The sequence below is a fragment of the Physella acuta genome, unplaced genomic scaffold (genome assembly GCF_028476545.2).
Source record: "Physella acuta isolate Inbredline_101_S28 unplaced genomic scaffold, ASM2847654v3 ptg000442l, whole genome shotgun sequence".
In the NCBI taxonomy this organism is placed as follows: domain Eukaryota; kingdom Metazoa; phylum Mollusca; class Gastropoda; family Physidae; genus Physella; species Physella acuta.
In genome coordinates this window covers 524,705-596,793 of record NW_026731961.1, presented here as the reverse complement: position 1 = coordinate 596,793, position 72,089 = coordinate 524,705, and the positions used below count along the sequence as shown (strand labels likewise).

Sequence of the window (72,089 nt, the reverse complement as noted above, 5' to 3'; positions counted from 1 at the left end):
AGAACAAAGCAAAGCGACCGACACGCAGTGTTCGAACCGATATCTCCGTGAGGCTGCCAACGGCCCACGTAGGGCCAGTTAGTCGGAGTACACTGCGTCGAGGCCGGCCTGGCTAATGGGATCGCAACTCCTTAGCTGCCGCTCCGTGTTGTTCGAGTTCGATTACTGATGTTATTATTCTAGCAGAGCTAGATAAAATACTTAAATACTTTTTCTGCGAAACAGGTGTATAATTTTATTTGAATAAATATTATTTCATATTTAACTTTTGGTTCTTCTTGCCGACCCCTGCCTTAGATAAAACTTTGAATCAACACCACACCTGCCGCAATAATTTTGGTTTTATTATTTTAATGTGTCCCTTTTTTATCATCTTTCACACTGCAACCTTTTGAAAACTCAATGCGACGACTACAACACCCTTTCAACTAGTCAACTTAAGTTGTTTCCCTACATAGAAAATGCTTCACTGTCCCATTGACCCTCTATGAAAAATTTCCTTTCCTCTCCCCACCCAGACTTCTGACACTTTCATTTGACCTTCACCCCTTTTACTGTCATCCTTTGCAATTTTTTTTATAATCAAATACATGACATCATGTAAATATTCATTATGTACATTTGCAAAACCTTTCGTTTTCATTTGGTGTTCAAAATTATGTTAAAAAATTTGATGTTGATGTACTTGTTTTAATTGCAAATAAAAGTATTAAAAAAAAAAATAAATAAAAAAAAAAAAAATAAATAAATTATAAAGCCTTTTTTAGAGGGAGCCAAAAATTCATAACATCAATGTATTGTCCAAATAGAATAATAAAGAATTTATTTTATATAACAAATGATCTTAAAATACAGCTGAAGTTTTTATTTTTCAGACTTTTAAAAATATTCAACGTGTTTATCAAAAAAGCATATAAAAATATTACATTTTTTCAGAATGCATTTTTTATATAAATTTTAATTCAATTATTAGATTTGTTTGGCGAATTGTACTAATTACTTATTTATTTATTTTTAATTATTAATTTTAATAAGTTGTATCCCTTGTTTTGTATACATGACCCTTATAAAGTGTTCGGTTTTCACCACGTGCAAATGAATGATATAGATACTTTATTCGTCTTCCCTTGAGGAGGGGCGGACGCAGAGGCGTAGCGATGGGGGGTACATATGTCCCCGGGCGCCGACCTTAGGAGGCACCAAAATGGGTTGTAAAAACAAATTAAAATGTCATTTTAGCTGCATTTTTGCATTATAAATAGTTTGAGGGGGGAAGGGGGGGGGGGAGGGGGGGGGGCGCAAATCGAAAGTTTGCTCCCGATGTGGGGGGGGGGGGGGGGGGGGGTCGCCAAATTGAAAGTTTGTCCCCGGGCGCCGGGGGGAAGGGTCGCTACGCCTCTGGGCGGATGTTCGAGATATAGTTTAACCCAGTGTCCCCACTCACGGAAATTTAAAGTCACCCCCCCCCCCCCTTACCTGGAAGTTTTAATTGCCACATAGAGAAATATGTCTGAAAGAAGCCTGATTAAAGACTTGTTTCTTTCAATACATAGTGAATGAGACAGTTCTACACCACACAAATATTCGACATATCTGACTTGATAAAGGAACATGATAGAACGACAGCGACACATTAGCTTTAGTAAAATGAGGACAACTTAATGACCCTAGACACTTTAGATCCCAACTAATTCCATACTGTCAGGGGCGTCACTAGGCTCACCCAGGAGCCACCTGTTACACTACCACAGGGGCGTCACTGGACGCACTGTTATTGTATAACATAGTAAATTAGCTGTATTTTTTTTGGGGTGTGGGGCAAAACAGCGGGTGTTCACATAAAGAGCAGTAAACTTAAAGACATTCTCTGGTACATTCAAAATTCGTTTTTTACGGACATGTCTGCTATATGCCGCTGAATTGTAATATTAGACAGAGATATTTGTTGCATCTATACTTCACTAGAATCCCCAAGAATTAATTTCACCATCTTGAACATGCAGAGTCTGATGAGATTTTCTCCTATTGTGTGAGGATTTTTTTTTTTTTGCTTGGCTATTTCTAATGCGACATAATATGATGCTTGCACTAATGTTGTGTGAAAACTTCCTGTTCGATCAAGTCCCTGACGTTTGCAACTAAGTTCATGCCGACGAAAGAACTCCATATATTTTTTGGTGTGTTCCGAATGACTCGTCTCAAAATGCCGTTTTAGCTTTGAAAGCTTCATAGACTCATTACTAAGAACAAGTTTACACATTACTTTTTTTCTTTTCTTTATGTTATCATCTTTATTGAACAAAGAAAGGAACACGATAAAATACAAACATACAAAAAACAATGTTTAGCTCAAGTTCATTAAAACATTGTTTTGTACTTAACAAAAACATAAGACCCTAGTCAATGAAATTTTGATTTACAAAAGATGAGTATAAAAAATAAATAAAAATTCTTTTTTTTTTACCTCGAATAACATGACTGACAATAATGGACAGTAAAGTAGTTATCCTTCAAAAACATCCATGTGGCAGGAATAACGAGCATTACATAAACATTTCAAAGTTTTCAAACATTGTCCTTTCAGCATACTATTATTAAATGGTATTCAGATATATACTAATGATAATACATGGTAAAATTTCCAAATGTAATAATGAATATCCTTAATATTAACATTGAATGTTTAGAAGGAAATTTTTTTTTATATAGAAAACTTCAGCATTCACTGAGCATTTTTATTGTATTTCTCTAATCCCTTTGATCTCGTACGCTGCATTAATATCTACCCTGGCGATCTCTAGATCTGGACCGTCTGCGATCACGCCTATCATTCCGATCACCTCGATCGCCACCCCCTTTACCACCTCTAAAGGATAAAGTAAACTGTTCATTTTACTTTAAAATTGGAGCCTGTCGTCATGGTGACCGATGCTCTCGTTTACATAACAGACCTACCTTCAGTCAGACAATCCTACTTCAAAATCTCTACTTAAATCCACAAAATGCTGCCCTAACTGCTGATGGATCTCATATTATGTTGGATGATGTTCGAGCACAACAAGAGTATGATGAGTTTTTTGAGGAAATTTTTGTTGAATTGGAAGACAAGTATGGAGAGATAGAGGAAATGAATGTCTGTGACAATTTAGGGGATCATCTTGTTGGTAATGTCTATGTTCGTTTCCACAAAGAAGAGGATGCAGAAAAGGCAGTAGGTGAGCTGAACAACCGCTGGTTCAACCAGAGACCAATTCACTGTGAGCTTTCTCCAGCCACAGATTTTAGAGAGGCTTGCTGTAGGCAGTATCTTCTTCTTCTTCTTCGTTCTTAATTATTAGTGTTGAAGGGGACCGAGATTTATCGACCAGTGGTTTTGAACTCGAGACTTTGTTCGAATTTATCAACCATGAGCTTTTTGCCGACTCGACCACGCCTCAAACACAATTAAGCGTTACGTGTCAACTGGTTATGCGCCATTGAGGCCATTGACTCCGATTTCAGCCTGCTTTTCTTTTTGGATTTGCTTCCATAGCCTTTGTCCAACCAAGAACTAACTACAAGGCAGCAGTTGTTTAATTTTGGAGTTGTCTCTCCTAGAAGAGTGGCTGTCCCCAGCTAACGAGCCTCATCTGCCCGAGGGTTTGGCAGTATGAAATGGGTGAATGCACAAGAGGTGGGTTTTATAACTGTATGCATCTGAAGCCCATCTCAAGGGAACTCAGACGAGAGCTGTATGGCCGTAGTGGCCGCAAGAAGGGCAGAAAATCACGATCCAGATACTATATATATATATATATATATATATATATATATATATATATATATATATATATATATATATATATATATATATATATATATATATATATATGGGGGGTATATGTTTATTTATACTTTAGTGGTTTGGTCCTATGTATGTCCTTTTTTTCCTGTCGTGATTTCTATAACTTCATCCGTTAACCTCACGAACTCCTCCATAATCTACCATCACAAACCTGGGCTGCCAATTAATTACAATCGATTACTGCGTTAATCGTCGGATTAGCAGTTTTAATACAAATAATTAACACCTTATAGCGCTGTCTTGAAAATCAGGGATTGTTGGTTGAATTCTCCCTACAAGGGAAAGGGAGGGTGGGGATAATCGTCCTTCACGAGCTACTGATAGTGTTTTAAAGCAAAATATTTTCAGTCGTCGCATTGGTAGTGTCGAATTCACAAATTATGAATTACTGAAAAAGTAGTAAATAAAACAACTGAATAGCGGACACACGGTTAAATTTGAAATTAAACTGGTGATTTTGGTTTTGGTTTTGGTTTGGGGAAAAAGACAAACTATTAAACTAGTACATGTTTTGTTTCTCCATCAATGAACATTTATCTTGTAAGTAATGTTTACACATGTTAATAAAGCAAGTCATCACCCCCCCCCCCCCCCCCACACACACACCCCATTTCGTAAGTTTTTACTTTTAGTTGAATCTATTTTTAACTTCAAGTAAAATGGATGTATGTATGTTTTTTTTTGTATTTTGTTTTGCTTTAGTGCGATCAATCCCACCCCCAACTTCAAACGTGTAACGCTACCATGTATGGTCAAAGTAAATTTGAAAGCCACAATCTTTAAGACAATAAGATATTCGTTTGTGAAATTTATATGGTTTCAAATTTGCAAGAAAAATGTGGGAAACGTAAATTATGCGTTTTTTTTTTTTCTAAAATCGTTTATCTTCAAAAATGTGTGTGTGGGGGGGGGGGGATACTAATTAAAACACTGTATTGACCTCATTTGTGAAGTAGTAATTTAATACAATGTGGGTTTTTTATAATTCATAATTTTAATTTACATAATTTTATATAAATCACAATATCATACTGTAATATCGATTTTTTCAACCTATTTCTTTTATACTGTTTTCACTCAGAATAAACATTTACATTATTGAAAAAAAGTTCTTTAATTAAGAGAAAACGATGCATGACTAAACGACCATTTTTAAAAATATAATTCTGTATCCTTTACAGAAGGGACACAATTTTTAAATGCAAGGGAAATAACTTTACATAGTAACTCAAAAGAAAAACAAATCGAACAACTCTTAACAAAATGCACCATTTCTTTTACTCATTTACTAACACCATGTATGCAATTATTCAATAAGCAAATACTTGTGTAATAGTTAGTGATAAAAAGAAAATACAACTTATATCATACTTTCACTTAGAAATAAGGACACATTGGCTTTATTTTTAGAATTATAATTTAAGAAGTGTTAAAATTTTCTTAACCACATAGATCAATACGTTTATCATTATCTGTTCTTGGATATTTCTGCATCCCCTAAAAAGGGACAAAAGTACTTTTGATAAGTGTATGTTAGGGGTCGGCAGCATGCGGCTCCTTTGATGCCAAGATGCGGCTTTCGAGTTCCCATACGCAAATATTAATAATAATATTATTTTATTTTCTAAACTCATATAAAATATCATTCTGCAACCATATAATAACGAACGATATAATAATAAATATAAACAATACACGCTATTCTTTTAGAACATTTAGTTATTCTTTATTTCAATGTACTTACTATTAAAGTGTCCATCCAAAATTGAAAACATTCAACATCATGGTGGCTATCATTTGCTAGAAAACATCGATTGTTTCGAAAAAAATTTACTTGTTTTTGTTGAAGACAGGGAAAAAATCTGAAAACTAATATCGTGAAGAAACCAAAGCTACTGTGAACATAAAGCACTTCAGCATTAATATCACCAAAAAGAAGGAATTTTTCGCTGAGAGATTTGATAATTTGAATACTGATGGCGTTCATAGTAAATCATCTCAACACAAAAACAAATGAGATAAGCATTGAACCATTTGGAATTGATGTTGGTTCGCTTCAAATGCAATCGCTGGATTTGAAAACCAAATATTTGTGGGATTGTAAATTCACAAAACTCAAGAGCAAGTTGGAAGAGTTAGAGGTTAAGAAAAGGATGCAAGTTACACTTCACAAGTGCACAGTTCTAAAAGAAATGTCGCGAGTTGAGGCACTTATATTTGACGCATGTGACGCACCCATCCCGCCTACAGACCAATCAAACAACTCGAGTTTGATAACGCAAAATTGTGATTTTCTTCCATTACTGATTGTCCAACTACATATTCGTTGTATATACCAAAGTACCTTAAATGATATCAATGTAAAACAAATAAATACAAAAGTAAAATTTATAATATGTTGTTGCATCTGTAAGCTTTGTATTTTCGGCTTCTAATTAGTTTCGCTGTATTTTTTATTGATGTATCGTTCTAATGAAAATGTGATCTACTAGACATGTCCATGTGTCCACTTAAGTAAAAAGTCATCATGTTTAAAAACACATACATACAGAAATACACACATAAGGGGTAAGAATGCAAAACTGGGCCGTTTTGATTCATTACATTCCATCGTCAAACTTAGTTTCTTTTTCATTGGCTATAATCGTAAAATTGATAAAGACGAAAGACACGAGTAAATATCCTTTCTTTAAGATAATGACAGAAAAATGCTGAAATCGACATTGATACCCAACATACACAAGTGTACTCTATGAACCCAATGTTTGTTATCTAAAACCGTACTACCTACCATACCATACATAGACACATTATTTGTACATTTAAACAATATTTTTAATCAAGCTTAATTAAACATATAATATAGGTGGCAGCTCTTGCCTAATGACATTCATGTTTTTCTACATAAATTGACTTAGTACAGACTTGAGAATAAAATGGCTTCATAAAAATAAAATTATTACACGTCGCCTCACAACAAACCCAACGATACCGATTTATTAGTTTAATTTGTCCCTTTTTAAAGGGAGCCAAAATGTGTCTCTGTTCGTATTATGTCTGTATTCGTTCTAATAAAGAATTACCCTAAAAATAAATTTAGTCTTAAAATAAAGCTAAAGTTGTTACTATTTAAAGTTGTATAAAATATTCAATCTGTTTACAAAAACATATTTAAAATTGCATTATTCCAGTTTTCTATAAATGTGTTCATAAATAATTATTTAATTAATATATATGTCAGGCAAATTTTACTAGTTATTTATTCATTTATTTTTAATTATCAATTTTTATAAGTTGTATCCCTTATCTGGTTTTTCCCAAATACAAAGGGGAAGTAATACATTTTGTCCAGGCTAAGCCTAAGGGAAAATTTAACTTTTTGTGTTAGCTGTTGCAGCTTTCCCAAATCGGGTCTTGATGAAAAAAAAATCATAAAAAAACGTTTTAATTACAAGCTTTTATGTAATAATGCACTCAAAAGTAGAAAATAAATTATGCACTATTATTTAAATAACTATAAAGAAAAGCGTGGGTCTCTCCCTAAATATTAGACACTACTATTTAAATTACTATAAAGAAAAGCGTGGGTGTCTTCCTTAACATAAGTAAAGGTATCCAATAGATACTAAAGTGACCCACGCATTTCTTTATATATGTATAATTAAATATATAATTAAAACTCACGGAATTCATCATGTTTAAACACACACACACATACACACGCACACACAGATACATACACATTGGGCAAGAATGCAAAAATTGACTCTTTTGACTTTAAACTTAGTTTCTTGTTCATTACCGCAAATAGGTTGTTGTAAAATTCATAAAGAATAAAGACAAGAGCAAATACCGTTTCTAAAAGATACTGTCAGAAAATGCTGAAGTCACTAAATACCCAAAATACACAAGTGTACTCTATTGTTTTAATATTTTTGATCAAGCTTAATAAAACAAATAAAATGTTTAGTGGTATGTTTTCCACACAAACCTAGCGATGCCGGTTATTTTATTTTAATGTGTCCCTTACGTAAGGGATCCAGAAATAAACAAAATAGAAATAACTAACTTGTGATAAATCAAATTTTAACACTACTTTAATAATTATTCTTAAAATAAAGCTAATGTTTATTAATTATAAGTGAAAATATGGTACAAGTTGTATTTTATTTTATCCATAACTAGTACACAATTTTTTGCTTACAAAATAATTGCATACATTTTATAAGTAAAACAGTTATCAACAATTGTGCATTTTGTTATGAGTTGTTCAATTCGTATTTGTTTGAGCTATTGTGTTATTTCCCTTGTATTTAAAAATTGTGTCCATTCTGTAAGGGGTACATAATCTATCTATCTATATACTACTAAAAGTCAAATTTGTTTACATGTTTGAATATTTATTTTTTTGTTTTTTTTGTTTGTCCGATCGAGTGATGTGATATGTTATACTCTATCTGGAGAGCTGTAAAATAGTATGTAGGTAGAGAATAATTTTTTAATGCAGACAGATTGTTAATCACACATTTATTTAAAGACGTTAATTAATTTATTGATTTATTCATACGTATATTAACCACAATTTTTTAAAAGGATTTGAAAAGCCACTAGACTCGACGGAAACAGTGACGTCACATGATGTGTTTATTTTTTTACATCGATAATAGCAGCCTATCGAAGAAGATTGTGTTCCCATTCCAATGTTTAACGCGTTCTAAAGCTAATTTTCGGCTTTAACTTTAACAATGCGTCCGTTTGCTGTATTTATTACGTTCCAACACTTATATCAATTTTAAACTGTCTTTTTACATTTAGTTTTACAATAAATTTCTCTAGATCTAAAGATCAGCTGTCGAAGGAAAGTTATGAATCTAGCCTAGATCTAGGTCACTAGACTCAATGTAAATTCTAGATCTAGACTTAATGTAAATTCTACATCTAGAATCTATTTCAGGCCTTAATACATCTAGAATCTATTTCAGGCCTTAATTATTTTATATAAATCTTTGTTTGGCTAATTTAAGATAAAATTTAATTTGAAAGTTACAACTACTAGACTTAGATCTAGATCTATGCGCGTAAATCAAGTTGCATAAGGAGACTCAAAGTATAGTTTAAAAATTCACTTGTGATGTCACGAGTAAATAGCTAAGTTGGTAGTGTAGCCGGCTCTCATGCGGGTGGCACAGGTTCTAGACCAATATGTCAATGATATTTTTTTTTTCAATTTTTTTTTTATGTGAATGATAAAATTGCCTATCTGAACTTGGCAGGATACAGGGCAGGTGAAGTAGAGTTCATCTGTTTCTTTGTCCTAAGCATATGAAAGGATAGTGTGGTCAGAGACATGCTCGGCTGGAATCGTTTTTTAAACGATAAAAACATGTTGTCTGAGACTTGGCGGGACACTGGGCAGGTGAAGTAGAGTTGAGTAGGTCACCTGTGACGTCAGTATATGAAGGGATAGTCCGAAATCGGTGTTTTCGGTGTTTTTAAAAGATAAGAAACATATTTTTGAATGTGGGGTCTGTTTTTTGTGACGATAAGTGACACTGCAGTAGCGTAGCGAGGAGCGGGGGGCGGGAGGGGGAGGGGAGGGGAGGCGGGGGGGGGAGGGGAGGTGGAGGGGGGGGGCGGGGGGGGGGACATATGTTGGGGCGCCAAAATGGTTTGGAAAAATAAATTGAAAGGTTGAGGGGGGTGAAAATCAAAAGTTTGAGTGGGGGGGGGGGGGTGCACATCAAAAGTTTGAGGGGGGGGGTTGCTAATCGAAATCTTGCGGGGGGGGGGGGGTTCAAATCGAAAATTTTGTCCCCGGGCGCCGGGAAGGGTCGCTATGCCTCTGAGTGACAGACGTGATGTTTTTTGATGGATGACCCCCGAAACCCACAGTTATCCAACGGATGACGGGTATTCTAGTTAATATTAAAAAAGGGATTTTCGTGTAGTTATTTTTTAATAAAGTAAATGTTTATTTTGAGTGAAAACGATATATAAGATAAAGGTTGAAGCGATCGATATTGCATAAAAGTGTGATTTATATAAAATTATCTAAATTAAAATTTTGAAACATAAAAAATAACATCGTATTATATTACTACTTTTCCAATGAAATTTGTACTGCGTTTTAATTAGCTATGAACTTTTCAGAATATATCAATTTTTTTAAAAGATTAATTTACTTTTCCCAAATGTTCTTGCTTTTTTTTAATTAAATAAAGTTCACAAACAAATATCTTATTGTCAAATTAAATATAACCAGACATTGTAGCGTTACACGCTTGGAGGAGGGGGTGGGTGGATCGCATCTAAGCAAAAAAAAAACTTATACACACGTAGATTTTAATTGAAGTTCCAAAATGCATTCAACTAAAATTGAAAGCTCATGAATTGTTGGGGAGGATGACTTCTAGAAGGATTGAGCTGATATTAGAGAAAACATTGCTACAACCTTCTGTGTTAATCACTGACTAAAGATTAGCACATCGCTATTATTGACTTTCAACATTTTAAAGATATTAGTTTTGTTCACTGGCCACTTGACATGTCTGACACGACATGATGGCCCAAACACATTGGGCCACAACACGGGTGGCCAAGGACAGCATAGATCTCAACCTATGGGCCACGATGATGTGACCTCTGAGAACGGGTTGTAGCGGGTTGTTGTAGTTTGGGTTGAACTTTACAAGGTGGCTCCTAAATGTATTTCTTTATCAAATCATTGTCCCATTTATAGATTTGATGCAATATTTTACTGTTGGATTTGTCATCTTCTGGCTCTAATAACATGAGTAAACATTATTTATAAATTGAAACTTCAATAAAATCAACGTGTCTGATTTCGGGGTAATATTGCCGTTCACAGTGAATAATGTTGCTTACTGTTGTTATTGGTTTTAATGTATAAAAATAAAACTAGAAGCGTGCTTAATACTTAAACAAACTTTCAAACGGCATGCAAGGTCAATGCTTCAATTGATCTGACTAATATTATTTGATTACTAATTTTATTATTCTAGCTGAGCTAGCTAAAATACTATAATACCCTTTGTGTTATACATGTGTATTTTTTTTAAAAATATTAATAAATATTATTTCATATTTAAAGATATTAATTTATATATATATATATGTATATATATATATATATATATATATATATATATATATATATATATATATATATATATATATATATATATATATATATATATACCTAATCCTACATATTGAAAAACAAATTTAGTGGCTCTTAACAAACTGGTAAATTTTGTAAATTGCATATTTTGGCTCTTCCGTCTCAAAGGGTTGCCGAACCCTGGTGTACACCTAAACCTTTCCCTAAACAAAAATGCGCTACTGTCGTGTTTTCGCATGAAAATTGTTACGATAATAAACGACCCGTTTTCAAGTACGATATGTGCTTTTAATAACTAGCCAAATGACTTTTAAAATCGTTTTCAATCAGGATAACCATTTACTTTTTTAATGTTAAATGCTCTTTAAGTTTAGAAAAAACGATGCATAACTTCACGAACATCCCTTTATCAATTAAATCTATATCTCTTACAGAAGGAACACAATTTTACAATGCAAGGGAAATAACTTAACAAAATAGCTCAATTAAATACGAATCGAACAAACCATTACAAAATACACCATCTCTACTTACTGTTTTAATTATAAAAGTATGCAAATTGTACATTATGCAAACAATTTTGTACTAGATATAGAAAAAAATAAAACACAACTTGAACCATATTTTCACTCAAAATAGAGACACATTAGCTTTATTTTAAGAATCATTATTTATTAAACTGTGTTTAAATATGTTAAACTGTTTGCTTGAAAGCTTGTAATTGTATTATTTCTGGATCCCTTACAAAAGGGACAAATCTGCTCTGATCTTAGCCCAGCGGTCGGCAACCCTTTGATACGAAGAGCCAAAAGTTACAATTTACAAAATTTCTCAGTTTTTAGAGAGCTAATAACATTATATTCCAATATTTTGGTATGTAATAAGGATTAGGTAAATAAATTTCGTCTTTGATCTGAAATAAATAACGTTAAATGTGAACTAATCACTGTACTCCAATATTTATGCTAGCAGTCAGTCCATATTATATAGTGCGAGTATTGTAGGATAATCTGGAGTGATTAGATGCCGCTGTTTTCTTGAATTTGTGGATTAATGTATTCTTGTAGTGAATAGTATGGGTGGATACATTTTCATCATACGATGTTACCTGTCCGTATTGTTCATGTAAAACCCTCGTGTTATATGTTACCCGTTCGTATTTTTCATGTTCAACCCTCGTGTTATTTGTTACCTGTCTGTATTGTTCATGTTCAACCCTCGTGTTATGTGTTACCTGTCTGTATTGTTCATGTTCAACCCTCGTGTTATATGTTACCTGTCTGTATTGTTCATGTTCAACCCTCGTGTTATATGTTACCCGTCTGTATTGTTCATGTTCAACCCTCGTGTTATGTGATGTCTGTTGTCACGTTGACCTCTCCTGTTTGTTCTTTTATTGTACGGGTATAATAGGGGTGTGGTCACGTGGTCTCAGTGTAGTAACTTCCTAATACCAGGTTAGTAGAGTTTAGTTCGCTATAGTAGCCACTGTTTTCTGCTCGATGTTATTAGTGGTTATTATGTTGATGGTGGGGGGGGGGGGGGGGTTAATAAAGAAAATCAGAATAACTCAACTATAACAATATAACTACTTGTTACTGTGTGTTACAAACAGGACTGATTGTATGAGACCGATCTCGGAAAATATTCAACGTAAAATATTTTGTGAATTATTTTAAACACGTAAACGGGATGTCTATAAAAAAAGGTAAAAAAAAAAGGTTTGATACATTCACAAAATAAAATAAAAAATATGAGTATCCTGGATAATTATTAATGAAAAACACTGTACACAAGTTATGAACTGTAATAGTCACAGCTTAGTTTAAATAATCTTATATATAAAATGTGGATAAACTAGTTCTATTCTATTGTCATTTTTTAGCGGAAAGTTCAACTATATATATATAGACTGTTTTCTAATCATATTCAACAACAATTTAGGTTAGAACTAAAAGTCGAAATCTTGAATAACATTGAACCTTCTATCTCCGTAGTATTAAACTTCGTCACATATCTACCGTACATGACCGTGTCTTCTTGAATCTACAATTTAATTTGAGTAGTTGCCCCATTAGCATGGGAGACAAAATTACACGCTCTAAACTTTCTCAGATATGACACGGATGTAACAGACTCTTAAGTGAATGAATTTATAAAAAATAAATAAAACTCATGTGTCTATATTCAGTATAAAACCATGTTTTAAATTATTTCTATACATTTAAAAAATGTATGTAGTCATTCTCCTTATTAAATTTTAAAAACAAATTTATTTTTATTTTTGAATAAAACTAACATATCGTTTAAGTTATTTACAAATACATTATTTTTCAGACGTTTAAATAGCACTTTTAAGAAAGTAATTTCCTCTGAGATGTAAGTTATTTTTTTTTTTAATACCAGAGGAGGCAATCCACTACTCTTAGGTCACCACCAATAATATAAAGTAAAAAGAACATTCTCGTAATTACGTTCTCCTTTTAGACAAGAAAGTACATCGTGAAGATAAAGTAGAGTTTATGTGTTTCTCGACCACAGAATATTTAGAAAATACCAGGTTAACTCTTATTATATATATATATATATATATAATATATATATATATATATATATATATATATATATATATATACATATATATTTATTTATTTATTTATTTATTTATTTATTTATTTATTTATTTATTTATTTATTTATTTATTTATTTATTTATTTATTTATTTATTTATTTATTTATTTATTTATTTATTTATTTATTTATTTATTTATTTATTTATTTATTTATTTATTTATTTATTTATTTATTTATTTATTTATTTATTTATTTATTTATTTATTTATTTATTTATTTATTTATTTATTTATTTATTTATTTATTTATTTATTTATTTATTTATTTATTTATTTATTTATTTATTTATTTATTTATTTATTTATTTATTTATTTATTTATTTATTTATTTATTTATTTATTTAGTTACAAATAGCCTTTGGCTAAAGAAGGCCACTTTGGTTTCCTTGCACAACCCCTTGTGATGTTAACTATCAGACTTTTCTTTCATCCTCAATTTGACTTCTTCAGTCTTGTGGTCAAAGGGAAACAAAAGTGGATATACCACGAAAGCCAAAAAAAGTATTGTTTCTTTCCCTTTACTGATGAAACAATTCTTCTCAAAAAGCATTATCGAATATAAATTGTAATAGGTCATCCCATCTCATCATATATTTATTGTATTAATTACTTTAATTAATCGCCTATGCAGATACTTTTAGTTTTGTTAAAACGAAAGATGTGGAAGGACATTGATCAGAATGAAAAAAAAAAGGATACGATTGTTCGTTTTTACAACTTACGGACATATCATTAATAGACGATTTACCCGACATACTGTATGGGACTGAATAATTTCAACCATCGGCTCGCCATAGCTGAATCACTCTCACTAACGAACTATGTGTTTTCAATAAGGCCTTAATAGTTATTTTTACCACGCTGTGAAATCAAGATATTATGTTGACAATACCCTGGCCACTTGACATGCCTGACTCGACAAAATGGCCCAAACACATTGGGCCACAACATGGGCGGCCATAAGCAGTATAGCTCTCAACCTATGGGCCACGACATAATGGCCCAAACACATTGGGCCACAACATGGGCGGCCATAAGCAGTATAGCTCTCAACCTATGGGCCACGATGAGGTGGCTTCTGACAAAGGTTTATGGAGGTTGTTGTAGTTTTGGTTGCACGAGACAAGGATGTATTTCTTTATCAGTTTAACATTTTACTGTTGGCTTTGTCAACTTCTCGCTCTAATAACAGGGGGTAAACATAACTTATACTTTGAAACTTAAATAAAATCAGCGTGTCTGATTTCAGAGTAATATAGCAATAATTGACACTTTCAACTATCACGCATAATGTTTTCATATCATGAAATGGGATAACATATTATTTTTAACATCAACTATCATATATTTCAACTTCAATACAATGATGTACAATAAGGGCTTTTTACTTCTACAAACTAGCCAACAGTACTCACACTAATATATCGTGGATAAACTGCTGACATAAACATTCGGGTATAGCGAGCTATCCAAGATACAAATACAGACACAGAATGAGAGAAGTGGAGAGTGGAACCATACACTTGCACTTGATATTTAAATTAGTTGTCCCATTCCTGGGATCAAAATAACAGAATTCATACGAATAACAATAGCGCTAGTTCAGCAAATGTAACACAAATAGTGTAAAAAATGTGTAATAAAGTCTGCGCGTTTGTATTGTGAGTTAAACATATATATTAAAATTTCGTTTACGTAAAAATAATATAATTTACAATTCTGAATACAAAAGTGCATTTGTAGATGTAACTTAGAGAAAAAATTAATTAATTACCGTTCACTTTTTGTGCGTGTACATGTTGTTATTTTAATGTTAATTTTCTCAATTTGTATTACTTCTCTCCCTTATTATGTGTATGTTTTATACATACAGGGGAGGTAATGGTTATTGCATCTGGTACTTGGTCGTATGGGTTGAGGCCAGAATAGATTAAAGAATTAGCAAAGCAGGATACTGAAAGATGGACCTAAAAATATTAAAAAATCATACATCCTTCTAGTAGTTTGTCATTTTTAGTCCTTTAGATTTAGAAAATAAAAACCTAGATTGGCGGCTACACACTGAACTCAAGTAACTGGTTACACACAGACCGCTATGGTTTCCGATTCAAGAGAAAATATTGTAGGTAATTTTATAAAACAATTTGATCGTTTATTTTATATGAAAGGTTTTTTTTTTATAGTAATCGACGTATGAATAATTATGAGCTAAGAGTATCAGGTAGACAGAATCGGATAGTTGAATCGTGTTTTAAGTAATCGTGAGTTCAGTACTCGTGTTTTGTAAATATCGAGTATTTAATTTGATCGTCGAGAATAGATTGTCGAGAGTATTGTTTTCAGTTCGGGAAATGAAGGAAGGGTACATATAGGTAACATAGTGTTGTCACTAGGGCAGTGGACTTAACATAAAATACTCGCTCGACTAAGTTAATCTTTTAGATGTGTAAAATATGGGAGACATGTTATTAACGAAAATAATACATTTAAATGAAAACGAAATGAAATATAATATGAAAATATCTTTTATTTTGTTTAAGCAGTGTAATTTTGAATAATAATTATTTCAGTTAAAAAGATAAAAAAATTATAAGAGCCGTAATAGCAAATATAATATTCTTTTAGTTAGTCCGTATATACGCATGCAACTTTTTTTTTTCTTTTGTGTGTTTTGATGTCTATTTCATCCATTCCGTAGATTTAAATCTTACCTGTGCCTGTGATAGATATAATTAGAGTGGTTTAAACCTGGGTATGTAAGGAAATAGGAGATAAATGACAGCCATGTCTGGCGGTTCTTTTACATTACAGACAACATATCACATAATACTTTTTGCAAGTGATTAAATTTCTCTGGAAATAAAGGTATATTTTATGTATTTTATTTTTGTTAACGTTAAATATATGTATTGTATTTTTACTGTACAAGCCGAATATGTATGCTGCATACGTGAACGACAGCGACCCATTCGGTTCAGTATAATAATGGTATCTTAATGACCCATTATACCTCTGGGCCCAACTAAATCTATACTTATAAAAACTACACTAACTATAATTTTAATTTGATTTTGTCCCTTATGCAAGGGATCCAGAAATAAAGTTTAAAACCCCGTGATCCACTGTATGGTAATGCGTGCTTTTAACAATACTAAAAGAAGTTTTGTTACAATAAAGTTAATGTTTCTAGTCGCTATATGAAAATAAGATGTAATTTGCATTTTGAATACATCTAGTGTTAGTAGACATAGCTGATTATTTTGCAGTATTTAACGTATCTTTAAAGGTCTGAAATAACTTTAGTACATTTTGTTTTTCTGATTTTGTATTTGTTTTAAATATTTAATTTGGTTATTTCCCTTGCAATTAAACATTTATTTTTTCTAACAACTGGAAAGTGATAATATACTCGTACTAGCCGGCGCTTTTCTTAAATTAAACTCATCATAGTATGTCGAGTTACAATTCGACTTTTTTTGGGGGGTGGGCGCTAACACTGTTAAACATATATACTTTCTATATACATTATATTTCGTTCGGGGGCGGTAGATGTTCTTCGGCGGGGGGATGGGCGGGGGAGGGGGGGTGAGGTCCTCCCCGAAGATATGCCTGCAAGGAGCTTCGTGTGTATCGCCTTTCACAATTCAACAAATATGAGGCTAACGGTGATGTGTAAGTTGTTACATTGAGAGTTTGACATTAGAAGTTATAGAAATGTGAAAAGGCTTTGTTATGATTATCATGAGAAAAAAATTGGTTTAATAATATTATTACAGCTTATTACAGCTTCTTCATCTAGTACAATTAATTCTGAATTCGTTGTTGACTGTGAGCGAGAAGGCAGCGCACATCTGATGAATCCAAGACTTCGAGCTCTTGTGTCCGTTGGATTCCAGTTAGTTTCCTCTAGCTTGTTTCATTATACAATCATCCAGTCAACAGACTACCCATATCGTATTCCGATGTGAACAATAAGTTGCTATTATATGTTAATTGTATGACCTTAATCTAACTAACGTATAATCCAAGTATGTACTATATCATAAAAGAGACTGTTCCAAAGATAAAACAAACAAAAAAGACTGTCCTAAACGAATTAGCAACTGCTACAATTTTTTTTTCTGACATTACTAATCATCATTTTTTAAAGGATAATGCATCTTAAGGGGAATTTAATTGGCATCGAGTAAAGTTTTAGGGAACTACAATCATACAGCGTATTTTTTTCCGGACTGTCGCACACACATACACACACACACACACACACACATATATATATATATATATATATATATATATATATATATATATATATATATATATATATATATATATATATATATATATATATATATATATATGGGGGGGCGCCAAACTGAAAGTTCGCCCCGGGCGCCGGGAAGGGTCGCTACGCCACTGCTATTTAGTTGTTTTATTTTCTACTTGTCAGCATTTCATAATTTGTGAATTCGACACTATACCACCCCCTTGCCTCCCTCACCCCACCCCATCCCGCCCCAACCCGCCCAGTGAAAGCAGCCGTTTACAGACGACAATGAAAATATCAAGCAGAACGTATTATCTCCCCTTAGTTTCAAATCGTTTAAAAACTAAATTATCTGCCCCTAATAGCCGTCACGTAGTTGAACCGAACCGGCTGTACTATTGTAAATATTCGGGTGAACTACAGCTCACCTGAAAGGTGGGGATGTGGGTGGTGGCTAAGCTGCGTGTTTTCTATGGTCTCCATGAAGAGAATTATATATATACGAGCCGGCCCGCGGCATAACATACGCCGCTATTTAGTTGTTGTTTTTTCTACTTCTCAGTAATTCATAATTTGTGAATTAGACAGTACCAACGCTGCCACTGAAAACATTTCTTTAAAACACTATCAGTAGCTCGTTAATGATCATAACCGCCCCTCCCCCCTACGTTTAAAATCGTTTCAAACTAAATTATCTACCCCTAATAGTCGTTACATAACCCGGCTCTGCTTGTAAACATTTAGAGTGAACCACAGCTCACTAAGACCATGTAGGGGTGGGAAGGTAGGGAGCGCGTTTACAGCTTGTTTTCTAACGTCTCCTAGAAGAGAATTATATATATAGATATATAGCCTACGAGCCGACCCGCGGCGTATGCTTTCATACGCCACTATTTAGTTGTTTTATTTTCTACTTTTCAGTAATTCATAATTTGTGAATTCGACAGTACAAATGCTGTCACTGAAAATATTTGCTTTAAAACACTATCAGTAGGTCGTTAAGGACGATAACCCCACCCCCTCCTTTCCCCCAACCCCTACCCCCCCCCCCCTCCCGTGAAAGCAGCCTCCTCTTAGTTACCTCCCCTAAGTTTAAAATCGTTTCAAACTAAATTATCTGCCCCTAATAGCCGTCACTTAAGTCAACACGGACCATATTCATAAACCTAACCTCAACACGATTTCTACCCGTCAGTAGTATATTAGGTCACTTTTGGTTAGTATTTTTGGCGCAGGTGGATGTGGGAAGGCGCAAAGGTTATATAGTAAAATACTCGGAGGCGCAGGCGCAGCCTGCCGCAGCCAGGCGCAAAGACATATAGCAAAATACTCCCAGCCTGGCGCATCGGGATGGTGAGGTGGATGCGCTGCAGGAGCAAAGACATATAGTAAAATACTACGCCAACTGGCGTTGGCGGAGGTGGTGGGGAAGTAGGTCACCTTTTGGTGACCTTGTGACGTAATCATTGACCTTGTGACGTAATCAGTCACATTGTGACGTCATCACTGACCTAGTTACGTAATTTTAATGCGTTTTTAATGAGTTTTAATGAATTGTTTAAATTTTAATTAATTTTTGACCTAGTTACGTAATTTTAATGTGTTTTTATTACGTAATTGTTTAATTTGTTTGATTTAAATTGTTTAATTACTTTGTTTATATTGTGTAATTTTTTATTAACGAGTTACGTAATTTGATTATTTGTTTACTTTTTAATTATTTTTATTTTGTTTTTAATTACTTTGTTAGTGTTTTGTTTATTTTTAATAAGTTTAATTAATTTGATTTTTATTTATTACATTTTTAAATTTTAAATTTTTATTAATTAGTACGTAATTTGATTATTTGTTTGTATTTAATTTGTTTATTTGTTTACTTGTTTAATTATTTTTATTGACGAGTTACGTAATTTGATTTTAATTTTTAAATTTTTTAAATTATTATTTTTAAATTTTATATTTGTTTATTTGTTTACTTGTTGATTATTTGTTTGGTTTAATTCATTTTAATTAGTTTCATTTTAATTTTTATATTCTCCAACTCAACGACCGTGTACAAAAAACAGGTTAAAGTCTCCACCACAACGCTAAAGTATACAAACATAGCCCGTGAACCTCCCCTGCACGGCCCGTGGTTGCTTAATAGCGGGTTCACTGAAGCGATCACTGCAGGTAATTAAGCGAAGCCATTAAGCGCTTGTCAGCGTGCCCAACATGCGACACCTGTTACATATCGATCCGCGAAACTTTCATTTGTTGACACGCGCTGCGCGTTTTTTAATAGGAATGTATTGATCGCAGCTCCAGGCCCATCACAGCATGATGTCCCACCTAATTAAATTTTTGTTATGCATCACCGAGTTTCCCCCGCTCGGTTTGACAGGTTATGATGCTTTATGTGGGTTCGCGAAGCGAACACCGTAGGGTCCGGTGTTTAATGAGGTCCATTAAGCGCGTCTCCGCGTTAAGTGTGGTAACAGCTGTACCACTTTAATTGATTTTTTCCCGCTCGGTTACTAGAGTGGGAAGCCATCACGTAACAGCTGGTGCTGTAATTAGTCACGGCTCTCGGCTTTTTTCATTAGATTACAGCTGTCCACGAACTATGTTCACATATCGTACGCCCGGTCATTCTTTGATCAAATTAAAAAATTTTGTTTCCACATGTCCTACGAACCGTCCCTTGCTATGTATGAAAGATTAATGGTTGTAACTATTCGCTTATAGCGAGGGTCAGCGAAAACAAAATATATATTTAAGGGTTGGAATTTTTTTTCAACCACCGTTAAATCAGGTTTTGAGACGAAACGAAGTCTCGGTAGGTTCGTGTTTTTTTAACGGGCGACAGGGCGACTTAGTGCGTTGGTACGTAAGGTATGCGGGGGTAGACATGTTTTTTTACAAGTCTGGAAAAGTAATTAAGTTTTTTATGACCGTTCCGATTTTCTTTTGATCTGACCACCATTTGACCACCCTGAGCCAGATAAATTTAACAAATGTTCAATACATAGTCGCTTATAGTAACATGGGTGAGGGGTGTAAGCAGGCGGGTGACGGTGTGAACAGGTGATTGAAGGGTGAGCACGTAGGTGAAGGGGTGAGCAGATCGGTGAAGGGGGACAGGAGTAGGATTAAACGATATATAGTAAAAGATTCCACCACCTAAGTGAGGTGGATTTTAATTTTAATTTTTTATTTTTTTCATCATCTGTTAACTTTAAGGTTCTATAACTCTATATATTTAAATACATTTTTTGATTCAAACGAGTTTACTCCCCCTAACGTAAGCACATGTAAAGAGGGATTTCCTATAGGTCTGTAATGAATTAGGCCTTTTTGACTATGACTTGTTACCCAGGTGTTGACATGATACACTTTTTTGAGATACATGTACACACACACACACACACACACACACACACATGCGCGCGCGCGCGAAATTCATACTAGGTCGGTAAAGGCGGAGAGAACTTATAGGTATACATTATCATGGCGACAACAAAAGCGACCCTTATTTTATTTACATGAAAGCGTGTTTTCCAAAAAGTGTCACCAGGCCATTGTCATTTTCGCAGCGGGGTTTATTTTAAGTGTACCACGTGCACGGTTGTTTACATTTTAAAAGAAGTATCACGTGTCTTCCCCATAGGTCTTCCCTAATAGAGAAACGAGAGGAAAGACAACTGTTCTAAAATTAGAACAGCCTTGTCTACAGACACGAGTATCGTCCCTTGTGAAAAAATTCGCGTCAGAATCCTTAAATAAACAGTCAATTTCTTTAACAAGTTAAAAAATAATTTAGGAAGACAAGGGTTAACAACATTAGACGCCACCGTTTTTTTTTTTTTTTTCTGACTAAGATTTGCTTGTCCTTTTAATTCATTAAAAAACAATTAAAAGGGAATTAACTATGTAATTTTTTGAAATAAAAGAATAACTATTTACAACGAGCCGGCCCGCGGCGTAACATACGCCGCTATTTAGTTGTTTCTAATTTTCAATAATTCATAATTTGTGAATTCGACAGTACCAACGCTGACACTGAAAATATTTCTTTAAAACACTATAAGTAGCTCGTTAAGGACCATACCCCCCCCCCCATCCTTCCCCCCCCCTCCCCCCCCCCCCCCCCCTACGTTTAAAATCGTTGGCTCTGCTTGTAAACATTTAGAGTGAACACAGCTCACTAAAACCATGTAGGGGTGGGGAGGTAGGGAGAGCGTTTGCAGCTTGTTTTCTAACGGCTCGAAGAGGAGAATTATATATATAGATAGGCAAATAACAAATATAGCACGCGATGTCCTTACTTTTTGTGTTTATAATTACCATGCGTAAGTCCTAATATACGGGCTTTCTTTTTCTTTTTACTTTCCATCGAGCTATTACTTAAATCTGTTTTTACTCACACTTTAGACGCATTAGCTTCATGTCAATATTAAATATTGATATTGGTTTCACCTTATTAGACGTCGTACTCTATCGTTTTGGGGTATTTCTGGATCCCTCACACAGGGACAAAATAAATAAATTTGAATGTTACGTGTCATGTTGTCGTGTGTAAGTTTATCTAGAAGATTCTTGACTTAACACTTTAGCTGTGAGCTATTTTGTCGTGGGACATTTAGTTTTTGTCTTGAGCCAATATGTTGGGGTCGACTTGTCAGTGCCTCTATCTAGTCAGACATGCGGAGTGCTTATCTGGTGGTTGGTTTAGAGTTATGCTATCTGATAATATGTCGGGATTTATGTAAAGTTATCTTGAGATATTGTGAGATATTTTGTCTGAGATCATTTCTCCTATCACCCTAATTAAGTCATCTTCAATAAGACTCGTATAATCCAATTTAAGAATATGATGAAATGAACTATTTCAATTAAATATGCTTTGAATCTATAGATTTATTTATCAGGAAATGTATACCATTTTTGCGGCCAAAAATAATTTAAGAAATTGGAGTGAAAAACAACAGCAAGGTTTTTAATGGAATTATTCAAGTCTCTCAATCAGTATGTGTATAAAATAATATTAAATTAATGTGGTGTTGTGTTGACTAATTATGTATATAATTTGGTTTTTATGATAAATATTGGAAGGCTATTTTATATTAAATATGTCGGCTTTTAAAACTATTTAGTTATTTCATTGCTTTCTCACTAGTATTGTTCAACTTGTAGTAAAGCATATTGCGTTTTGACCAATGACTTTTTTTATAAAATATTTTTTCTCAAACAAGTATAACATAAAAAATATATAGGCCTATAATTGACGTGTAACGGGTACCGATGGCTTGTGTCTTTAGAAACCATGATTTTATTTCCTAAACGAAAATACGCTACTGTCGTGTTTTCGCAGAAGAATTACTACAATAATAAACGACCTGTTTTTAAGTACGATATGTGCTGTAAAAACTAGCGAAATAACTTTTAAAATAAATTTACTACTGCTGCCGGACAAGGAATATTATGACTTACATAATGCTTTACTTCTTTTGTATACACAATTTTATAAAATTCAAGCGAATTAATTCAGTAAACTTTCAAAATAAAACAATAATTGAAAACAAGTAAAAAAAACAAGTAATTAAAAAAAGTCTAGTGACAATTTTAGCGCAATTTCCTTATGTTATCTAAAAATAGCTCTGTCGTAGCGTAAATCAAGAGCAAGGTTAGTAAAACCATTGGTTAGTTATTAAAACGTTTTTTATTAAATTTTTTTTCAGTATTTTACATGTTTTATTTACAATAGAGTAACATGACTAAAAACCATTGCGCGCCTAGCTACCGATCGTGATGTCGCAGCTATTGAACGTGATGACGCGTGTGGTGTGGTTGCATAAAATGCCTACTAATTCGGTCCAAATTTTAATTAATTCAAAAAAAATTTGTGTGACCAAACGAAAGGATATTTTTGAAAACTTTCTTCGGCAATATTGTTTTAAATTATGGCATGAATCGATTGGTACAAGTTTCAAGTCGCTAAGTGGTCTGGTTGCCGAGATATGGGCCAAAAACTGCATTTTTTCGAGGTTTTTTGGCTTTTCTGGGAAATCCATGAAAGAAACCCGGAATTTTTATGGCCTATGTTCATCCTCGTAACTTCCTTAACATAATTGTTTTTGTAACTAGTCATCGATATTGCTTCGTTGAGGAGGAGATACGACTTAAACCTGCGGACACACATCCATATATTCATCCATCCATCCATCCATCCATCCATCCATCCATCCAGAAATGACGGGTTAATAAACGCAATTCTCCAGAATGGAAATTGCGCTAAAAAAAAATTATATAAATCACAAAGTCCTACAGTAATATCGCGTTTTTCAACCTTTATCTTATGTATTGTTTTCACTCAGAATAAACATTTACTTATTTTTTAAAATGTTAAATGTTCTATATGTTAGAAAAAAAAACGATGCACAAATACGCGAAAATCCCATTATTTAAAATTAATTCTATATCCCTTCAGAAGGGACATAGTTTTGCATAGCAAGGGAAATATCTTAACAAAATAGCTCAAACAAATAAGAATCGAACAACTCATAACAAAATCCACTATCTCTATTTATTGTTTTAATTATAAATTGTATGCAATTGTGTAGTATGCAAAAAAATTGTATAAATTATAGATGAAAATAAAATTCAACTTGTACCATATTTTTACTTAGAATAGAGACACATTAGCTTTATTTTAACAATCATTATTTAAGTTGTGTTAAAATACGCTCAATCATAGCGGGAGTAATTCACTCTTCTTCTTCAATTTCTGAATCCCTTATAAAAGATACAATTTTGCACTTGTCTTATACCCAGCGGTCGGCAAGCTTTTGAGACGAAGAGCCAAAGGTTACAATTTTCAAAATTTCCCAGTTAATAAAGTGCCACTATTATTATATTCCAATATTTTGGTATTTCATAAGGATTAGGTAAATAAATTTCATTTATTTTATTTTAAATGTTGATTCATATAAAAACACAGTTATTTCGCACAAAAAAGTGTTTTAGCTAGCTCTGCTATGATAAAAGTAGTATTCACATAATAGGGGTCATGTATACAAACTAAGGGAAACAACTTATCAAAATGGATAACAAAAAATAAATATATAAGTAATTAGTACAATTTGCCAAACAAACATATTAATTGAATCACCATTTATATAAAAATAAAAGCGTTCTGAAACAGTGTAATATTTTAATATTTTGTTTTGATAACTCTTTAAATATATTTAAAAATCTGAAAAATAAAACTTTAGCTGTATTTTAAAATCAAATACTTTATTTAATAAATTCTAATTTTTTAATCTGACATATCGATGTTAAAAAATTTGACTCCCTCTAAAAAGGGACAAATTAAAATAATAAATCTTTTATTGAATTCAATAAAAGAAAAAAAAAAAAAAAATTTAAAAAAAAATTTAAAAAATTAAAAATTAAATTATAAATTGGAAATTATTGCAGCAGGCGTGGTGTTTACTCAAAGGTTTATCTTGGGCAGGGGTCAGCATAATTTAGAGACAGAATAACCAAAAGTTTATAAATTTAAAACGTTTCCGAGATTTTAAAGAGCCGCTAACATTTTTCATTTTTATTTCAATGTTATGATATTTGATTAGGATTATATGTATATATATATATATATATATATATATATATATATATATATATATATATATATATATATATATATATATCTTTAAATATGAAATAATATTTATTCAAATAAAAACATGCACATGTTTCGCAGAGAAAGTATTAAAGTATTTTATCTAGCTCCGCTAGAATAATAAAATAAGTATCAAAGTATTTTACTTTAATTATTGAATACTATTTACAACAGTTTCGCCTTGCTTGCCATTTGAAAGTTTGTTTAAACCTGGCTCATAACTTATTTTCAGTTTCAAGCACGCCTCTAGATTTTCATTTGTTAGATGGATTCTATACTTTGTATTTTATTCATGCAAGAAAACGCTTGCTCGCGTAAATATGTTGACCCGAAGATCGTCAGCACTCCAAATGCCAAATTCTTCACCTTACTGTATCATCCTGCAAGACTATTCCATGCGTCAATATTATGGCCTCGAGGCATTTTGTTTTTCAAGCTGTCCAGATGTACAGTGAAACGTGCATGTTTTACTGGACCTCCAAATCATCAAACTTGCTTTTGAGATCTGTGAACTTACCGCTCCACACATGTGTGGTTTTTAAATCTAGCAATTTAATTTGAAACGAGCCAGCATCAATTCCAACAAGCTCAAAGTTAAACTAATTTGTTTTTGTGTTGAAAGAATCTACTGTGACTATGAACGTCAGATTACTATCAATTATTTTGAATTGCTCAAATCTCTCAGTCAATCCAATAATAAACATAAACAATAAACACTCTCTATTCTATTAGAATCCCTTACTAAAAGGGACACAATTTATTTTAAATGATTGTTATGATAGTATTGCAGTAAGAATTTAGTTGGGAGCTAATGGGTCACTGCCGTTCATATATTTATTATTTATATTCAGTTTGTATAGCAACAATACAATACAAATATTTAAAACCTTTTAAAACATTTTAATCCAACTTTTTAAACTGGTGTCTCTACGTGCCCTTCTAAACCAGCGTGTCCATCTAAAGTGGAGGTGTACAGACTCGTGTGTCTTGTTTAGTTTATAAATGTTCGCTTTGTTGTTTTTGTACACAATTTCAGGCATAAAATAATGAATATGCAGTAAAAGGCTACAGTGTAGAACTAACAAAAGTGACACAACAAACCTATACAAACAAGATTACTTGAAATCTTATACACGCGGAGGTTCATGGGCGACGCAATTAAAGAATCAAAGAAAACCCCACACACAGCTATCAAAATGTACCCACAAGAACGCAATAATTGAAACATCTGCATCACTTTTGTTACATCAATTTTCTTCTTCTTATCATATTTGTTTGTGTTCTTTGTTATAATAAAAATTATTTTATAGTAATTTCCTCTTACCGGAACTATATGATGAATTTATTGTAAAGAAGAATAAAGAACAGTCTGAGAAAAAAAAAATATGTCAAAGTGTACTAAAAGACAGCCGCCCACAGTCCAATCAAATAACTCGAGTTTGATAACAAAGAATTGTCCTTTTCTCTTATTACTGATTGTACAACTACATATTCTTTGCACATACCGAAGTACCTTAAATGCTATAAATTTAAAACAAATAAATACCAAAATAATTTATATTGTGTTTTTGCATATTTACGCTTTATATTCACAGCTGTTAATTCGTTTAGCTGTATATTTTGTTTCTTTTTGATGTGTCGATCTAATGAGAATGTGATCTACTAGACATGTCACTGTATCCACTTAATTAAAATACACGGAAGTCATCATGTTTAAACACACACACACACACACAGATACACAGACACACACACAGACACACACAGACAGGCACACACACACACACAGACACACACACAGACACACACACACACACAGACACACACACAGACACATACAGACACACACAGACAGACAGACAGACAGACACACACATACACACACACAGACACACACATACACACACAGACACACACAGACACACACACACAGACACACACATACATATATACATACATACACATTGGGCAAGAATGCAAAACTGGACTCTTTTGACTCATTAAAGTCTATCTGCAAACTTAGTTTCTTGTTCTTTATCAAAAATAGGTTGTTGTAAAATTCATAAAGACAAGAATAACAACAGCAAATACCGTTTCAATAAGATTATATCAGAAAAATACTAAAGCCGACATAAATACCCCAAATTCACAAGTGTACTCTATTGTTTTAATATATTTGATCATTCTTAATAAAACAAATATTAAGTTTAGTGGTATGTTTTCCACACCAAACCTAACCTAACGATGCCGTTTAATTTATTTTAATTTGTCCCTTTCGTAAGGGATCAAGAAATAACTTGATGTAACGAAAGTAGTCGTGTTAAAAAAAAAAATTTAACACTACTTAAATAAGTATTCTTAAAATAAAGCTAAAGTTTATTACTTATAAGTGAAAATACGGTGCAAGTTGCGTTTTATTTGTATCCATAATTAGTACAAAATTGTTTGCCAACTGAATAATTGCATACATTATATAAGTAAAACAGTAATAGACATGGTGCATCTTGTTATGAGTTGTTCGATTCGTATTTGTTTGAGCTATTTTGTTAAGTTATTTCCCTTGCATTAAAAAATTGTGTCCCTTCTGTAAAAGATACTGAATTAATATTAAAAACAAAGGGATTTACGTGGAGTTATGCAACTTTTTTTCTCACTTAAAAAACTTTATTTTAATAAAGTAAATGTTTATTCTGAGTGCAAACAATATAAGTTAAACAGTGCGCAAATATAAAAAAATAAATAATATAAAACATGCTTCACTGTCCCATTGACCCACTCTGAAAAATTTCCTTTTCTCTCCCCACCAAGACTTCTGAGACTTTCATTTGACCTTCACCCCTTTTACTGTCATCCTTTGCAATTTTTTATAATCAAATACATGACATCATGTAAATATTCATTATGTACATTTGCAAAACCTTTCGTTTTCATTTGGTGTTCAAAATTATGTTAAAAAATTTGATGTTGATGTACTTGTTTTAATTGCAAATAAAAGTATTAAAAAAAAATAATTATGTTTTGTTTCTCGATCTCGTACCTCCCGCGTGGTAGCTATTTATTGACGCTGCCATATACGGCAATTTTTTAATGCTAGCAACAGTTGATAATAGATATATCACTATAAGTATTTAAAGCAACTAAGACTTACACCACTAAGCATGATTTCCTTGATACCCTTCATGAGCATGGGGGCTCCCCACAACTCCCTACACCCTGATACCTATGCATCCCCGTGTATGTGACTACACACTGCTACGACCCTGCCCACCCCACCGATACAATGTAACATTCTGTCAGAATGAAACAGTTTCTGTTTATTGTCTTGTAATTGTATTATTGTATCAACCTTTATGCTGTCAAACATGACAAGCTCCTTGTATTTCATACATCTGTTATTCATACATGTATCACCTTTTTAATTTTCTTTTGTGAATATTATCCATTACATATTTGACATGTAATTTATTATTATTAACTTATCTCCTATGATTGTTAAATAAGTTGTTACTTGTTTTATTGCAAATAAAAATATTCAAAAAAACAAAAACAAAAAAATAATAATAATATATAAAACATATTTTTAAAAAAGATTTATAATGTAAGTTATACCTGGAAGAAAAACTGATGCTTTATTCAAATAATTTCCAGGCTTTGATTACAAATAAATTGTTTTTTACCTAATTTATACTAAACTAGCGTACCCGTCCCCCGCGCGTTGCCGCGGGGATAGAATAAAGTCTGACGAAATATATTAGAAGGATATCACCAATGCATTACCAATCATATGTTCTTAGACGCATCACCTTGTTTTCTAAAACTGTGTTATTTAAATGTCAACATTGCCTGCGCTTGGATAATAATTATCGGGACACGGGTTTTCCTACACTACCGCATGAAAATCTTGAGTGTATATTAATCACTCACCGAAATAATTAGGTAGAACACACTTCAGTGACCACCCATATGTCAGGGACGTAGAGGGGCGCTCTCAGGAGCCCCCCACCCCCCCCCCGATTACACTACCGCAGAGGCGCAGCGTAAGGCCCCTGGCTCCTTAAAACTAACAGGCGCCATCGTGCTCATAGGATAACCCAGCGTGCCAAATAGCATCCTGTAAACAATGATGCCGATTTCGTCATTCGCTAAAGTGACACAAATGAACAGGATTTTTTTCTTTAACACATACAAAAATTATTTGATGTGTTTTAAACATCAGTTCGACTGATGCAATATGCTAGCGTTACTAATGGTCTATTATTAGATGCTCGGTCTCAATTTCGGCCTGGATCGTCTAATAATAGATGCTTATTGCATCATTCGCAAAGTGACGAAACTCTACAGTAGGTTCATCATATTCAAACAGTTATTTTTTCATCTTTCGCAAGGTGACGAAACTGTACAGGATTTCCTCGCGTTACAAAGTTATTTATAGAAGCCTGTTGTAGTTTTACCGCTGAATATAGTAGTACCCCTTACTCGCTATACAGGACGCTCGATTAACGGATGCCAAGTGCCAACTTAGTCGCTCTAAAACTCTGGGCGCCAAACCATGTATTGACGAAAGTTGTACCCTATATGGCGCCGCCCGTAAGAAACTTTAGTTTTCTTTTTCGCAGAAATATTCTCGGGAGTATTCTCATCTACTTCCTAAAGTTTCATGGTACTCGGATGAACCGCATCCAAGTTTTGTTTTTTATATACCGTATATAGAGAAAAAAAATCGCTCCCCCTCCCGGTGGTGCGCCGCCCTTGCAATATTAAACAATATTTTTTACAGAACCCTACCCTTGAGTGATCTAATCATCTCCCCAAAGTTTCATGGTACACGGATGAACGGTGTGAAAACGAAAAAAAAAAAAACGAAATTTTATAAACCGTATATAGAGAAAAATCGCAGCCGCCCGTGGCGCCGCCCTTGCGAAATTAATAAAGGTTTTTTTTTTACAGAACCCTTCCCTGAATTGTTCTAATCAACTCCCCCAAAGTCTCATGGCTATCGGATAACGGTGTCACACCAAAATCGACTTATTTTATAAACCGTATATAGAGAAAAATCGCACACTCCCGTGGCGCCGCCCTTGCGAAATTAAAAATTATTGTTTACAGAACTCTTCCCTAGAGTTTTATAATGAACTCCCCAAAGTCTCATGCCTATCGGATAAACGGTGTCACTGCAATTCACTTTTATTCTTTTTATATACCGTAAATAGAGAAAAATCTGACCCTCCCGTGGCGCCGCCCTTGCGAAATTAAAAATTATTTTTTTACAGAACCCTTCCCTAGAGTGGTATAATGAATTCCCCAAAGTCTCATAGCTATCGGATGAACAGTGGGAAATCAAAATAGACTTTTATTTTTATATACCGTATATAGAGAAAAACAAATCGCGCCCTGCCGGGGCGCCACCCCTGCGAATTTGAATATTTTTTTTCGCAGAAACCTCCCCAGGAATATTCTCAACAACTTCCCAAAGTTTCACGGCGATGTGATGAGAGGTGTAGTAATGCATAAAGGACACACAGACACACACACAGACATACATTGCTTTTTATATATATAGATAGATAGATAAACATGTTTTTTTTTTTTTAAATTAGTAACTTTGTGTTTTGGTGTTGTTGTCAGGGTTGATGTCACAGTGTGCGGATATGACAATAAAGATCTTTCATTAACGTTTTTTCTCTTTATAGCATTATGAAAAGTCATTATACGATGGTAATGCCTGTACCGGTACACAACGTTTGTAGTAGCTCATTTTAAATACTTGCTCCATTTATTAGTGATCCGAAATGTATTTTTTTTAATAATTGTGACCTAAATTGTATAGCATGCTATTCAACTTTGAAGGTTGAGCCCTAATACAAAACGGATGTGTCATTTTAAAATACATTTTAATTAACTACTGCTTACAAACATTCTTTTTTAATGTATGGTCTCCTTTCCAACGAAACGTTAAAGAAAATGGGATGGTACAAAAAGCGAGTTATTTCTCGGAGGCTGTGACAAAAAGAAATTACCTCCCATGTAGATTTTATTTTATTTTCTTTGTTTGTTCTTATCTGCAGGGGAATTAATGTAATTGAAATGTCTTTTGTACATTTTTGATTGTAATTTAAGAAAAAAACGTTATCATAATTCAATTTTTTTTTAAATTCTTAATTTTTAAATTTATATAAATCTGAAAACAGTAGAATGTTGCTTATTGTTTGTAAATTTTGTTAAATATTTCTATTTTTTTAAATTTTGCACCCCAAAATTGTTTGAGTTTAGTTTTAGAATAAATATTAATTATCTTTATTAACATTACAGTGATAGGAATAGCAAATACTCTTAAAATTTTGGATCCCTTCTGATTGGGGACAATTAAAAAAATGAATTCGATTACTCTCTTGTTCAGTGGATGCAATGTGCGTGCTGTTAATATCTCCGTAACTATTTCTATTAAGACAACGCCTACTTAAGAGCCATCTTAGTGAGGATATTCCATCAGACACTCAAACTTCCAATAACGTCGACTAACTATATTCATCGTTTAACTCGACTACTCGATATTCACGAACAAAAATTACTCGAAAACACTTTTCAAGTAATGTATACTATGCACCAAATACACTCAGCTCACGATTACTCATATATCGATTACTAAAATAAAACGTATGCCATCTAAGATATACGAACAACTCGATACTCTCAACTTACGATTACACAACTCTCAACTTACGATTACACTACCCTCTATTACTCAAGACTAGTCAACGTTTCAACACTACAATAACACCTCACCTCTTCAAGTTCTACTCCCAACGAACAAAGTCTCACCGTAGCATGTCACTACAAAACTGTAGCCAATCACTCTCCGATACCTTATCACCAAACTCGTTAAACCATAACTACGACACCACCTCCGTATTACATCGTTGTTGTGATACCTTATCACCAAACTCGTTACACCATAACTACGACACCACCTCCGTATTACATCGTTGTTGTGATACCTTATCGCCAAACTCGTTACACCATAACTACGACACCACCTCCGTATTACATCGTTGTTGTGATACCTTATCACCAAACTCGCTACACCATAACTACGACACCACCTCCGTATTACATCGTTGTTGTGATACCTTATCACCAAACTCGTTACACCATAACTATGACACCACCTCCGTATTACATCGTTGTTGTGATGCATTATCACCAAACTCGTTACACCATAACTACGACACCAACTCCTCTTCTTCTTCGTTCTTAATTATTAGTGTTGAAGGGGATCGAGATTTATCTGCCAGTGGGTTTGAACTCGAGACTTTGTTCGAATTTATCAACCATGAGCTTTTTGCCGACTCGACTACACCTCCAACACAATTAAGCGTTACGTGTCAACTGGTTATGCGCCATTGAGGCCATTGACTCCGATTTCAGCCTGCTTTTCTTTTTGGATTTGCTTCCATAGCCTTTGTCTAACCAAGAACAAACTACAAGGCAGCAGTTGTTTAATTTTGGAGTTGTCTCTCCTAGAAGAGTGGCTGTCCCCAGCTAACGAGCCTCATCTGCCCGAGGGTTCGAACTCGAGACTTTTCGGTTTAGCAGATAAATATCTTTATGAGATCATAAGCTACTGATTAGGTTTTAAGCGCACATAATTTTAGTCGTGTGTGGTTTCGTCTTCATTAGTTTTAAGTTATATGATATCTCCTTTCATAGACACATCGTGAGGTTTATGACGTAGTGTTGTGAACATTTCTAACAATAAAATAAATAATGGCTGGTTGAATGTGTTTAAAAATAGAACGTTACCAAGTACATGTGGACACAAGACAATGTAACCCGGCATTACCTACCTTCTCAGTAAGAGCAGTCTGTATCTAAGTCAACAGGTAACACATGCCTGGGGATAAGGTAACACCATAAACCACGGCACCCTGGGGATGGGGTAACACCATGAACCACGGCACCCTAGGGATGGGGTAACACCATGAACCACGGCACCCTGGGGATGGAGTACCACCATGAACCACGGCACCCTGGGGATGGGGTAACACCATGAACCACGGCACCCTGGGGATGGGGTAACACCATGAACCACGGCACCCTGGGGATGGGGTAATACCATGAACCACGGCACCCTGGGGATGGGGTAACACCATGAACCACGGCACCCTAGGGATGGGGTAACACCATGAACCACGGCACCCTGGGGATGGGGTAACACCATGAACCACGGCACCCTAGGGATGGGGTAACACCATGAACCACTTCACCCTAGGGATGGGGTAACACCATGAACCACGGCACCCTAGGGATGGGGTAACACCATGAACCACGGCACCCTGGTGATGGAGTACCACCATGAACCACGGCACACTGGGGATGGGGTAACACCATGAACCACGGCACCCTGGGGATGGGGTAACACCATAAACCACGGCACCCTGGGGATGGGGTAACACCATGAACCACGGCACCCTGGGGATGGGGTAACACCATGAACCACGGCACCCTAGGGATGGGGTAACACCATGAACCACGGCACCCTGGGGATGGGGTAACACCATGAACCACGGCACCCTAGGGATGGGGTAACACCATGAACCACGGCACCCTAGGGATGGGTTAACACCATGAACCACGGCACCCTAGGGATGGGGTAACACCATGAACCACGGCACCCTAGGGATGGGGTAACACCATGAACCACGGCACCCTGGTGATGGAGTACCACCATGAACCACGGCACACTGGGGATGGGGTAACACCATGAACCACGGCACCCTGGGGATGGGGTCACACCATGAAACACGGCACCAGGTCTCACACTACCTGGTTACGTCATTCAATGTGTTTTTAACCTACTCATATAATGTATGCAATTGTACAGTAGGTAAACACTTTTGTACTAGATTATAGGTAAAAAGAAAATGCAACGTGTACCATATTTTACTTAGAATTAAGAGACATTAGCTTTATTATAAAAATCGTTGTTTACTTACTTACTTAATCCTCATCACTCCCAGTGGAGTATAAGGCAGCAACAAATCTCAGCCATTCCACTCTATCTTGGGCGAGCTACTTTAATCCATGCTAGGTCTTGCCAGTAGTCTGCACTTCCTCTTCCATCTCTCTCATGTTCCCAGTGGCCTTCCTCTCTTTCGCTTTCCAGGCGGAGTCCACTTCAGCACCATGTTTGGGAGCCTTCTTTTGTTCATGCGTAGGACATGGCCCAGCCATCTCCATCTCCTCATTCGAACTTCTGAAACAATATCGTTTATTCTTGTTCTCCGTCGTATTTCCTTGTTAGGGACTTTGTCGTCCCACTTTATTCTGAGGATACGTTCGAGGGATCTTCTTTCTTGTTTTTTTTTTCCATGACTCAAGAATCGTTGTTTAAGTAGTGCACATTTTTTGTTATTTCTGGATCCCAAAGTAAATGTAATGTTGATGACAATGTTATGTACAGCATGCATGTTGCTGGGAGCCAAAGTGGCATGCGTCCTTCAGTTATCATTTATTTACTAAAGATAATGTGGTGAGTTTACATTTCCCTGGGTACCGATGCTGGTTAAAATATATTCTCGCCTCACCCCCTCCCCTTCCGAAATAAACAATACACGTAATTAGCAGATGTTGTTCTTCGTGTATGAAGGTTAGGGAAGGTTGTTATATAAAGCGCGAGGTTGGTATATTGTCCAGGTTTCTCATCTGTCCATTTTGTTTTTATTTTATACAAACATGTTTTTAAAAGTTGGTAATTTTGATCTTTGATGTTGTGGCCAGGGATGATGTCACATGGTGCGGATATGACAATAAGGATATTTTATTAACATTTTTCTCGTTATGGTATATTAATTGTCACTATACAATCTTAATGACTTGAACAATTAACAGGGTCCGTGGAAGCTTAATTAAAATATATGTCCCATTTTATATGGATCCAAAATTTACGTCTCGATAATTAAACCACATTACTTTAATATTTTTATCATATTTAAGGATTAAGCTTTAATATAAAAATAATGTGTAACGTTGTAAAATACATTTTAATTAAATAATATTAACACACTTTTTTTTAAAAGGTCAAGTTTGCATTTAATTTTTTTTTTCTTTTGAAAGTCGTCTCCATTTATAAAAATTGTATAAAAACAAAAAAAAAAAAACTTCACAAGGGAAAGACAGAATAAAGTGGACAGCATACAAAGGTTAGGATCCGAGTCACATTAGGACATAGAGGCCAGTAGTGAAACAACTTCAATACGTCCACTGAATGCAATGGCGTAGCCAGGATCGTCTCATGGAGGGGAGGGTTCAAATTTTTTCCAGCATTACATATATATATATATATATATATATATATATATATATATATATATATATATATATATATATATATATATATATATATATATATATAATGGCTTTACTAAGATGTAAAATAAATTGAAAGTACTCTGAAAGTACTCTGAAGAAATAAGAAAAAAACACAATGTTGGCCGACAAAATAAAATAATTTATCACTCTAAATAAATAAACCAAAAAAAGACACACACAATGAACGCAACACAATCTTTTTGTAATCCTTTTAAAAAACAATTTGAAATAATGATTAAGATAAACGAACTAGGGGAAATAATCACTCTCTTAATATAAATATGTATATTTCTACAAATTTAATTGCAAATATAAAAACATATCACTAATTACTTTAGTAAGTAGTAAAAAACTTTACTTTATTCGTTTTTACAAACATAATTTGTCTACAATCAGAATTTAATATATTGTCATCATAAATGCTAAAATCTTACGGTATAATTTAAGTTTTTTAAATTAGAGTTGGTATAAAAGCATGCTTTTCAGTTTTTATTAAACGTAATCCCAATACGTGGAAGATTTTAAATAATAGCCTACATGTAACTAATCCATGTGTCGGCAACCTGCGGCTCGCGAGCCGCATGTGGCTCTTTTGATATCAAGATGCGGCTCTCCAGCTCCTTGAAAAAATACTAATAATCTCAATAAAAAAATAAAATATTTGAAAAAAAAATGTTAGTGGCTCTTTTAAACCAGGGAAATGTTGAAAATTGGAACTTTTGGCTCTTCCGCTTCAAAAGGTTGTCGACCCCTGATCTAAACCATTGGACTTACAGTTGAGATCACACATTTTCTAATTAGCTAATGTTTTTGGTGTTCTTTAAAGATATTTTTTTTAAATAATGATAACGTATGGGTTGGATCAATGAATTGCACACACACACCTATTTACTGGTAATTGCAAAAATAATATTTAAATAGTTTTACCTGTTTCAAAAGCTATTATTCTGGCAGCAAGATACTTTGGTACGTCATTACGCTGTTCCCCAAATGTACCAACAGATCAGCTTTGTGTGGATTGGGAGAAGGGGTCAACTTCATTCACCTCTGTCCGGTCACCTTAGGTCAGTTATCCTACCCAGCGTATACCTAGGTGTGTCCCGTTTTAGGTGGTGAAGTGTGGTTTTTAGATGATGGTTCTAAACATACATATACAATTTTACATATATACTGATTCAGAAATAGATTTAAGTAAGGAACAGTGGTATTATGTAACCCATCCCCCCCCCCCAACCTCTGCCTACGCCACTGACTGAATGTCATGTTTGTCTTGTCAGTGTGTCGTGTTTAGAAAATAAGTTGAGTAGCATCATAGTCACTCTAGACAAAATGTATTACTTCCCCTATGTATTAGGGGAAAACAAAATAAGGGATACAACTTATAAAATATGATATCTAAAAATAAATAAATAAGTAATTAGTACAATTTGCCAAAACAAATATATTATTGTATGAAGTTAGTAAAAAAAATGTAATGCCAACTGAAGTAAAGTATAGTTTATATTTTTTTGATAAACACATTTAATACAATGTTTTAAATCTGAAAAATATAAACTTTAGCACTATTTTAAGATGAATTATTTTATAAAGGTAGTACTGATATAACTAGCATTTTAATTGATTTGTAATGACAAATTTTGGCTCCCTTTGAAAAGGGACAAATTAAAATTAAAAAAAAAATTGGTATTTTTAGGATTATTGTGAGGCAATTTTCTGTAATGTTATTGTAGGGAGACCCTTTATTTTACTTCTTTTGTATACACAATTTTATAAAACTCAAGCGAATTAATTTAGTGAACTTTCAAAATAAAACAAGAATTTAAAACAGGTAAAAAAACCGGGAGTGATCTCCCCTAAACTTTCTCGAATATTCTAATATAACACTACGTGGGATGTCAACTCGGAATATAGACATGATTTTTGTTTACTTAAACTTTTAAAAATAGAATAAAATCTAGTAGAAAAAAAAATGCGCACTAAGCTAGCACCAAAACCAAATATGCGTAATAGTGCGCAATATTATTAGTACTTTAAAAATTTACATTAGTTTTTTGAGAAATCGGAAGTAGCGTAAATTACTACTTCCGTTCAACGGAAATTACTCAAAATTTAACAGAAGGTAGAGAATTAGATCTTTTACTAACATGTGAAATTTCATTTATCTATCTGAAATAGTACTCAAGTTATAGGCTTTTGAAAAATTCAAAGTAGAAAAAGTACCACTTCCGGTTGTCGGAAATCGCTCAAAAGTTGATACGGATCTACGATTTTGATATAATACTTATATATGAAATTTCATCAACCTAGCTGTAACGGTACTCAAGTTATCGTGTTTACACACGGACACACAGACACACAGACACACAGACACACACACACACACAGAGACATACGGACAAGATTGCAAAATTATGTTTTTCCGTATCAGTGAGGTGTAAAACGTCGAGATTTGTAAAAATCTCGATTTTTTTTTTTGCACGATTACAATACTTTCTCTATACTACGTATATACCAGAAAGTAAAAACATTTTTTTTTTAAATAAATCACAATGTCCAACAGTAATATCGAGTTTCTCAACCTTTATCTTATAGATCTATATCGTTTTCACTCAGAATAACCATTTACTTATTTTTTTAAAAAAAGTTAAATGCTCTTTAAGTAAAAGCTAACTACAGGAAAATCCCTTTATTAAATCTATATCTCTTACAGAAGGGACAGAATTTTACAATGCAAGGGAAATAACTTAAGGGGATATGCTATTTTTTTCAATTTTTTACAGTTTAAGATCTAAAGCCTTTTGAATACTTTTATCATATTTGGCATATAAAAGTAAGTGTTAAACAGCAAAAAAAAAAAGGTCGAGAACAATTTTGGTTGTCATGGAAACCCAAAAAAACCTCCGCCATTTTGAATTTGTCGGTACTTTTAAAAATACTAAGGCTTTTTTATTTATGCACCTATAGCAATCAAATTTAAACTGCTTATATTTCAGTATATATTAAAACTTTTGTCACGACAACTTTTTGAAATAATTTTTAGTAAGATTTTTACAAGGTCTAAAAAATCGTACCCTTTTTAGTATTCAAAAGTTTCAAAATTTGCATATTAATTACCAAATACTTTTTTTCTATGAAAGCAATCACAATTCCCTCGTAACAAAAGTTGTATTTTTGCATTAAGAACAATTACTGAAAATATGGTTGGCATTGTTTAATAAATAAATAAACCGGGAGTGATCTCCCCTAAACTTTCTCGAATATTCTTATATACAATAACAGGGGATGGGAACTCGGGCTATAGACATGATTTTTAATCCATTTTAAATACTTAAAGTTTTAAAAATAGAATAAAATCTCGTAGACAAATTAATTGCACACCAAGTGAACGCGAAATAAAAAAGCGCATAATAGTGCGCAATATTATTATTACTTTTAAAATTTACATTAGTTTTTTGAGAAATCGGAAGTAGCGTAAAGTACTACTTCCAGTCAACGGAAATGACTCAAAATTTAATAGAAGGTAGAGAATTAGATCTTTTACTTACGTATGAACTTTCATTTATCTATCTGAAATAGTACTCAAGTTATAGGCTTTTGAAAAATTCAAAGTAGGAAAAGTACCACTTCCGGTTATCGGAAATCGCTCAAAAGTTGAAACGGATCTACGATTTTGATAAAATACTTATATATGAAATTTCATCAACCTAGCTGTAACGGTACTCAAGTTATCGTGTTTACACACGGACACACACACACACACACACACACACACACACACAGACACACAGACACACAGACATACGGACAAGATTGCAAAATTATGTTTTTCCGTATCAGTGAGATGCAAAACGTCGAGATTTGCAAAAATCTCGATTTTTTTTTTTTGCACGATTACAAGACTTTCTCTATACTTCGTATATACGAGAAAGTAAAAAGTAGTAGGCTTTTTAGTGTTAAAAACATGCAAACTGAGAAAAACAGCCAAAAGTAACGAAAACTAGGTCAGGAAAGTACCATATCTGTGTAAACTGCAAAGCCGATTGTAAGCTTTGGGTGTTTCCGATATGTAGGAAATTAAGTTTATTAGATACATGAGAAATACAGCTTTCCAATGATGTCAAATACAATATAATGACGGATATAAAACTTTTCATAGAGAGCTAGTAAGATTCGGAAAAATTGATTATTTTTTAATTAATAGGGTCATAAAAATCGTAATTCAAACACATAAAATATTATTTTTTTCTCTTTAAAGTTATTATTTTCTTTATACGAAAATGGACAAAGTATCCAAAAGTGCAAGAAACCAATCATGACGAAAAACAAGAAATTTTGTGATTTTTTTCCGCGCATATCCCCTTAACAAAATAGCTCAAACAAATATTTTGCGGACAGAAAGAGAGAGAGAGAGAGAGAGAGAGTAGTGCGCACATGGGCTTTTATATATTAGGATTGTTATGCCCAATATTCGACGCATCCATTAATGAATTTCGTCCGGTTTTGTTACAAATATTTACATCACATCCACTTTCAATTAATAATCCTGCAATCTTGTCATGGCCGTTTTGAGAGGCCAGATTAAATGTATTCCATCCATTATAATTGACAGCATTTACATCACAGCCGCTATTAATTAACAGATGTACAACTTTGTCATGTCCATTTGCGGCAGCAAATATTAAAGCGTTCCATCCATCTTTGTCGACAGCATTAACATTACTGCCGCTATTAATTAACATCTGTACAACTTTGTCATGTCCATTTGCGGCAGCAAATATTAAAGCGTTCCATTCATCTTTGTCGACAGCATTAACATTACTGCCTGCTGTAAGCAATAGCTTTGCCGTCCCCTCATGTCCTCTACCTGAGGCTAGCATTAGAGCAGTGGTTCCATTCTTATTAGCAGCATTTACAGCACAGCCGCTCTTTATTAAAAGTAGTACAACAGTTTCATGTCAATTTTTAGAGGCTAGAATTAATGCACAGTTTCCATCCTTTTCATCAGCACTTACATTAGCTCCACCTTTAATTAACTGTTGTACAACTTTGTCGTGCCCATTTGTGGCAGCCCAGACTATTGCATTCCACCCATAGCTGTTAACAGCATTAATATAGCTACCTTCTATAAGCAACAGCTTTACTATTTCCTTATGTCCTCTACCTGAGGTCAGCATTAGAGCATTGTTTCCTTGGTTATTAGAAGCATTTACATCACATCCATTGTCTATTAAAAGCTCAACAACATCGGTGTGACCATTCTGAGAAGCCAACATTAAGGCATTCAATCCATTATTGCCTACAGCATTAAGATCATAGCCGACTTTTTTTAAAAGTTGTGCAACGTTGACATGAACAATCTCAGGAGGTAACAGTAGTGCATTCCCTCTAGCTTGTATAACAACATAATTTAAACTAAGCCATCTATCAATTATCTTTTTTAAAGTTGAACAATGCCCATGTTCAGCAGCGAACAGTAGGGCATCAATTGTAGATTCATCATTGTAATCATCATTCTGTTTACTATTACTGTTTACTTTTCCATCTTGAAACGCAATTGGTGAATTATTTAAAGCATTAATACTAACGGTATTTAACACCGTTTTATTGTCTTCTGTGTAGTGATCATTCATTTTTATGAAGATATTTTGTTTCTATTGTATAAGGAAAATACAAGAAGGACTTCTTCGTGCTCTGGAATGTAAAACAAGATGTAAATATTAGGCAATTAGAAAATTTCTAGCAACATAATATAACTATAATTAATTTTTAACTGTTTTAATGAGGATTAACGACAAATCTCATTTTATTCAAAACCAGAGTTTCTTCCAGGCATCTCTCCGAAAATTTTTTACCGCCCCCCCCCCCCCCGAACGAAATGAAATTTATATAATTTATATAGAAAATATATACTTTTAACAGTGTCCGCCCCCCCCCCCCCCCCCAAAGAAAGTTTATCGCCCCCCGAAGATTTCAAGTGCCCCCCCGGAGAAAAAAGTCTGGAAGAAACACTGTTCAAAACCTCAAAAATAGAATAGCTTAAATATACAATCTTAATTAAGGTTGATAAAATGTTAATAATAACTCTTATCCTTATCATTCTGTACATTCTTTTAGTGATTTCAATGTTTATTGTAATGTCCGATTCTACGTTACTAAAATATAAATTAATACACTATTAAAGTAAAATTATTTGAATAATAGTCGTGTGCAACTCATTAAACTTTAACCGGTTTTCTTTCAAAAACCTTTGCTAACTTTACCTCATTAATATATTTTCCGAAGATGTAGTGGTAGTTTTAGATGAAAAAAAACAACAATACGCATTAATTTTTGTGTCACGAATTTCTTGTAGGTAATATCTTACATATTCCGCCACCAAGCCTAAGATACAAATGTCTAAGATACCTTCAAATTAGGAAGTTATTTTAAAAACATGACAATTTGAAATTACTGTTTGCAAAACGCTATCGATACTTTGTCTTCCCAACAAAATATATTTTTTCCCTACAGAATATCAACATTTATTACGTTAAAACAGAGCTATACTAATCGGTAGCAACGAATTCACTTTTATTTGTTTATAAAGTCATAAGTTATAAGCCTACACCACAAAAACTCCTAAATCACAGGAATGGAAAGGGCCTGTATATAATCTCAACTGAACCGGTTATATCCTGTATTCTCGTGTTTTATAAAATGAGCTTCGTGTTTCTTGTGTCTGCTGTGTTCGTCTGACATATCGGTTTACAGTGCTTGGTTTTCCCAAAATGATAACCTTCCGTCAAGTAGAATGTGTTAGGGTGTGCATGTCGAACCAAGTGGTGCAAATAGTCTGTGTACTGTAGCATGACCGTACGACGTCTGTGTACTGTAGCATGACCGTACGACGTCTGTGTACTGTAGCATGACCGTACGACGTCTGTGTACTGTAGCATGACCGTACGACGTCTGTGTACTGTAGCATGACCGTACGACGTCTGTGTACTGTAGCATGACCGTACGACGTCTGTGTACTGTAGCATGACCGTACGACGTCTGTGTACTGTAGCATGACCGTACGACGTCTGTGTACTGTAGCATGACCGTACGACGTCTGTGTACTGTAGCATGACCGTACGACGTCTGTGTACTGTAGCATGACCGTACGACGTCTGTGTACTGTAGCATGACCGTACGACGTCTGTGTACTGTAGCATGACCGTACGACGTCTGTGTACTGTAGCATGACCGTACGACGTCTGTGTACTGTAGCATGACCGTACGACGTCTGTGTACTGTAGCATGACCGTACGACGTATGTGTACTGTAGCATGACCGTACGACGTCTGTGTACTGTAGCATGACCGTACGACGTCTGTGTACTGTAGCATGACCGTACGACGTCTGTGTACTGTAGCATGACCGTACGACGTCTGTGTACTGTAGCATGACCGTACGACGTCTGTGTACTGTAGCATGACCGTACGACGTCTGTGTACTGTAGCATGACCGTACGACGTCTGTGTACTGTAGCATGACCGTACGACGTCTGTGTACTGTAGCATGACCGTACGACGTCTGTGTACTGTAGCATGACCGTACGACGTATGTGTACTGTAGCATGACCGTACGACGTCTGTGTACTGTAGCATGACCGTACGACGTCTGTGTACTGTAGCATGACCGTACGACGTCTGTGTACTGTAGCATGACCGTACGACGTCTGTGTACTGTAGCATGACCGTACGACGTCTGTGTACTGTAGCATGACCGTACGACGTATGTGTACTGTAGCATGACCGTACGACGTATGTGTACTGTAGCATGACCAGACGACGTCTGTGTACTGTAGCGTGACCGTACGACGACTGTGTACTGTAGTATGACCGTACGACATTTGTGTACTGTAGCATGACCGTACGACGTTTGTGTACTGTAGCATGACCGTACGACGTTTGTGTACTGTAGCATGACCGTACGACGTCTGTGTACTGTAGCGTGACCGTACGACGTCTGTCTATGTTAATGTTTATGACGTCAACGAGTGTAATTAGAGAATCGACTGGGTCGAGTTGCAGCTAATGTGTTGTGGAGCTGTCTATAAGGAGGACAAATACAATGACACGGGGAGGAAGCGGTGGACCGTAAACGCAAATTGTGGTGGTAGGAGAGGCGAAAGACAAATGTGGTCTGAGAATACGTGTTATATACTGGAGAACAGGTATCTGAGTTGATTAAAGAGACATTTTGTTAATTCAAGCTCAATGTTGTCAATTCAGCTCCTGTTGAGTTCCCAGAAACAATAAAACAGACCCTAACCGCTCCTATACTTAAGACAAAGTGAATTAGTGAACTAAAATGTTCACACTAAATACATTCTACATATAACTGCAATAGAGATTCACAAAGTCAGTTGATATCTACATAACGTGGCATACAGAATATCCATTTAACGTGTTATAACTTCTAAAAATAAAATGGAATTATTCTGTTCACTGAACCGTTATATCCTTCTTGCTTGCTGGTAAAATACAAGACTGTGTTTTTCTTGTGAGTCTATTCAAATGTAGCGTGAATTCTATACTATAAAATAAAAAGGACTGTAATTGTTTGATGCGTAAATGAGTAATGTACGCAGAGAGGGGTGGGGGGGGGGGGGGAGTGACCCCTATATTGGAGATTAGTTACATTAAATATAAAACAAGTTCCGCAACACAAAATCATCAACAGCAGGCAGATTACTGAAACTACGTTTAAGTCATTGTAAGGGTTATTTTTTGCTACACGGAATAATTCAATTCAAGCGTAAAGAATTTTCAAGGAGCGTACAAGAAATCAATATCACGTTTAAATCAATACCTATCATTCAAATAGTGCTACATGCAGCTATATTAATAATGGACGGTAGATAAATATCTTGACTGTTAATTGTGAACCCTTTAAAGCTATCATATATATACTTATATTTATCACACACACACATGTATATATATATATATATATATATATATATATATATATATATATATATATATATATATATATATATATATATATATATATATATATATATATATATATAATTATCATATGCATTTTTCCTTTGGTGAGGGTGACACCATGAGTTACCGCACCGGGTGGCACCCGACCTAGCGACGCCACTGGAAGTAATGTATTTTAATAAATTTTCAGTGTTGAACTATATAAAGACTAAAATCAGTTTTAAAAACTTAAATACGCCTTTCTTAACTGACAAACCGTCTAAGCCTTCAGACTAATCATACTTTGTTTAGATGAATCAGAGAATCATTAAGACAATACAATATTTGTGAATGATATTTCCATGATTTCTTTTCTATAAAAGCTGCTTGAACAAAGTGTACAAAAACAAACACCACTTGTTTTATTTGGGAAGGGGGAGGGGGGGGTGAGGCATAAAACATCACTTCCACTGTGTAAAACCACTAAATGTATAGCAAGCGGGGTATTTTCTAAATTAACGTGTGTGTACATATAAGCACAATTTTAATCATAACTAATTTATTTTACTTGATTTGTATTTGTAAGTGTCCAATAAAAAGTGTTAAGTAAATTAAAATATATGCTTTTGTCTGTGTGTTTTTCTATTCGTGTTATTATTATTTTTTTTTATTTTTTTTTTTGTCACTGGAAAGATCAATTTTTTCTTTTTATTTCTAGCGGTGCTGAAACTATTTTTAAATGTCTTTCAGAAACCTTGCACAATAAGTCATTTTTTTTTTGGTCTGCTTCCTAAGGGTGGAGCCTAAAGTGGGTCGTCCCACCGACCCACTCGGAACTCCCCTATGCCGGACCAAACATTTTATATCATTCTATAAATAGGAGCGGGTAATATGTCTGAACATATACCAAGAGGCTAAATACATTTTTCACCACATAGTCAGGTTGTTGTCACGTCAAGTTGGCTTGCCTATTGCCTAGTGTTGTATTGCCTAATCTATACAGATGGCTTGCCTATTGCCTAGTGTTGTACTACCTAATCTATACAGATGACTTGCCTATTTCCTAATGTTGTATTGCCTAATCTATACAGATGACTTGCCTATTGCCTAATGTTGTACTATCTAATCTATACAGATGACTTGCCTATTGCCTAATGTTGTTCTACCTAATCTATACAGATGACTTGCCTATTGCCTAATATTGCACTACCTAATCTATACAGATGACTTGCCTATTGCCTAATGTTGCACTAACTAATCTATACGGATGACTATGTTTTAAATGTGGAACTATTTGATTACGTTACCTGCCCGTTCATAATAACATTTGAAAAACGAGGTAATTTATTAGGTTTATTACCAGTTTAATATAATGATTGGTACTGGCTGTAACGATGCCATATTAGTGGAAATAATATTTTCTGTAGGCCAACCAGAACAAGCCTTCGCCGTTTTGAAGGTTAACAAAGGGGAAAACTGGACATTGGATTGTTGGTCTGTCGTCCACACAACTTGGTGGTTGACATAGAGGGTGATACACACACCCTCCTCACCCAGCTCAATGGTTGACATAGAGGGTGATACATACACCTTCCTCACCCAGCTCAATGGAAGGTGGACAGTTTGCTCCCTATGTTATATAAGCAAACACGGTCATGTTGCCTGTAGAAATGTGTTCATCTGTGATAGTGACAATACAATTAGAGATTAAGATAGCAACTACATGGCGGTATTACAGCGTGAAGTAGATTATGCATTGCGATACATAAGAACAATCCACATAGCTATAGCTATTAATATACCAAGTGTGTGTTTTTATTTTCCCTTTTAAAAGGAAGCCATAAATTTTTACTTAGAGAAAAAATGAATGATAATTTCTGTTAACATGAAATGTTTATATAGTATTCATTTTTTATTAAAGTTTTAGTTTTATATTTTATGCTATAACAATTAATTTTAACATCTATGTTAAAGTTTAAGTGAATGATCAAAATTTAATCAGTAATGATATGTGTAAAAAGTTTTCTTACACATTTGAAAAGTATATTGAGTATTATATTAATTAGTTGTGCATGTATTTCTGATAAATTACTGCAATGAGTTGTTTCCCCTGTTTAAAAAAAATATTTTTTAAAAATAATATTTACAAAGGGGAAGTAATACGTTTTGAGCTGGCCAAGCAAAGTTGTGCTGGCCGCTGCATTAAAAAAAAAAAACGTTAGAGATGAGATTATTGTTGATTAAACAAATTAAACCTGGTCTTTGCTGTTACTGATTTCAACTGATGAAAACTGGATCGAGTTCGAACCCTTGGGCAAATGAAGCTCGACAGCTAGGGACATTAATTGTTCTTGGACTGCTGCCATGTAGTTTGTTTTGGGGGATCATACATAAATGGCGTCACGCTTTTTTTTGGACGATTTTTACCCCCCCCCCCCCCCCTCCGTCACAAATCGTCACAAAAAGCCAGACCCCCACACTTTAAAATGACGTCACACCTCAGCCTACCCCCCCCCCCCCCCCCCTAAAAATTGCTGTTTGATTTTTCTTAAAACATCGATATTTTCTCAAAATATTGTCGGATTCTGTCAACATAGAGTGTTTAATCAATTTTTATTACAATTTATAAAAACAGTTTTCTAAAATTCGTTTTCCAGCATTGTTTTTTGCTTTTTTTATAATGCAAAAGTGTGACATCACACCCTCTGAACGCTATCTACCCCCCCCCCCCTCCCACTCATCACACACCGTTACAAAATTACTGACCCTTCTCCTCCCTACGAGTGTGACGTCATAAATAGACGACCCCTTGATTGGACAAAGGCTATGGAAACAAATCCAATATAAAAGCAGGCTGAAATCGGAGTCAATGGTCTCAATGGCGCATAACACGTTGTCTTAATTGTGTTGCCGGGAATTCCATCCTACACTAATAATTAAGAACGCAGATGCAGAAGAAGAAATAACATATACATGTTTCTATCAAGTTTTGGGGGATTTTCTGTAACAGGAAGTGGTGTAAGTTACCCGTTAAATGTCCATTAATGTCACGTGATGTGTCCACCTTGTGAGGCTTAAGATACATGATGCTTCGTAATACATCGTAATACATCGTAATACATCGTAATACATCGTAATAAATGGTAATACGTTATAGATACCCATTTTTTAAACTGTCGATACCGGATTCTACGTGTGAAGAAAATTAAGACAACTACAATTGTGTTATCAGGTTATACATTGTAACAATTATAACGTGGTTATAAACTGGCACAATCATAGCGTCGTTGTAAACTGCCAAAATGTTATAAATTGTAAAGTTGTAGCATTGTTATAAACTGTCAAAACTATAGCATCGTTGTAAACTATTAAAATTATAGCGTCGTTATAATCTGCCGTAAAAAGTTGTGTTTTTTTTTAATGACACATATGGATAAAGTTTAGTTTTAGAGCAGTGGTTCCCAAACTTTTTCGAGTGGTGACCTTCTTTTATAAAAAAATCGTGAAGATAAAGTAGAGTTTATGTGTTTCTCGACTACAGAATATTTAGAGATACCCGGTTAACTCTTATTAAAAAAAAAATCCTACACACACACCACTGTCAGTTGGGTACACTGAGACTCGTGTATTAGTTTAAAAAAAGGGGACGATATATTTGAAGTCGAATAAATTTCGACTAACTGAACAGAAAACCAAATACGTCTGCATAGCCTTAAGCGGGCAGTACACCCACACTCCCAAACCTAACGTTATTCGTCTGTGTCGTTTTAAAACACATGAACGGAAGTTAATAACGACGTTATAATTTAACAGTTTATAACGACGCTATAATTGTGACAGATTATAACGATCTTATAATTATTACAATGAATAACTTGATAAAAAATATAGTTGTCTTAGTTTTTCTCACTCATAGAAGCCGGCATAGACGGTAGATAAAATATGTATCTACACCGTATTAAATAATACTGTATTCCAATCGCGGGATGTTCTTATGCTACTTCTATACCTGGAATATATTTAAATCAACTAAGTACTCGAGTACCACGCGAAGACACGGGCAGAATACACATGTTAACCTGCAATATGATAAACTACATAGTGAAGGGCGGTTGACTAGGGGTCAATTCAAAGAACACGGACTTGAACTCATTCTGTCCCTTCAGCCATACCCTTTCACGACAGTACTGAAACCTTTTCCACTGAAATATTGACCTTTAAGCAGTTTAAAAGGTATCATACACTTTAGATAACCGCACGTCTTTTTACCTGTAAGTACATCAAAATTGTGATATTTTATAAATATCCAATGAATGCAGCAGTTTAAAACGAGGCCGTTATTGTTTACCGTTTTTTAAAACTTATTGAGCGAAAGGCCAGACGTATGTACAGTGGTTTAAACAACAGGCCCATCGACTCTATAGATATTATGACTATCGTCTAGAGTTTTTGTATTACGATACAGTACAGATCTTTAGCCTCACAAGGTGGACCCCATCACATGACATCAGTGGACGTTTAACCGGTAACTTACACCACTTCCAGTTACCGAAAATCTCCCAAAACTTGATAGAAACATATATATGAGCTAATACTTACACATCATTTGCTTAGTTGAAATAATGAATATTTAAGACAATGTTTAATATGTTTAGAAAATATTCACCTTTCTTTTCTTTATTTTTTTTAGCAGCGGCAAGTAGAAGTTAACTTGGCTGTACGAAATGCATTACTTCCCCTATGTTAATATTTTAATTTAAAAAATATAACAAGGGAGAAAATTTATTGCCATGGCTTGTCAGAAATATATGCATATGTAATTAATATAACATTCAATATACATTTTCAATTAGTAAAAAAAAATTATTTAGTCTTTTAAGTTTTTAATAAAACTTCTATTACTTTTTTCAACGGTTCATATTTGTGATAAAATATTTGTGACATTATAAATTACAAAAACAAGATCATTTTAAAAAAAAACAATAACAAAAAATAAATTTTGCACTTCACTGATTGTTGTGACATTAAAATTGATTTAAAAATATTTCTGGCTCCCTTGAAAAAGGGAAAATAAAACTGTTGGACCCTTTGAAAACCTTTAAATTTGCGAAGGTTTGTTCTGGTTGGCCTACACACATTTTTTTTACCACGAATGTTTTTGTTCAAGTGTCTTGTGTCCACTGTGTTAGCGTTAGAAAGTTGTATGATGGTACATAGGTTGGATTGTTTCCCCTCTTGTTGAGGGTTTTACGGAGCGCATTTATTCAGTTAAAACGATACATACTACTACTGGTCTAGATGAAAACGTAGTTAGAACCACTGAACAAGATGTGAGAAAGGATGAGGAATGTGTAACAATTAGTGGACAGCAATGGCGTCGTTTCAACCAGTAACAATCTTTATATTGCACTGGTATTAAACCTAATAAATTACCTCATTGTTCAAATTGTATTATGTACGGGCAGGTAACGTAATCAAATGGTTCCACGTTTAAAACATAGTCATCTGTATAGATAAGGTAGTACAGCAATAGGCAATAGTATAATATAAGTGTAGTATATTTCTTTATAGTAATTTAAATAGTAGTGTCTAATATTTGGGGGGAGACCCATGCTTTTCTTTACATTTATTTAAATATTATTGTATAATTTATTTTCTACTTTTTAGTGCATTATTACACAAAGGCTTGTTATTAAAACGTTTTTTTATTTACTTTTTTGTCTGTGTGTTTTTCTAGTTGTGTTATTGTTATTATTCTATTTATTATTATTATTATTATTATTATTATTATTATTATTATTATTATTATTATTATTATTATTATTATTATTATTATTATTTATTATTATATCTCCTCACCCAGCTCAATGGTTGACATAGAGGGTGATACACACACCCTCCTCAATGGTTGACATAGAGGGTGATACACACACCCTCCTCAATGGTTGACATAGAGGGTGATACAAACACCCTCCTCACCCAGCTCAATGGTTGACATAGAGGGTGATACAAACACCCTCTTCGCCCAGCTCAATGAAAGGTGGACAGTTTGCTCCCTATGTTATATAAGCAAACACGGTCATGTTGCCTGTAGAAATGTGTTCATCTGTGATAGTGACAATACAATTAGAGATTAAGATAGCAACTACGTGAAGGTCTTAGAGCAGGTACAGTCAGGTTAATTACATAAGAACCATCCAAAAAAAACTTTAATTAAACGGAATTTATATTTTTAATTATCCCTTCCAAAAGGGAGCCAGAAATAATCCTGCATTAAAGTTTAAGAATGATTAAGCAACGAGCAATTTTATAGTTATAGTGTAACTTTTGAAATAAAGCTAGTGCTTCTTACAATATAATTTAACCTTTATTTTTTAATATGTATGCAAAAGCTTAAAGATTAAACATAAATCAATAACAACATTTTAAACGTCAAAATATTATTTTTTAAAGAAAGATATTTGTATAGAGTATTTAATTAATTACTTATTTAGTAGTTATGGTAAACAACTACCATAAGTTTTCTCCCTTACTGGTTTTTCTTCATATTTACATGAGGCGGAGTAACACTTTTTCTAGAGATCAAAATTTTCAAACAAATGAAACATTGTTTTAAATATTATCGATCTCAAATCAACAAAGTTTGTTTAGATTGAATGCATAGGCGTCTTGAAATTTAAAAAAAAAAAATTTAACTGAACACTATTGTTTAGACTGAATGCTTAGAAGGTTTGTAAGTAAGCAATCATTTTTTTTCAATAAGAAGGCAGTTAGGTGGACGAATTATTTTTGTTGATATTTATTAGCTCATATCCGTGTTTCTACCAAGTTATGGGACCTGACTGTCTATGTGGGTAATGTAGTAGAGCTCATCTGTCTCTTTGATCTCAGCTGTTGAAGGGATAATTTAACCAGCTCTGCGATGATCCGTCTTTACGTTGACATTGTCTAGCATAATTCAGGTACCCAACAGACAGAGCTGAGTAGACTCCGACCTACCGAGTCATACACGGAATCCAAACTCGAGATTTTTCTGTTATCAGTTACAATCTAGAATTTAAAAAAGAAATTATTAATACATTATTTCCCCTGCAAATAAAAACAAGAAAAAAAATCTACATGGGAGGTAATTTCGTTTTGTCACCGCCTCCGAGAAGTAACTCGCTTGTATCACCCCATTTTTCTCTAAAGCTTTGTTGGAAAGTGAGTGTCGAGGTTTTATGTATCATAAAACACGAGCCGACCCGCGGCGTATCATATGCCGCTATTTAGTTGTTTTATTTTTTCCTTTTCAGTAATTCATAATTTGTGAATTCGACAGTACTAATGCTGCCACTGAATATATTTGTTTTAAAACACTATTAATAGATAGTTTAGGACGATAACCCCCCCCCCCCCCCCACTCCTTTCCCCTACCCCACCCCAACCCCCAGCCCCGTGAAAGCAGCCTCCTCTTTGTTACCTCCCCTAAGTTTAAAATCGTTTAAAACTAAATTATCTGCCCCTATTAGCCGTCATTAAACCCGGCTCTACGATTGGAAACATTTAGCGTGAACCACAGCTCACCAGACCATGTAGGGGTTGGGGTGGTAGGGAGCGCGCTTACAGCTTGGTGTTTTCTATGGTCTCCAAGAAAAGAATTACATATACAGATTTACAAAACCCTGTGTGAACAAAATATTTTTTTTAAGTGTTATTAAAAATGGTATTTTCAAAGAAACAGTTAAACTAAAACAATATTTTAAATAAATACTTACTTTTTTTGGATATTTTAATAACCAGGCGTGGCCAAGGCGGTAGAGCGCTTGGATGCAAACCCGAAAGTCTCGAGTTCAAATCCGTGTCCATGTCAGCAGAACGTACTGACCACACCCTCACTTCTTATACCAAAGTGAAGAAACATATAAACTCTTCTTCATCTGCCCAATAGATCGATGCATCTAAAGTTGAGTCTTTACTTTATATCAACAATTGTATACATACAATAGGTCTACAGATTTGGATCTAACCACAAGAAATCTCAGTCCTCCACAGTTTAGTCGCTAAAACACAATTTCTTGAGGAGAGTTTATTCTTCCGTGTCTACGTATTGTTAACTGCTAATTGCTTTATACACGTTTTTTTTTGTTTGTAAAAAACAAACTTATTTCTTAACATGTTTTCATACATCATATGCATAGATTAGATACATTTTCTACGTATTAGTATCTGCTACCGTAGTACAGACACCACGGATACTGAGCCAGCCTAATGTCATGTGAGAGTGTGACGCTCTACACTAGCCACACCACGTCTTGATGCTAAACGTCAGGTAATGTAAACACAGATGTTATATTTGATAGGAACATGTGCTCAAAGTTTTCTTAATAAATGGTTACCTTATAGTCTCCAATGTTGGACTCACCAACACTTACATATAACATGGTGGACTCACCAACACTTACATATAACATGTTGGACTCACCAACACTTACATATAACATGTTGGACTCACCAACACTTACATATAACATGGTGGACTCACCAACACTTACACATAACATGTTGGACTCACCAACACTTACATATAACATGTTGGACTCACCAATACTTACATATAACATGTTGGACTCACCAACACTTACATATAACATGTTGGTCTCACCAACACTTGCATATAACATGTTGGGCTCATCAACACTTAAATATAACATATTTGACCAGAGGCGTAGCGAGGGGGGGGGGGGACACATGTCTCCGGGCGTCGACCTTAGGGGTGCGCCAAATTGAGAGTTTGAGGGGGGGGGGGGGTGCAAACCAAAAGTTCGAGGGGGGGTGCAAATCGAAAGTTTGAGAGGGGGGATGCAAATGAAATGTTCGAGGGGGGGTGCAAATCGATAGTTTGTCCCCGGGCGCCGGGAAGGGTCGCTACGCTTCTGTATTGGACTCACCAAGGGTTATTTTCTAAGAAATAATATTTAATTCTTACTTTCACTTACAGCTCCGATTTAAAATTATTTATCAAGTTCAGTTGACTCCTTCTCAACCCCAAGAACATTAATTTGCTTCTGGTTATTTCTGGATCTTAGTTTGTCAACTTTACATGGTTAAAAAATTGCTAGAATTAAAAAAAAAAAACTTTTACTTCAAATAGGCGAATGATTAAATTAAAAAATTAATACAAACATGACTCGATATGTATATTATGCAGTACATTATGTTTTTTTTTTAATATTTCACCAATTTAATTTACGTCATTGTATAGAAATCACTACACCGTGCAGTAATATCGAATATATTAACATTGATATATATATATATATATATATATATATATATATATATATATATATATATATATATATATATATATATATATATATATATATATATATATGTATATATATATATATATATATATATATATATATATATATATATATATATATATATATATGTATATATATATATATATATATATGTATATATATATATATATATATATATATATATATATATATATATATATATATATATATATATATATATATATATATATATATATATATATATATATATATATATATATATATATATAATATTATCACACAGAATAAAAAAACAAGAATCATTTACTTTATTTAAATTATAGTTATTCAAGAAAGTAAAAACGATACATAACTACACGGCGATTCATGTATTCATTACAGAAGGTACACACATCTTAATTCAAGGGAAATAATTTAACAAAATAACTTTAAAAAATAAGAATCGAAAAAACTTGGAACAAAATTCACCATATATTTTACTGTTTAACATATTAAAGGTTTACATTTAAAAAGTTTTTTTCTTCAAATGAGTCTAGAATTAGAATTCTAACAATTCCAGCTTTTATCTTATTTTTACTTAGCATCGGACACTATAACTTTTTAGAAAGAATCTTTATATAGATAATGTTAAAAATCATTTAAAGTATCCTCTATATATAGTCCTCTTTCAATCTTTGGCTCCCGATAGAAAAGGGACAAACATAATCAACTAAAACAAAGATTGGTCACCTGCTGCTCGAGAGCCACATGCGGCTTATTTGATTTCAAGTTGTGGCTCTCCAGCTCCTTGCACAGATATTACGAATTATGTTATTTAATTTACAAAGCTCATAAAAAATATGATACTGTAAATTAATTAAAACACTCATTAGAGAACAATGAGAGTAGGTGAGGAAGAACGTATACGGACAGCTGATGACCGCTTGGGCACCAGGCCCAGCCCCACGGTCGTGCTGTGACCAGCCCCATGGAAACAATTCCATGCTGAGGCAAATATACTCTATTGAGTCTTACCGCACATATATATATATATATATATATATATATATATATATATATATATATATATATAACAAGCAGGGATAGAGAATATTGTAGAGATACTTTACCAGCTGGGACGTACAAAGTTACAGGCAGTTAAAACAGTTGAAGTTGTCGGCTTGTACAGTGGTCAGAATATGGAGCTACTGTTTGTTATCTCGTAGTATACAAACACACAGGCAACATGGGTGAAACATAAACAATACAGACAGGTAACACATAACACGAGGGTTGAACATGAACAATACAGACAGGTAACATATAGCACGAGGGTTGAACATGAGCAATACAGACAGGTAACATAACACGAGGGTTGAACATTTTTAGTTCAATATTCGGTATTTGATTAGGATGAGGTAAATAAAGTTGATTTGTTATTTAAAATAAATAGCTTTAAATATGAAATAATATTTATTCATATATACAAACATAGACATGTTTCGCCAAAATAGAAAAATTAGTAATCAAATAATATTTTATTCTAGGACTATCTCAATCCACTTTAGAAGCTTTTAATTTTTATTTTATTTTTTCTTTACGGATATAACCGGCTCAGGAGATATCTCCCATTAGCCAGTCAGGCCTCAACACGTCAAGCTTGGATATTGGTTTGAATAACTTGCATCGTTCGCTTCTATCCTTTGGTTCTCACATGGCTTATCTTCTATCCCATAGAACGCCGAAAAAAAGTTTGAAAGAAACACTGTCTAATAAGTGATTGAATCATAGCGACCAAAAGTAGGAAACGGGTTTTAATTATAGAAGTAGTGGCTTACTGTAGTCTATGGGATCTACAAATGCGACCAGTGTTTCTTTCCGAATTTTTTAATTCCCGGATTGGGAGGGGGACACTTAAATTTTTCAGTGGAGGTAGAGGGGCGGAATGAAGGGTGAGGAAAATCGTCTTTTACAAGCTACTGATAGTGTTTGGAAGCAAATTATATTCAATCGCAGCATTGGTAGTGTTGAATTTAAAAAAAAAATTGAATTGCTTTAAAAAAACACCATCAACTGAAGATTGCACTCAACATTTAATGGTGTTTTCCCATTCCTGGGACCCACAATATTAGAAGAAACAGAACATTAGCGAATCATTGGTACCGCGGCATTTAACACGAATGCTGTAAAAAATATGTAATAAAACTCGTATTGTTCTTCTTGTGAGTTATATATATATATATATATATATATATATATATATATATATATATATATATATATATATATATATATATATATATTCAATTTATGTTTACGTAAAAATTATATATTTTTCGCATTACTAAAAACATAAATTCATTTATAAGATTAAATTAACAAAATAATGAATTAATGGTCCTCATTCGTGTTTGTACATGTTATTCTATTAATGTTAAATTTATCAACTTGTATAAAATCTCTACCATATTATGTGTTTGTTCTATTCAAGTAGGGTAGGTAATGGCTATTGCATCTAGCATTTAAGTAGTATGGGTTGAGGCCAGAATAGATCAAAGAGTTAGAAAAACAGAATACTGAAAGATGGATCTGAAATAAATTTAAAAATCATACATCCTTCTAGTAGGTAGTAATTTTTAGACCTAACAATTTTGAAAATAAAAAACACCATGCAATCTTTTTTACAACTTACTCTGGAACAACGATATAGTAGTTTCAGAGTATCGGGTTTGGTGATAAGGTATCGAATAATGATTGGCTGCAGTCTTGTAGCGATAGGTTAAGTTTTTGTTGGTTGGGAGTAGGACTTGAAGAGGTGAGATGGTATCGTTGTGTTGAAAAGGTGGATAGTTTTGAGTAATCGTGGGTTGTGTAATCATAGAGTATCGAGTTGATCTTATATTTTAGTTTAAAATAGTTTTTTATCATAACCGAGAGGTGCGTAATTGTGAGCTGAGAGTTTAGGTCGGTCCAATAGGTTAGTTGAATAGAGTTTTTGAGTAATCGTGAGTTCACTAATCGTTATCGTGTAGTCAAGTTGAGCGTTGAGAAAAAAATGTCGAGATTATTGTTTGCAGTTCGAGAAAAGAAAGATGGGTACATATATGTAAACTATAGTTGTCAATAAGGTAGTGGACTAAACGTAACATATTACCTCACATAATTTGATCTTTAAACTCATAGCTTACTTACTAAGCGCTTAAGCAATCAGTCTAAAATACCTTTGTTCATTTGAGATAGAGAATATTTGAGACAGTGCTTTATTTGTTTACACTGTGTTTATCTTTTGGCATTTTTTTTAAGAGGCGGCTAATACAAGATGGTCTGGCCTGGAAAAAAATAGTTACTTCCCCTATGTAAATATGAAGAAAAAACGTGGAAAGGAGAAAATCCATGGCGATTGTTTACCATAAAAAATAAATATGTATTTAATATAAAACTCTATATAAATAACTAATTTGTTTCAAATTTTTATGAATATTAGTTTTTTAATTTGATTTTTGGTTATATATTTCACTTTTTTGCATAGTCGTTTTAAATAATGATAACAGTAAATAACAAGAAACACTAGCTTTGTTTTAAAATTTATTATATAAAAAGCATTGTTCTCATCCAACCTTTAATGAGCCTGTGGTGCAAAGCTTTTTAGCCCGTTATAATGTATTAAAAAATGTATAAAACAAAAGTTATAATATATTATACTTACAAATGAGGCCAGCAAGGATAGCAGAGTCCTTATAATCCTCATTGGGAGGAGGGTGCAATGTTGCCACTGCAACACAGACAGGCACCTGCCTAAAATGTGTGAGCATTTAGGACTCGCGCTCTTGACGGCATCCAGCTAGTAGATGGACAGTACAGGGCAGGGGTCGGCAACCTTTTGAAGCGGAAGAGCCAAAAGTTACAATTTTCAAAATGTCCCTGGTTTTAAAGAGCCACTAACATTTTTTTAATTCAAATATTTTTTTTATTAAGATTATTAGTATTTGTTCAAGGAGCTGGAGAGCCGCATCCTGATATCTAAAGAGCCGCATGCGGCTCGCGAGCCACAGGTTGCCGACCCCTGGTACAGGGCAATTGAGCCTTGGGATGCAAATGATAAAGAAGAAGTTAGGGAGCATCTAAGTAACAATAGACATTTCTTAAAGCATTGGGACGGTTATGATGTTGACGGAGAAAGACAAAATGAAATGCTTAGAGAAGCAAGGCTTAGAGAGGTAGAAGATGCCTTTGGAGTAAATGGCCAAACTGAAACACATCTTACTACTGCAGCATCACAGCAAGTTAACGAAAGCGTTACAGAAACCACCATAGAGGCCGAAGCCATGGAGACAATAGCGACCAGATAGTCCATAGTAACAGGGTCTCAAAAAGATGGGGATCAAGAAAATTTGGAGGCAGTCGACGAAACAATAAATTATATTCTTCAAGATAACACTAGTTCAGAAAACATAACGAAACCTCCAAAGGAAATTAAAAGCTCACAAAGTATATCAGCAACAAAGGTATCATGTCAACTGTCATATAGTCAAGCAATCAGTTCAAGTAATAAACAACTACCTACAGTAAAGCCACCTCAAAGGGTCGTGACCAGGGCCCAACGGGATAGCAAACCAGCGGCTGGAAAGTTTGGCGTTAAAAGACCACCACCATCCAGCCCTCCAGAAACAGATGTTCGAAAGAAAACCCCAAACAATTCATGCTAACTCTGGCAACATTGAACATCAGAGGGGCTAGGGACAAAACACATTATATAAACAACATAATAAATAAACACAATATTGACATCCTACTTTTACAGGAAACTAACATTGGAACTACAGAAGAAGCGAATAAACTAGATGCATATATCAGTATTAAAAACTCACTGCACTGTACTGGTTTCAACTGCAGAGGATCCAGTATACTTTGTTCATCAGACAAACACAAAATTAAAAGTACATTCACGGATAAACAGGGCAGAATAGCTTGCATCACATTGAATATTGACAAAACAGAAATAATAATCATCAATGTATACGCCCCAACACAAAGACAAGAACAAAAACATTACTATCACACGCTTAATGACCTTATAAATACCGAATACAAAAACAAGACGATACTTTTAGCAGGTGACTTTAATATGGTCCTTGACGATACATACCTAATAGGGCAAGATGACAGGAAAACGAAAAGGCTAAAACACGATAAAGAACAAATTAATACATTAAACAATATAATAAAAACGACAAGCTTAAAAGACACCTACAAGAATACACATCTAAATTTCACTGAAACAACACACTACAACAGAACACATCATAGCGCGGCTAGGCTAGACAGAATATATATGAAAGTATAACGGTAAACAAAGTAAAACACCTCGCTCAAACACTTACATTTACAGACCACAAAATAGTTAAATCCATTTAAGATGGTTTGCTGATAAAAAGAACTAATACAAAACGTCTAATTACAATCTTATTTTTAAACCTAAAATGCAAGTGTGTAATTCAAAGGTGATTTAATGGATTTTTTTTTTCACAGTCGTTTTGGGTTGAGTGGGTTTGAGCTTTTAAGTATAGCTGAAATAAATGTTTTAATTATTATAAGCTGCAGGTATGTTATGTCGAGTACAATTAGACACAACTGATCAAACATTCTTCCTTGTATGTATATCTGTGTCTGTTGCAATCCTCTCACACCTGTCTTTTTAAAATTATTATTTGTCCCGTTGAGGGATCCAAAATTTTGATAAATAATTTTAAATATCATACATTTTGAGATGCTATTGAAATATATATAACCAATTAAAAGTTAATATTAAAGTTTTTATCATCGGAAATAAATTAAGATGAAATTAATAACTATTTGAAAAGAAATAAATTACACATAATATCGATTAAATCAAAATTGATACAAATAATGTTTTGTGTGAAGAGCGACAATTGGTATACTTTGTAATTTACTTTTTTTTACAAGTTTATTTTGTAAAAATAGCAAATTGTAAGCTGATAGTCTCCCCTGTAAAAACAAACAAAATATTAAAGGGATGTAAAATATTGAATACGAGCCGACCCGCGGCGTATCATACGCCGCTATTTAGTTGTTTTATTTTTCTACTTTTCAGTAATTCATAATTTGTGAATTCGACAGTACCAACGCTGCCACTGAAATAATTTGCTTTAAAACACTATCAGATGGTCGTTAAGGACTATACCCCCATCTTTTCCCCCAACCCCTACCCCACCCCCCCCCCCCCCCACCCCCCGACCCCCGAAAGCAAACTCCACTTAGTTACCTCCCCTAAGTTTAAAATAGTTTCTAACTACATTATCTGCCCATAATAGCCGTCACTAAACCCATCTCTTCGATTGTAAACATTTAGCGTGAACCACAGTTAGGGGTGGGGTGGTAGGGAGCGCGCTTACAGCTAGGTGTTTTCTATCGTCTCCAAGAAGAGAATTATTTATATATAGATTGTATCACAGCGCCTGCCTTATACCAATGTGTTTACATGTGTAACCGATGGTGTGTTGTTGTGATTGATTTATGATTCTTGGTTGTTTGTGTGTGTTTCTCGTTTCCATCCTGCCGACGACGCCAAATGTGACAGACGTGTGACGTACCTTGATAGGTTGTGTTGTACCCCTTCTCGCAGCACCTAGAGGCGACAGAGATGTCTTACCACCTGTCGTGTAGGTATTTGTCCACGACTTAGGAATTCTGTCGCTAGGCTGTGGACACCTCATTCGGCATTGACACATCCACCTCATCTAAAGGAGCACACCCTGACTGCAGGTACGAGATTACAACACTTTATTTCTTGATGAATAATCACTGTTCCAAGAATGGCATGGGAATCAACAGTCCACCAATTTCACTAGTCCACACAGTATCTCACGTTCTACTGACACTTTTCTCTGTGAGTGCTGCACTCAAGGTACTCTATGATCGAGCTGGTCACAATCCCCAATCAAACACGCCGTCTCTTAGTTACACCTATGGCCACCACAGCATAGATAGATAAACCAAGTGTTTACCAACTAGTATTCTATTTACACACAAGGAAAAGAAACTAGTTTAACAATGTCTGATCTAATGTGTAGGGCAAAAAATTAAGTTATAATAATAAAAGAGAAATAAACATCAAGATCATGAAAGGAGTAAAAGGGTGAATACATGTATATTTATAAAGATTGCAGTCTATAAAGCTAGATATTACAACGGGGTTTATTTTCCTCTTTGTAAAAAGGATTTCAGTAATGCATAATTTGTTAGTTGAATACAATGTGTTGAAATATGTTTTGTTGATATTATAAGTACAATGTTAGTAACCATCAAACCAGAAATCTAGTTAATGTAGGTTGGAGCAGGGGTCCATCTTTTTCCAGGTTCTGTACCTTTTTGTTGACAGAAAGTGATTCGAAATTTTAGATGTTCGTTTGATAAGGGGTTATAACCGATTTTATGATGGGACGGTGAATATTTAAGCAGTTATTTCTCATTTATCGTTTAGGATGTGTTTTTTTCCCTCCATGATGATAGCTTTGAAAGCGATTATTTATATCAGTGTGAGGATGGGGGTGTTTGATACGTAGGTTTATTATTTTGGAAAGGATGTGGGAAAAGGGTTTAAATTGCCTTTTATTTGTCATAAGAGTTTACAGTAATACATATTTAATAGTCTAATACAATTTATCCAAATAAGTTTTAGTTCTATCATAAATACAGACATAAATATAATAATAAATCGGCAAATAAATACAATAATACAAAAAGAGTTTGGTTTTATAAGTTGAAGTCTTGTTTTCATTTGCAGGGGAAATAATGTATTTATAATTTCTTTTTTAAATTCTAGATTGTAACTGATAACAGAAAAATCTCGAGTTTGGATTCCGTGTATGACTCGGTAGGTCGGAGTCTACTCAGCTCTGTCTGTTGGGTACCTGAATTATGCTAGACAACGTCAACGTAAAGACGGATCATCACAGAGCTGGTTAAATTATCCCTTCAACAGCTGAGATCAAAGAGACAGATGAGCTCTACTACATTACCCACATAGACAGTCAGGTCCCATAACTTGGTAGAAACACGTATACGAGCTAATAAATATCAACACAAATAATTCGTCCACCTAACTGCCTTCTTGTTGAAAAAAATGATTGCTTACTTACAAACCTTCTAAGCATTCAGTCTAAACAATATTGTTCTGTTAAATTTATTTTATTTTTTTAAATTTCAAGACGCCTATGCATTCAATCTAAACAAACTTTGTTGATTTGAGATCGATAATATTTAAAACAATGTTTCATTTGTTTGAAAATTTTGAACTTTAGAAAAAGTGTTACTCCGCCTCATGTAAATATGAAGAAAAACCAGTAAGGGAGAAAACTTATGGTAGTTGTTTACTATAACTACTAAATAAGTAATTAATTAAATACTCTATACAAATATCTTTCTTTAAAAAATAATATTTTGACGTTTAAAATGTTGTTATTGATTTATGTTTAATCTTTAAACTTTTGCATACATATTAAAAAATAAAGGTTACATTATATTGTAAGAAGCACTAGCTATATTTCAAATGTTACACTATAACTATAAAATTGCTCGTTGCTTAACCATTCTTAAATCTTAATGCAGAATTATTTCTGGCTCCCTTTTGGAAGGGATAATTAAAAATATAAATTCCGTTTAATTAAAGTTTTTTTTTGGATGGTTCTTATGTAATTAACCTGACTGTACCTGCTCTAAGACCTTCACGTAGTTGCTATCTTAATCTCTAATTGTATTGTCACTATCACAGATGAACACATTTCTACAGGCAACATGACCGTGTTTGCTTATATAACATAGGGAGCAAACTGTCCACCTTTCATTGAGCTGGGCGAAGAGGGTGTGTGTATCACCCTCTATGTCAACCATTGAGCTGGGTGAGGAGGGTGTGTGTATCACCCTCTATGTCAACCATTGAGGAGGGTGTGTGTATCACCCTCTATGTCAACCATTGAGCTGGGTGAGGAGATAGAATAAATAATAATAATAATAATAATAATAATAATAATAATAAATAGAATAATAATAATAACACAACTAGAAAAACACACAGACAAAAAAGTTAATAAAAAAAACGTTTTAATAACAAGCCTTTGTGTAATAATGCACTAAAAAGTAGAAAATAAATTATACAATACTATTTAAATAAATGTAAAGAAAAGCATGGGTCTCCCCCCAAATATTAGACACTACTATTTAAATTACTATAAAGAAATATACTATACTTATATTATACTATTGCCTAATGCTGTACTACCTTATCTATACAGATGACTATGTTTTAAACGTGGAACCATTTGATTACGTTACCTGCCCGTACATAATACAATTTGAACAATGAGGTAATTTATTAGGTTTAATACCAGTGCAATATAAAGATTGTTACTGGTTGAAACGACGCCATTGCTGTCCACTAATTGTTACACATTCCTCATCCTTTCTCACATCTTGTTCAGTGGTTCTAACTAGGTTTTCATTTAGACCAGCAGTAGCATGTACCGTTTTAACTGAATAAATGCGCTCTATAAAACCCTAAACAAGTGTGGAAACAATCCAACCTATGTACCATCATACAACTTTCTAACGCTAACACAGTGGACACAGACGACACTTGAACAAAAACATTCGTGGTAAAAAATTTTTTTGTAGGCCAACCAGAACAAATCTTCGCAAATTTAAAGGTTTTCAAAGGGTCCAACAGTTTTATTTTCCCCTTTTCAAGGGAGCCAGAAATAATATTAAATCAATTTTAATGTCACATAAATCAGTGAAGTGCAAAATTTATTTTTTGTTATTGTTTTTTTTTAAAAATGATCTTGTTTTTGTAATTTATAATGTCACAAATATTTTATCACAAATATGAACCGTTTAAAAAGTAATAAAAGTTTTATTAAAAACTTAAAAGAATAAATATTTTTTTTTACTTATTGAAAATGTATATTGAATGTTATATTAATTACATATGCATATATTTCTGACAAGCCATGGCAATAAATTTTGTCCCTTGTTATATTTTTAAAATTAAAATATTAACATAGGGGAAGTAATGCATTTCGTACAGCCAAGTTAACTTCTACTTGCCGCTGCTAAAAAAAATAAAGAAAAGAAAGGTGAATATTTTCTAAACATATTAAACATTGTCTTAAATATTCATTATTTCAACTAAGCAAATGATGTGTAAGTATTAGCTCATATATATGTTTCTATCAAGTTTTGGGAGATTTTCGGTAACTGGAAGTGGTGTAAGTTACCGGTTAAACGTCCACTGATGTCATGTGATGGGGTCCACCTTGTGAGGCTAAAGATCTGTACTGTATCGTAATACAAAAACTCTAGACGATAGTCATAATATCTATAGAGTCGATGGGCCCGTTGTTTAAACCACTGTACATACGTCTGGCCTTTCGCTCAATAAGTTTTAAAAAACGGTAAACAATAACGGCCTCGTTTTAAACAGCTGCATTCATTGGATATTTATAAAATATCACACTTTTGATGTACTTACAGGTAAAAAGACGTGCGGTTATCTACAGTGTATGATACCTTTTAAACTGCTTAAGGGTCAATATTTCAGTAAAGAAGGTTTCAGTACTGTCATGAAAGGGTATGGCTGAAGGGACAGAATGAGTTCAAGTCCGTGTTCTTTGAAGTTACCCCTAGTCAACCGCCCTTCACTATGTAGTTTATCATATTGCAGGTTAACATGTGCATTCTGTCCGTGTCTTCGCGTGGTACTCGAGTACTTAGTTGATTTAAATATATTCCAGGTATAGAAGTAGCATAAGAACATCCCGCGATTGGAATACAGTATTATTTAATACGGTGTCGATACATATTTTATCTACAGTCGATGCCGACTTCTATGAGTGAGAAAAACTAAGACAACTATAATTTCTTTATCAAGTTATTCATTGTAACAATTATAAGATCGTTATAAACTATCACAATTATAGCGTCGTTATAAACTGTTAAATTATAACGTCCTTATAAACTTCCGTTCATGTGTTTTAAAACGACATAGGCGAATAACGTTAGGTTTGGGAGTGTGGGTGTACTGTCCGTTAAGGCTATGGAGACGTATTTGGTTTTCTGTTCAGTTAGTCGAAATTTATTCGACTCCAAATAAATTGTCCTTTTTTTAACTATACAAGTCTCAGTGTACCCCACTGACAATGGTGTGTGTAAGTTTTATTTAATAAGAGTTAACTATGTATCTCTAAATATTCTGTGGTCGAGAAACACATAAACTCAACGTTATCTTCACGATGTACTTTCTTGTCTAAAAGGAGAACGTAATTACGAGTACGTTTTTTTTTTCTTTTTATTATTGGTGGTGATCTAAGAGTAGTGGATTGCCTCCTCTGGTATTAAAATAAATACATTCTTACATCGCAGAGGAAATTACTTTCTTAAAACTGCTATTTAAACTTCTGAAAAATAATGTATTTGTAAATAACTTAAACGATATATTAGTTTTATTCAAAAATAAAAATAAATTTGTTTTTAAAATTTAATAAGGAGAATGACTACATACATTTTTTAAATATATAGAAATAATTTAAAACATGGTTTTATACTGAATATAGACACATGAGTTTTTTTTTTATTTTTTATAAATTGTTTTATTTAAGAGTCTATTACATCCGTGTCATATCAGAGAAAGTTTAGAGCGCGTAATTTTGTCTCCCATGCTAATGGGACAACTACTCAAATTAAATTGTATATCCAGGAAGACACGGCTATGTACGGTAGATCTGTGACGAAGTTTAATACTACGGAGATAGAAGGTTCAATGTTATTCAAGATTTCGACTTTTAGTTCTAACCTAAATTGTTGTTGAATATGATTAGAAAACAGTCTATATATATATATAGTTGAACTTTCCGCTAAAAAAATGACAATAGAATAGAACTAGTTTATCCATATTTTATATATTAGATTATTTAAACTAAGCTGTGACTATTACAGTTCATAACTTGTGTACAGTGTTTCTCATTAATAATTATCAAGGATACTCATATTTTTTATTTTATTTTGTGAATGTATCAAACCTTTTTTTTTACCTTTTTTTTATAGACATCCCGTTTACGTGTTTAAAATAATTCACAAAATATTTACGTTGAATATTTTCCGAGATCGGTCTCATACAATCAGTCGTGTTTGTAACACACGGTAACAAGTAGTTATATTGTTATAGTTGAGTTATTCTGATTTTCTTTATTAACCCCCCCCCCACCTTCAACATAATAACCACTAATAACATCGAGCAGAAAACAGTGGCTACTATAGCGAACTAAACTCTACTAACCTGGTATTAGGAAGTTACCACACTGAGACCACGTGACCACACCCCTATTATACCCGTACAATAAACAAGAACAAACAGGAGAGGTCAATGTGACAACAGACATCACATAACACGAGGGTTGAACATGAACAATACAGACAGGTAACATATAACACGAGGGTTGAACATGAACAATACAGACAGGTAACATATAGCACGAGGGTTGATCATGAACAATACGGACAGGTAACATATAACACGAGGGTTGAACATGAACAATACATACAGGTAACATATAACACGAGGGTTGAACATAAACAATACGGACAGGTAACATAAAGCACGAGGGTTGAACATGAACAATACATACAGGTAACATATAGCACGAGGGTTGAACATGAACAATACATACATGTAACATATAACGTAAGGGTTGAACATGAACAATACGGACAGGTAATATATAACACGAGGGTTGAACATGAACAATACGGACAGGTAACATGTAGCGCGAGGGTTGAACATGAACAATACGGACGAGTAACATGAACATGAACAAGACAGACAGGTAACATATAGGACGAGGGTTGAACATGAACAATACATACAGGTAACATAACAAGAGGGTTGAACATGAAAAATACGGACAGGTAACATGTAGCGCGAGGGTTGAACATGAACAATACGGACAGTAACACCGTATAATGAACATTTATCCATCTATACTATTCACTATAAGTATACATTGATCCACAAAGTCAAGAAAACAGTGGCATCTAATCACTCCAGATTATCCTACACTACTCGCACTATATAATATGGACTGACTGTTAGCATAAATATTTATTTCAAATAAAATATCAAATTTATTTACCTAATCCTTATGAAATACAAAAATATTGGAATATAATATTACTGGCTCTTTAAAAACTGGGAACTTTTGTAAATTGTTACTTTTGGCTCTTCGTCTCTAAAGGTAGCCGACCGCTGGGCTAAGATCAGTGCAGATTTGTCCCTTTTGTAAGGGATCCAGAAATTTAAAATGGAGCACCACAAACAAAATGTGATTGAGCATATTTTAACACAACTTAAATAATGATTCTTAAAATAAAGCTAATGTGTCTCTGTTCTAAGTGAAAATTTGGTACAAGTTAAATTTTATTTTTTATCTAAAATTAGTACAAAATTGTTTGCATACTGTGCAATTGCATACATTTATATGTAAAACAATACATAGATATGGTGTATTTTGTTATGAGGTGTTCGATTCGTTTTTATTTGAGCTATTTTGTTAAGTAATTTCCCTTGCATTGTAAAATTGTGTCCCTTCTTTAAGGATATAGAATTAATCTTAAATAAAAGGATTTTAGTGTAGTAATGCATCGTTTTTTTTTTACAAGCTTTTATTTAACTCACTTCCTCGTCAGTCTGTCTAGACGGAAACGCAGGAGTGAAAATTCGGACAGTTCTACTTGACCGATACGATTCACAGTTGGCACGTGGGTCAAGACATGAAGACAATGCAATCTGAAACTTAATTTGACTTAATTGGATGCCTAATTAATTTTTTATGAATTAATTAAAATTTGGACCGAATTAGTAGGCATGTCTAGCCAACCACACCACACGCGTCATCACCTTTAATAGCTGCGCCATCACGTAATGGCTGCGTTCAAAAACCATTGCGCGCCTACTGAACGTGATGTTCAGTAGACGCGCAATGGTTTTTAGTCATGTAACTCTATTGTAAATAAAACATGTTAAGTACTGAAAAAAAATTCATAAAAAACGTTTTAATAACAAGCTTTTATGTAATAATGCACTAAAAAGTAGAAAATAAATTATAGACTACTATTTAAATAACTATAAAGAAAAGCGTGGGTGTCTTCCTTAACATTAGTAAAGGTATCCAATAGATACTAAAGTGACCCACGCTTTTCTTTATAGTTATTTAAATAGTAGTCTATAATTTATTTTCTACTTTTTAGTGCATTATTACATAAAAGCTTGTTATTAAAACGTTTTTTATGAATTTTTTTTTACTTAAAGATCTTTTTAAAAAAAGAAGTAAAAAAATATTTTGAGTGAAAACGATATTTAAGATAAAGGTTGAAAAATCGATATTACTATAGGACATTGTGATTTATATATAACTAGTGTGCCCTTCCCACGCGTTAATGCGATCTTAAAAGTTTAAACAAATTAAAGAAACACATTATGAAAGTAATGATGACATTACATTTACATTTTTTATTGAAACTTATCATTCCTTTAAAAAAGGAAGTATTAACACATTTAATTTGCATCTTCAAAAATGTATAAACTAATTTTATACGGAAAAATATTCAGTTTCAGGCAGTGTTTCTTCCAGACTTTTTTCTTCGGGGGGGGGGGGGCACTGTTAAAAGTATATATTTTCTATCAAAATTTCATTTCGTTCGGCGGGGGGGGGGGGGGGGGGTTAGACTTTTTTCTGGGAGCTTAGCCCCCCCCCCCCCCCCCGAAGAGATGCCTGGATAATTTTCTATTTTTAGACAAGGCTTTGTTTGTGTGGTGTCTCTTGTTTCTAAGAGTAGCCTGTATGCTCGTACAAGGGTAAATTTTCCCATTGTTTATTTCCAGTCTGGTAACACGAGGAGTGGTAAATATAAAAACTTTTTTTTGTAGAAGTAGATAAACAAAGGGATTATGACGTAATGGTTTATTTTCGTTAGCAGCACCAGACCAGAGTCGTAGCGAGGGGAGGGGGAGGGGGGGGGGTGGGGTTTGTAGATGTTCCCGGGCGCCGACCTTAGGGGGCGCCAAAATGGGTTGGAAAAACAAATTAAAATCTCATTTTAGGCAGCAATTTTGCATTACAAATATAAAAAAAAAATATATGGGGAGGGGGGGGGGGGGGGTGAAAATAAAAAGTTTGGGGGGGTTGCAAATTAAAAATGTGTCCCGGGCGCCGGTAAGGGCGCAACGCCTCTGCACTAGACTAGCGGTTGTGTCGTCACTCGAAAAGTTTTAGTGATTGGTTATTGCTTCACAGTTCAACATAAGTTAATTAAGGTAACCCTATCCTTTTAGTTAATTGTAATATATTTGAAAGTTATAGTGAATGATTGTCCCTTTTGAAATTTTTTTTTTGCCTCAGACTTGTAACGTACAGCGTCAATTTGCCTTACCATGTTCGCTTTAGTATTACAGTTTTCATCATCGTTTTGTGAGGACTGATACAGATTAACTATAGTAATGCTTCTTTCTTACATGTAGCCTACTTAAATTCATTTAACATGGTTTGCTTATAAAAAGAACTGATACAAAACGTCGAATTACAATCTTATTTTTAAACCTGAAAATGCAAATGTGTAATTCAAAGGTGATTCAATGGATTTGTTTTTCATAGGCGTGGTGGGTTGAGGGGTTTGGGCTTTTAAGTAGAACTGAAATACATTTTATAAATATTATAAGCAGCTGGTATGTTATGTCGAGTACAATGAGACACAACAGATCAAACATTCTTCCTTTTTAAACATCTTTATGTATATCTCAGGGGTCGGCAACCTGCGGCTCGCGAGCCGCATGCGGCTCTTTTGATATGAAGATGCGGCTCTCTAGCTCCTTAAACAAATACTAATAATCTTAATCAAAAAATAAAATATCTGAAATAAAAAAAAATGTTAGTGGCTCTTTAAAAACCAGGGAAATTTTGAAAATTGTAACTTATGGCTCTTCAGCTTCAAAAGGTTGCCGATCCCTGGTATATCTGAATGTATTGCAGACCTACCACACCTCTCTTTTTTTACAATATTAATTTGTCCCGTTAAGGGATCCAAAATATTTTTAATAAGTTTACTTAAATAAATAGATTAACATGTTGCTATTGAAAAATATATATAACCAATTAAAATAAAATAATAGTAAAGTTTTTATCATTGAAATTAAATTAAGATAAAATTAATAACTATTTTAAAATTTCAATTAAACATAATGTTGATTAGAACACAGTTGATTAAATAATTGGTAGTAGAAAGAAAGCGACAATTTGTATATTTTGTAATTTCCTTTTTTTACAAGTATTTTTGTAAAAAAAAAGCAAATTGTAAGAAGGTAGTCTCCCATTTAATAACAAAACATTTCTAAAGAAAGGTAAAATATTGAACATTGCATCACGGCGCACGCCTTGTACCAATGCGTTTACATGAGTAACCGAGGGTGTGATTGATTTATGATTCGTGGTTGTTTGTGTGTGTTTCTCGTTTCCAGCCTGCCGACAACGCCAAATGTGACAGACGTGTGACGTACTTTGATAGGTTGTGTTGTACCCCTTCTCGCAGCACCTAGATGCGACAGAGGTGTCTTACCACCTGTCGTGTAGGTATTTGTCCACGACTTAGGAATCTAGCTGCGAGGCTGTGGACACCTGATTCGGCATTGACATATCCGATTTGTCTAAAGAAACACACTCTGACTGCAGGTTCGAGATTACAACACTTTATTTCTTGATGAATAATCAGTTCCAAGAATAACATGAAAATGAATAAACCTCCAATGTCACTAGTCCACACACTGTATCCAGAGTTTCTTCCAGGCATCTCTTCGAAATGAAATTTATATAATTTATATGGAAAATATATAGTTTTAACAGTGTCCGCCCCCCCCCCCTCGAGGAAAGTCTACCGCCCCCCCACCGAAAATTTCAAGTGCCCCCCCCCCACCGGAGAAAAAAGTCTGGAAGAAACACCGGCTGTATCACTCCGTATCTCACATTCTACTGACACTGTTCTCTGCGAGTGCTGCACTCAAGGTACACTATGACCGAGCTGGTCACAATCCCCAATCAAACACGCCGTCTCTTAGTTGCACCTATGGCCACCACAGCATAGACCATCCACATGTTTACCAACTAGTATTCTATTTACACACAAGGAAAAGAAACTAGTTTAGCAATGTACGATCAAATGTGTAGGGCAAAAAGTAAGTTATTAATAATGAAAGAGGAATAAACATAAAAATTTTAAAAGGAGTAAAAGGGTGAATACAAGTATAGTTATAAAGATTGCAGTCTATAAAGCTAGATATTAAAACGGGGTTTATTTTCCTCTTTGTAAAAAGGATTTCAGTAGTGCATAATTTGTCAGTTGAATACAATATGTTGAAATATGTTTTGTTGATATTATAAGTACAATGTTAGTAACCATCAGACCAGAAATCTAGTTAAAGTAGTTTGGAGCACGGGTCGATCTTTTTCCAGGTTCTGTACTTTTTTGTTGACAGAAAGTGATTCGAAATTTTAGATGTTCGTTTGATAAGGGGCTAAAACCGATGAAATGATGGGACTGTTGAATATTTAAGCAGTTATTTCCCTTCTATTGTTCACAATGTTTTTTTTCCCTCCATAATGGTAGCTGTGTAAGCGATTATTTATATCAGTGTGGTGATGGGGGTGTTTGATACGTGGATGTATTATATTGTAAAAGGGAAAGATTACACGTCCAACACGAAATGAGGAAAGGGAGATAAGGAGTTAGGAAGGTTCTATTTGCCATTGCAAAAGGGTTTAAATTGCCTTTTATTTGTCATAAGAGTTTACAGTAATACATATTTAATG

At 34.0% G+C, this 72,089-nt stretch overlaps 2 protein-coding genes across 2 annotated transcripts in view; one reads left to right on the top strand and one right to left on the bottom strand.

The window, feature by feature from the left end:
- Nucleotides 1–3,780, top strand: part of LOC131943114 (splicing factor U2AF 26 kDa subunit-like) — a gene marked incomplete at its 3' end in the record, with an annotated part of 4,488 nt that extends 708 nt beyond the window's left edge. Inside the window, exons 2-3 of the mRNA XM_059303138.1 lie at nucleotides 2,802–3,303; nucleotides 3,639–3,780. Of these exons, the coding sequence (XP_059159121.1) occupies nucleotides 2,802–3,303; nucleotides 3,639–3,780 (644 nt within the window). The remainder of the gene's footprint in view (nucleotides 1–2,801; nucleotides 3,304–3,638) is intronic.
- Nucleotides 3,781–34,634: 30,854 nt separating this feature from the next.
- Nucleotides 34,635–41,548, bottom strand: LOC131943113 (ankyrin repeat domain-containing protein 29-like). Its single transcript, XM_059303137.1, has 3 exons — nucleotides 40,931–41,548; nucleotides 40,656–40,843; nucleotides 34,635–34,803 (listed from the first exon to the last, which is right to left on the bottom strand). Exons 1-3 carry the CDS (start codon nucleotides 41,546–41,548, stop codon nucleotides 34,635–34,637), a joined length of 975 nt encoding a protein of 324 aa, XP_059159120.1.
- Nucleotides 41,549–72,089: the final 30,541 nt, after the last annotated feature.

Bases quoted from the DNA above. Each gene is read 5' to 3' on its own strand.
- LOC131943113 (XM_059303137.1), bottom strand. From the start codon at position 41,548: ATGAATGATCACTACACAGAAGACAATAAAACGGTGTTAAATACCGTT. The intron at 40,844-40,930 runs GTAAGTGCTGAT...CTTTTAATAAAG, and splicing joins TAATTAAAGGTGGAGCTAAT to AGCGGCTGTGCTGTAAATGC. The intron at 34,804-40,655 runs GTTAATTAATAG...ATATTGTTTCAG, and splicing joins CATGACAAAGTTGTACAGAT to AAGTTCGAATGAGGAGATGG.